Source organism: Phaseolus vulgaris, chromosome 2 (assembly GCF_000499845.2).
Source record: "Phaseolus vulgaris cultivar G19833 chromosome 2, P. vulgaris v2.0, whole genome shotgun sequence".
NCBI classification, from domain to species: Eukaryota; Viridiplantae; Streptophyta; class Magnoliopsida; order Fabales; family Fabaceae; genus Phaseolus; species Phaseolus vulgaris.
The window spans coordinates 25364058-25432536 of NC_023758.2; the positions used below are offsets into that span (position 1 = coordinate 25364058).

Sequence of the window (68479 nt, forward strand, 5' to 3'; positions counted from 1 at the left end):
CTTTCATCACGTACCATCTGCCTCCTCTTGTTGAATTTTTCTTATTCCTCTAGTCACATGTTTCAATCATAATTTCATAAGAAAAATGTCAAATTAGTGTTTCACAAATTGAAATGCACGTAAAGAGAATTACTTATTGTTGTGATGGTGTCCGCGACTCCTTTTGTTAAGTTCTTCCCCTCCATCTAGTCACAAACTTCAATTAAAATTTTATAAGACAAATGTCAAATTAGGGTTCCACAAAGATTAATCAAAACATAGGAAGAGTAAGAGAAGTGAGAATGAAAGTATGTTTTTACATGAAAGAGGAAAGAAAAGAGAAAAGAAAATAAAAGGAGAAGTAAGATATTCAGATTCAATAGGAATTAAGTAAAAGGAATTAAAAACTGCTTCTTAAATCAATTTAAAACGGTTCTCTATGAAATTATGAAATGTTCAAGATAATTAAATAGAAAAAATGTTATTATAAGAGTAAAATGAAAAAAAAAAATAAGCGGTTATAAAGAAGAATTATCTTTATATATAACAAAAGATTGTCAATATTATTAAGATTAGTTTTGAATTAATTATAGTCTACGTATTTGATTAATGTCAAATTTTTTGTTATGAATATAAGTAAAAAAAATTGTATAGTCTAGCACGTTTTCAATTGAATTTCATAATAATTATTTTTCTATGATATTACAAATTCATTCTTCATAAAAAATTTCAAATCCATCGATGTTATAATTCAGCGATATTATTATTACATTAAGTTATGTTTTTCAGAAAATGAAAGTGATTGCATTTGAAATTAATAAATGATATATTTATTTTTGTCCTTAATTTTTGTGAACAAAATTAAAGTATATATATAAACATTTACGACAGAGGCACTTATTTTCTCTTTATTTATAATTTTTCTTTTTCATTCCAAAAAGTACTTTTATAATAAAAAATAATATTTGTGATAACAGAAAATTATTGTTAATTGAGATACATAATAATAACTAACATCAAAACTTTTATAAAAATAAAAATAAAAAATATATAATATTCATGAACGTGAAAAAACAACAACCAAGGACAAGTTTTATTTACTTTTAATTAAAACTTCAAAGAAAAAGTGGACCTACTGAATTAAGTAAGTTTACTTACAAAATAACTTATCAACTTATGGAATGAACCTTAATGAGCTTCACGCAAGCAACAACTAAGACATTTATTCTTTATTTTCAACTTTCAACAGCACTGTAATTTCTCTTATTTATGCAACTTAATGCCCTGATTAGTGGGTAAAATGATGTTGAGATCAGCATTATAACTAATTATCCTTCTCTCATGTTTAAAAAATTGCAAAATGTTTCTTCTATTGTCCTAACTCCGATTCTCCAACGTCTATTTTTATTTTGTACATAATTATTCAATTTAGTTTGGAAGGGTAATTGTATAAAATGTAACTGATTACCATCTCAGTTTCCAAAGTGTATTTTTTAAAAAAAGAAAGAGAATGACATTATATTCTTAATAAAACATACCAAAAAAAATCTATATTAGTGGATAAAAATAATGGTATGTATTAAGACTTGGAGATCCACATTTTCTAAAAATAAAAATATTTTATAGGATATAAATAGATAAAACTTTAATTTTATAAAAAAATTTAATATTATAAAATTAATTTAGAAATTAAGGTTTACATTAAAATATTTTTATCTTTATATTTCAACACTATGTTTTTCTATTTTTTAAAAGTGTTTTTATTAAAATAATCACTAACTATGATTTATAGCATGAGAAAATTTATTTTAAAAAAAAAGTAGAAGCAAGAATCTGGTAAAAAAAGAGATAAGTCAGTTTTTTGATAAAATAATTTTTTTTACCGTGAATAAAATATATTAATTTCTATTGATATATAAATTACTTAAAAATAAATCAATTTTTTTTTATAAAAGATTTCATGTTAGACATCACTATGTAACTTGACATCTCAGTTAAGCTGACACTTCAAGTAACATCAATCATTTGTCATGACATGAAAAAAATATTAATAAAAAAAATAAAAAAGAAAGAAAATACAAAAATATGGGGGACTAGACCAAAACTCATATGTTGACAAAAATGATACATATGTAGACTATACCTATTCATAAAGAATTCTAAGAACAGACTAGATGGAAACATATTATACCAATGAAAATATTCTCTATGAATAAATCCTAAATTAGCCAACTTATCAACACACACATTCCTGTCACGAAAAATATGAGTAACTCTAAACCTGATTTTCCCACAGTAATTAAGACAAGTATTTCATCGATTACGAAACATCCACAAAACATTAGTTTTAGCAGTAAACGTAACACAAACCAAGGCAGAATCACATTCAAGCCAAACAGTAGTAAACTTCATCTTTTGAGCTTCCTCCAAAGCATGTATAACTCCATAAAACTCATCAACCGTAACAGTATGAACTTCAAGAAACGTAGAGAAAGCACCAATAAATTCTCTCATACTCTCACGGAAAATACCTCCACAAGTAGCAAAAACAGGATACCCCTAGTAGCTTCATCAGTGTTAATTTTAACCCAGCCTATTGAAGGAAACTCTTATGTAATAGGAAAAGGAAGAAGAACTTTAGCATTATGAATATTAATACCAAAAAACTTAATCATGTTGAAATCCAACATATCATTCTTCATTGAAGCTTTAGACGAATTTCCCACTAGACAAGTTAAATCTTTAATTACCGAAATAATCCCGGAAACCTCAATCCTATCCTGAAATCTAGCATAATTCTTCATTCGTCATATTATCCAAGTAGAAAAAATTATCATAGCAAGCTTAATCAATTTAACCAAAGGACTACCATCACTCTTAATAAAAGAAAGAAGATCATCCTTATTAAAGAAATGAGAAGTAAGAAAGATCTGCCGAAACCAACTCCAAATATGCAAAGCACTAAAACATTAAAAAAATAAATGTTGAATAGATTCCTCATGATTTTCACAAAGCGTACACATAGAACATATATACAAACCTTTATTTTGAATATGTTGATATGTAGGAAGTCGCACATAAAAACTTTCCAAAGTACTAGAGTTTTGGAAGGTGGAATAGATGAAGACCAAATGAATTTACCCCAACCACATGGAACTCCTGGTTCCAAGAAAAAAGTCCTAGCCGATTTAAGAGTGAAACGACCAGACTCATCTAGAATCTAATTAGGAATATCCTCTTCCTCCCTAACCATGATATGATTAAAAAAATAAGGCATCTACTGTAAAGATAAGGGAATATTTCAATCACAAATTGTCCAAAACTGAGAGACTGTATCCGGAATGCTAGCACAATCAAATAACCCTACAATATTTGCTAAAGAGGTAGTAGAACACCATTTATCATTCCAGAAATTAAAAAAAGAAACATGTACCAACAGTTCAAGAAGTATAAAGTATAGTAAAATAAAACTGCTTAATTCCAGGCCAAAGAGATGAGAATCTATAAACCATTCTAAACTCGTATTTTTATTTAAGAATCTTGGCTTTTAAGAGAAAAGACCAAGGCTTATTGCTATAAGCAAAGTTCCAAGCAAGCTTAAGAAGATATGCATTATTTTCATGACGAAGATTAATAATCTTCAAACCTCCATTCTCAATAGGAGAACAAATTGTATCCCAATTCACGGTGATTATGCCCTTTTTTAGAATATCATCAATCCAAATAAAATTTTGACACCAATGCTCAACTTGGTTAAGAAGTGAAATAGGTCATTTATACATATTAAAGCTATAAGCTAGAAATCCAATAATCACCGTATTGACCAACTAAATTCGACCCATCATGCTAAGATATTTACCTTTCCAAGATGCTAACTTGAATTTGACTTTATCAACCAAAGGTTGAAGAAATCGACAGTTTGGATCACCAACAAAGATAGACACTCCTAAATAATTAAAAGGCAAACAACCATAACTACAAGAAAAAATACGTTGAATTTTGGTGACAAATCTTACATAATTATCCATGGTGAAAAAACTACTTTTAGAGTTATTAACATATTGACCAGAAAAATCACCATATGTTTTAAGAAAAATACTCAAATTTCTAAGAGACTTAATATCTCCCTACAAAAAACAAATATGTCATCAACATATAAAATATGAGAGGGAGTGAGATAACCTTGCGGACTAGCCATATGAAAAACTTTCTTATCATTCACAAGCTTACTGATACCTCTACTAAGAACTTCCTCTGCAAGACAGAAAAGTAAAGGAGACAAAGGATCACCTTATCTGACACCTCTATTGCAAGGAAACAAACCCACCAAACTGTCATTTATTCTGATATAAAGCATAGTGGAACGAAGAATTGTGTTGAACCAAGTGGAGTTCAATGTTTTGAAGAATCCAAATCCTTTGAAGGATGATGAAGCCTCTGCTTTGCTTGATGCTGTTGTGCTGGTTTCAGCCTTGTTCTGGGGTAGTTCAATGTTGTAATCAACACTTAGATTAAATCTCAAAGCAATTAGCATCTCAATTTTAACAAAGCAAAATGATTTTCAAACTAAGTTGAAACAACCGATTGTTTTGTCGAAACAACCGATTGTTTACAATTAGATGTTTTGAGAAAGTTTGAAAACTGTTTTTGAATGGTGTATTTTGTTAAGTAACAAAACAACCGATTGATTCGAGGAAACAATCGATTGTTTGTTTTAAAACCATAACAGAAAAACTGTTTTCTTTGACTGAGCTTTAAATGCTTTAACTGAATACGCTTCAGTCATTAAATGCTTTGACCAATCTATTTTAAATGCAATTAAGAGTTTGTTAAGATTTGATAACAAACTATATTCTTAGATATATTCTGAAAAACAGTTTTGATATATTAAGAATCTTAAAACAAAGTTTTAGGAAGAAGAGTTTTTCAAAGTATTCTGAGATTGCTAAAGAGTTGAGAGATTGATCAAGGTGCTGAATAGGGATTCTACTTGTATTGATTTCAGATTTCCATCTGTAACAAGTGTAATCTTTGTAAACTGCTGAACAATTCTTTTGTGTGTGTTGCTGAGATTGGCTGTGTATTCTTGAGGTGTTCAAGATCAGCAATCTTAGTGTTGGCCAATGAGAGTGTGTTTCTTGAGGTGTTCAAGGTCATTCTCTTAGTTGTGGTGTAAGTGATCAAGTGGTGATTGCTTAGTGGATATCCTCAGGGTTTCTGAGAAGACTGGATGTAGCTCTTGTTTGGAGTGAACCAGTATAAACAATTGTGTACAATTTCTCTATCCCTATCTCTTTAATTCAGTTTGATATTTTGGAACTGGTATAAACAATCGATTGTTTTGTTAAAACAACCGATTGTTTTTCCAGCTTTGTGCTTGTGTTGATTGTTTTGGAAAAACTGAATCCTTAATCAAGGTTCTTCTGAAGTATTTTTTATTCTAAGCTTAAAAGTTTTCAAAAATCCTTCTTAAACAATTCACCCCCCCCCCTCTCGTTTAAGGCCATATATTCTAACAAATTGTACCAATCCAACCAACAAACAAAGGGTGAAAACCAAAGCATGTCAAAACTAATATAAGAACTTCCAACTCAGAGTGTCAAAGGCTTTATGAATATCATCTTTATAAGCCACATTACCTCCTCTAACCTTTTTAGAAAGCATGTTAATAGCTTCAGAAGCAATACCAATGCAATATTGAATCTGTCTACGATGCACAAACCCATATTGATTAGGAGAAATGATTCTAGCAGTCACAAGTGCAAGCCTATCTGCCAGTATCTTAGAAATAATCTTAAATTTGAAATTAGCAACAACAATTGGCCTGTAATCTTTAATGGAGTCAGCACCCTAAATCTTAGGAATACGAGATACCACATTATTGTTCATTCTAGGGAGAACCCAATTTTGTTTAAAAAAATGTTAAACAACATTGCAAACATCTGTCCCAATAATGTCCCAACAAGAATGATAGAAAACGCCACCAAAACCATCAAGACCAAGAGCATTATTACCATTAAGATTAAAAACAACAATCTTGATTTCCAAAAAATCAGGACATTTAATCAACTTCATATTCTCCTAAGAGGAAACTAGCTCAGGAATATAAGAACCAATAAAATCTTCCATATTACTTGTATCCGGAACATTAGAAATAGACTCAGCATAAAGATTTTTATAAAAGTCCAAAATATGGTCCTTAATGAGTTTAAGATCCTTAGTAACCTCATTGTCAATCTGTAGACGATGAATCTCACTAGAATTATTTCTCCTTTTGACCACAACATGGAAAAAAGTCGAATTTTGATCTCCATCTTTGAACCATAACATCTTAGTCATTTCTTTCTGAAACAAATATTGATAGTGAAGAGCATGATCAAGCTCCTCCTTAGCAATCTTTTCTTGACAAAGAAGCCCATCAATATTAGACAAACAAGTAGTCTCTAAGTTTTGTTGAATACTAAGGAGTAGACCCTGCTTAAGAAGAACTGCATTGTGAACATTACTAAGAGAATTTTTATTCCAATCGCGAAGCTTAATTTTCAACCTTTTTAACTAATGTTGCAAAATAAACATAGGACAACCAACAAACTTATTAGCCCAAGAATCATGAATAAGCTTCAGACATGAAGTGTCTTGAAGCCACATAGAAAAGAAACAAAAATTGCTAATCTTCCTCAAAGAATTACTAGCAAGACTAGCAAAAATAGGGGTATGATCAAAACAATTTTTAACAAGAACTTGACAAGTACAAGAATCTCATTCATCCGGACACACTCCATTACATAAAGCCCTATCCAGTCTATTATGAATTCTATGCAACCCTCTCCTTCCGTTACACCAAGTATAACAAGATCCAATAATAGGCATACAAGAAAGATCATTAGTATTAATCCAATCAAGGAATTCATTACAAGATACCTGATTAGGAGCCACCCCCCCCCCCTTTGCAGTCATTCGTCAAGAGCACAACATTAAAATCTCCCATAATACACCAAGGCCCTGTGAAGGAACTAAGATCCCTCCACGAAAATCGTCTAGCCAAGTATGTGTTAGCACCATAAACACCTGCAAAGCTAAAACATTTATCATGCAAAAGATAAGTTACAAAAATAAACTGATCATTGACCAAGAAATTTTGGACAAGATTAGGAACCGACAAACACCAAAGCTTAGCAGCTTCATTAACAATAGGAGACAGCCACCAAATACATATTAACGTATTTGAAAAGGATGTTGAAAGCATCAGTGTACGATATCATAGGTTTAGCAATAAAAACCAGGAGGGGTTTATGCAGTTTAAGTAAAATAATCAACATCTCCACAATTTTGTGGTTTCCTAGTCCTCTAACATTCCAGAAAAACTAAAAGCCTTCATTACGACGTTGTAGAGAGAGCTACCTGATGTGAGTTGATTTTTAGATGTTTTCATTTATGGTGACACTTTTACTTAAGGTTGATATTTTAACAATTAGAGGTGGAGACCTAAGGAAGATTCCCACTAGAGACGGACTTAAGTAAGTGGTTAAGTAAGTGTGAAGGTTCACTTCACAAAGGAAAAGATGAAAAACAAGATATAGTGAGGATGAGATGCAATTGCGAAATTGAAATGGGCACAAGGTAAACATCAACGGTGGACATGGCCTCCCAAATGATGTACCATACTCATGATTATGAGTGAAACCCATGAGCAACAAATAAGAGAACTAAGAGACAAAAATATAAATGGAATGGAGAAAATGGAAGGAAATGGAATGAGAAAACTTATGGTGGTGGGTGAGAGATATCACGCCACTTGGAGGGTGGTTTTGCTCCAAGATGAGTGTGTTGGCCGCCACTTGAGAGCTTTCCAAATCACTCAAAATAAGACCTCAAATCTAAGAGGACAAAAGCCTCACTAAGACCTCACACAATTTGTGTAGAGTTTCTTTACTTCATTCAAATTCAACTTGAAAATACAATGAGGGAGGTCTCATATTTATAGGTGAAGAAGCCTTGGAGAATAAGCATGAAGGGTACGATTTGAAACACTAAAAAAAGGGGGCAGCCTTATGGTTTGACTAAGTCAAACCCGCACCCTAGGCTTGTCCTTCTAGAAACCAAGTCAAAATCCCTTCCTAAAGGGCTAGAAACAAGCTAAAATGATACCTACACCCCCTATTATGCTAAAGGCACCTTATTCTAACCTACCTTTGCTATTTGGACCCCTAAAGAGAGCCCAAATTATTTACAACATATTTGTATCTTATAAGAAGACCAAAAGGAAAAATAGTTGGTGTGTTGGTTTATGCCCTGCTCCTCTAGTGAGGTCCATGTGATCCTTGGTGGGGTCTTGAATTGTTCGCTGAGATGACTGTTCACCATGTGCTTTGTCTTTTGCTTCCTTGGTCATCTTCGTAGCTACTTGGGTTGTATCACTACCTTAGCAATTTTTTTGGATTTACCAGTCCCCTTAGGTGGTCTCCCTTGTTTTCTTTTAGTGCAAATTATTTCCTCCCTAGTATCATTGGCATCTTCCTCCATCATCTCATTAGGATCAACCCAAAATTTTGAAACAACATCTATAGTTTCCAAACCATCAAGAGAGGAAAAGTGATTTTGTAGGACCAACGATAATGCTTTAACATCCTCAAGAGATTTAGTCTTCTGAGGGGAGGTATGAGTCGACGGAGATGGTACAGTCATAATATCAGAGACCTCCACATGATGATCATCAATTAGAATATTAATTGGGGCTTTAGAAACTGCAGGTGATTTAACCCTCTGAGGAAAGGTAGGACGCAACGGAGATGGTACAACCATAGGAGCATAGACCTCCACATGATGATCATCAATAGGAGTCGTAACTGAATGTGACTCTAAACCCTAGGCTTGCATAACATCAGGTGAATTCCTTAACATATCCAGTTCTAGGAAATCTGAAGTAGGAGTGGACAACCCTTGCCTAAGGACCTCTCATGATTCGATTAGTATTGTCTTTTTTTAGCACAATCAAATAGAACCAATATATTTCATGCGAGAATGAGATTATTTTAATAAATATTCTCTTCTTTTTTTTAAATATCCTTTATTTATTTTAGAAATAAAAAATGTAGCAATCTTATTTATCCGACGAAATATTTATAATTTTATTTTTTACTTTATCTACATCACAATAAATATTTATATACAAACTAACTTAAAATTAGATAAGAGTACAAGTAATTAATAATGTTTTAAACTTTATAAAAAATAATTAAATAAAAACAATAAATTTAACGGTTATAAAAGAGAAAGTAAGTAATATATTTATTGTAATTTTAATATTTATGAAAAAAAACATTAAACTACAATAATTTAATAAATACGAGACAAAAAATGGTAATAAAGTATGAAATGCAAGTATAGGATGCTCCACATGTTATTTAATTGACCAACTATTATATATAATAATTATTATTTAAATATAATATGGGAGTATACTTATTTTTAATAAGTTTTTTTTAAAGATAACATCTAACATAACATAACTTCATCCGTCGTAATATAACTTCGAACAATTCTTACTAAACAAATTATGTTTTTACTCATAGGAAAGATATGAAAGAAAAACACGAAAATGAGTGAGGTATTTGTAACCCTTAAATATCAATCTTAATAAACTTAACACACAATGAAGATAATGGGAGCCTATGACTTGACCTACAACCTTAAGACCCAATCTCAATTTATTAATATATGAATTCATATCTTACTTCTGATGATCCATTACTGAACATCAAACGCTACTTGAGAAATGATTAGTTAGTTAAGTATTTCTCATTAAAAACATTGATACAACTATAATTATTTTTCTTGAGAGTATAAACCATTTATTAGTCCACACAAAGATATATCCTTATTACATGACCTGATAACGTTGAGCAAGTATAAGATTATCCCAAATTTAGCCTATGAATATTTCAGTCCATGGTGTTATTTCAAATCATCTAGATATTCACCTACCTCATAACTTCCTAAGACCCCATCATAGTTCATGCCTCTCGTTCCGTAATCGTGACTTTACAAACATAAAAACTCGTACATTAGCATAGTTTTAACTTAATTCATTGAACTTTATCTCTTTTTCTCAACTAACATATTCTTTAACAATTTCAAAAAACACATAATTTAACTAAATGACATAGTCATATTTGTCTTACTAATTATATATATATATATATCATTTAAATAAAGATAAAAATATAAAAATAATAATAAAAGGTATAGGTAACTTTCTTTCTTTTATCTAAACTCATTAAATAAAAATAATAATTACTTTTATTTTTTATTATTAATTTATATATTTCTTTTAATTATAAAAAATTATATATAAAATAAAATAAAAATTAAAACAATAATTTTAAATAATTATATATGGAACAATTATTATAAAAAATAAAATAATAAAAATATAAACTAATAAATAAGGTTATGTTAAAGATAAATTAAATAGCATAAATATAAATAAACAAAAACCTATATGTAACTAGATAAATTAAATAACAACAAATAGTAAATATACAGGACAAAGTAAAACTCGAGATAATTTAAATTATATAAATATAACAAAAAAAATAAAATTAATGTATAATTATAGATAAATTAAATAACATATCAATACGTAACTAAAAATAAACTAAATATAATAAATATAAATAACTAAATAAGACCAATGCTTAACTTGAAATAAATTAAAAATATAAAAATAATATCAAAAATAAATTAAGCAATATATTAAAAAGACAAAGAAAAATAAAATAATATATAATTTAAAATAAATAAAAAAATTAATAAAGTACATAAATTTATTAAAATTAATATAAAAATAGTTTAACCTTACTCTCACCTTACCTTTGATTGATAGCTTTTAGATATATTACCTTTTCTTCATCTTCTCTTCTGCTCCACCTATTTATAAAACAAAATTTTACTTTATTTAATTTTTTAAAAGTCATTATTACCCATTTAATAAGATTCCTTATCTTTTCATTTTTCCCCCTTATCTATTAGAAGATTCTTTATTTTTATTTTTTATTTTTTATTTTTTAATAATTAAATATTATATTTTGTAACTTTTATTACATTTGGTAAAGGCAAACCTATATATTCTCATGAGGTTTACTAAAAACGAAAAAAATAATAATATAGAAAAGTATTTATAGAAGTGAAATTTTATTAGTGTATACTTTATTATTAACACATTATTATATAATAACATGTTTAAATATTAAATGAAAATATAATTTAATCCATGAAATAGACAGATTTGCGAAAAAGTATGGCCACCATTTAAGACAGAAATTATTGTGTGGGATATCTCAGTATGATTATTTAAGAAGTTATAAACATATAAGATGAAATTTAAAAGAAGAATAATATAAGGTAAGTTAACAAGTGTTCCATAATAAGAACAAGTGTTCCACTAAGAGTTGTGTATTAATCACAAAACAATTAAAAGAAGAATAATATAAGGTAAGTTAACAATAATATAATAAGTATATAAATAATCAATTATTTAACATCAATAACCAACCATTATAAGTATTAATTAAATATAAATTTTAGAATAATGTATTAAATATTAATATACTAGATAAATATTTATATGATGTATAATGATATTTCTAATAAATACTAGTCAGATCTCAAGTTCGAAAAATGATTAATGTTTTTATTGTTTTGTTTAACATTCATCTTCATATATTATAATTTAAGTTATGGATAAAGATCTGAATAAATTTCATAACTAATACACTATAAAAAAAAGTATTAAATAAAAATTAATTTTAAAAAAATTAATTAAATTAAGTAATTTTATTTATTAATAAAAAATTATAAATTAATTTTTAAATTTTTATTTAATATTAATTAATAATATTTTAGCCATTAATTATTTTAAATTCTAAATTAATCACTATAAAAATTAATTTAGATTCTACATAATTAATAAATAAAATATTAAATATAAATTTTTATTAATAATAAAAATATTTTAAATATTAATAATTTTTTAATTTATAAAATAATATCTAATTTAACTAATATAATAATTAATTATTTTTCATCTTTAAAACTAATTACTATTTCATACTTTTCTTACCGTGATTCATATCTTCTCATCTCATATTTTTTTTCACATTTCCTACAGAAATATACAATAACTTAATACCTGTAATAACTTTATCAAGTTATATTGAAATTAAATAATATACTTAAAAGTATAATTCTATCTAGATGAATAATAAGTTTATTTTAGAATTATGGTAAGGGCAACTCTTAAAACAATTTTGTTGGACGAAAATAATTATTCAAAGCAAAATTCAAGTAATTTATACCGTCTTTAATGTTTGTAGGGAAATTAATTATTCTGCGAAAAATATAAATGGACATGTTTATAACTCACTTCCTCATATATCACTATTTACACTTTTATTTTTCCATCTAGCACCCTTTTGTTTCTATTTCCCTATCTATTATCCTTTTGTTTTTATTTTCCTATTTAGCACCATTTCAAAAGTAAAAAAAAAAAATTAAAAAAAAATTGATCATTTTAATTTTGAATACATTAAAAAAAATATTTTTAATGTTTAAAATAGTTAGAAATATAATTAATGAATAAAAAAATAATTTTTACAAAATAAAAAAAAGTAATAAATTAAAAACATTTAGTTTAATTTTTTTAAGAATGAAGAAAATAAAAAATTAAACCCTACAACAACATAAAAGTTGAATCTATAAACAAAAATTAGTATTTATTTATTATGATTGATGATGTAATCATGTTAATTTCAAGTAAAAAATACATGATATAATTATAAAAAAAAAAAGTCAATTAGTATTAATTAGTAGTGGACACACATATAATATTAAAGTGTCTATCCTAAAAGCAAAATCCTAAAAAAAAAACTAATGTAAATGTTATATTTGATGCTTAAAAATGAGTAGACACTTTAATATTATCCGTGTGTCCACTACTAGTTAATACTAATTGACTTTGATTTTTTTATAGTTATGTCCTATATTTTTTACTTGAAATTAACATGATTACATCATCAATAATTTATGTTTATATAATAGATTCAACTTTTTATGTTGTTGTAGGGTTTAATTTTTTATTTTCTTCATTTAAAAGAAAATTCAAACTAATTTTTTTAATTTATTATTATTTTATTTTTATTTTGTAAAAACTCATTTCTTTATTCATTAATAACTATTTTAAATATTAAAAATATTTATTTTTTTAATGCACTTAAAATTAAAATTATTAATTTTTTTACTTTTGAAATGGTGCTTCATAGAAAAAAAAATATTAGATAAAAAAATAAAAACAAAAGAGTGATAGATGAAAAAAATAAAATAATATTATAAGAGGAATTGAGTTCATGCTCACACCATTCATCTATCAAACAAGCAGAAAATTCACCCAAAAAATAATCCTATCATTTCCAATTAACATTAAAATCAGGTTTCAAACATTTTAATTAACACATACTCAAGACCATAAAAAAAACATCAAATTTCAACAATTTGTAATAAAAACACTATTTCACACACAAAAGATACACTAAAAAAATATCAACTACAAACCAAAAAACTTGAACCATTAAACCAGTAAGGTTTTATTGTATTTTATAATTATTATTATACTTATAATATATTATCAATAATAATATAATTAATAATATAAAAATTATTAATATTTTTTTATATATAATATCATTTACATGATTAATTTCATGTTATTCAAATTAATAACATTATTAATTATTACCATAATTATTCATAATACATTATTTACATCCCTTTAGCAATTTTATGATTGACATGCTGGTGCTGTCACAAAACAATAGGCAAGGTTGGGGGATTATTGGTCTTTTGGCTGGGATGAATTGTGTTTTTTTGTCACCATTTAGTTTGATGGCACCATCTTGTTTCTTTGCTGGTTATTCTGTTGGTTTTTCTTTTGGTGTGATGTAGTTTTTTGGACACTTTGCTAGAAGTGTGCTTTTGTTATTAGTAGTTTTAGGACAGGTTTTTACATTCCTTTTGCAGGTGTGAACCTTGTATGTGCTTTAATTTCTTGTACACGGGTTGAGACACCCCTAAAGTGTCCATCTTTTAATTTCATTAATTCTTTGCTGAAAAAAAAAATGAGAAGAAAAAAAGGAAGAATATGATAACATCAAATATTATCCTATTATTTTGCTTATTTTTTAACAGTTATCTTTATTTTGTGATCTTTTTATTAGTTTTTAGCTTAAATGCATTTTTCATTATTATTTCATTTTTTATTTGTCATTTATTTATTTAGTTTAAGAAAGGAGAAGATCTTGGCTCAAAATGAAAACAAAGATTTTCGCTGAAATAAAACATCTATTTATTTAAGAAATTGTTGGTTGTTTGACATATTTTACACATAAATCAACTTGATTTTCCTTGAGTAAACTATATATTTTCTCATCAAAAAATGTCTAAGAAAGAGTGAAATGAAAAAAAAATCGATATTTGATTCATTTTTTTTATCATTTTACATTTGTTTATTATTATCATTAATCTTAATTTGAGTAATTTAATTACCGTTTTATTCCAAAAATCCTAAAATTAATATTTGACTCTTTGATATTTAAACTTTTGTCCTGTTTACTACTTACAACAATTTATTTTCTTATTTATAACATTTAAAATTTAAATTTAAAACAAAAATTATTATTTTTATCAACTCTAAATCCTCTTCTAAATTTAATTTGATTCCATGAAATTTAAACAAAAATAAATACAAACATAAGTAAAAATAATAAATTTTAAATTTTATGTACAAAATTTCAAAATAACAAACAAAACAAATCCAACAAATATTTTTCTAAAAGCAAATAACGTAAAGTCATATTTTTTTAGTACGTAAGTTGAATAAGAAATTTTTGAATTCTGGACTACCTGGGTGATTGATCATGCGCTTTAGGTACATTGGAATATATGCATGCATGGCGCACCAACTGGGCCAGGGACATACACTCCAGCATTTTGGATTTTAAGTAAATTTTTATACAACGATTAAATTAATCATTTGTGTTCTCGAACGGGTGTTAGAGTCTAGAGAACGATTGCTCTGGTCCTCCTTTCGGTTGGTCGTTATCACTCTCAGCTTCCGCTTCACCTTCCTCCTCTCGGTCGTCTGATAGCACAGGTTGGGATGGTACCTGCAGAAGACACTCTGACGATTAAGTCAGTCAGGGTGTCGGTGCTCAGTTGTCAGAGTACTGTAGATAACGACGTAACTGATTCTTGGAATCTACGCTATTTATATTATCTTAATGTGTTTTCGTTGGTGGGCCGAATTAAGAAGTTGGTTCCTGTTTAGATTTGTGCTAAACAACTCTTAAATATGGATTAACCCTTATAACTTAGCCAATCCATGGCTCGTCGACATGGATCGATCAACCACATGTCGTCACGTGATCTTTCATCGTGATCGAGTGGTCAGATGGTTTGAAATTCTGACCGACTCGGTGAGTCATCCGATACAATTTATATTGAAAGATAAATGTCAAAATCATATCCTATTAGTCAACAAGATTGACTGAGACCCTCATAACCATTTTCCATTCTAAGTTTCCTTATTTTGTAAGACACTTACAATTGTATGAAGAAAGTAAGAAACCTGGTGCCTGTCTCAATTTCATGCCATTTTTTGAAGCAATTAATCAAACAAGTTTGCAGCAGCGTACGAAAATTTACTATTTCCTTTTCATTTCAGCAATTTTTTTCCTGTGATGTTCTTTCATTGTATGTTTTTCTTATTTTCTAAATAATGTTAGTTACTATATTTAAATCGCATACAATTTCAAGATTTTGACCAACCTAAGCAACAGACTTGTATAAGTTTAGCTTTGTGGTTGGTAAAAGTCGTGAGAAGAGGAGTAAGCCCTATGGAATAGGAGAGTGAAAGTATTGAGCTATTTTTTAAATCATACATAGGAAAACATAAAGTCTGTAATTTACTTTTAAAATTGACCTCAATCAAATATTTTAAAATTACCTTTATTCATCTTGTTACATAAAATATAATTTCTTTAGCTCTTAAAAGTTTTTCTCCAGATGTATTTCACATTTTTAAGAAGATGAAAAACAAGAAAAAATTACTCCATACCTACCCTTTTTTTACACTTCCGCTTCTTGATTTATAACAGTGTACACGAATTATACAATATTATATAATTACTCCATAAACCTTATATTCACATTTATTGTATTATTCGTGTTTAAGGATAATGGTGTCTGTAATTGATTGAAAGACAAATTTATGCTTATAATTACTTTTTTTATGATATTTGAACAGTTAAGTTCAATAAGACCTTGTAAAAATAATATAAAATATAGCAATAGAGATTAAGTAAAATGAGAGTTGTAATTAAGTTCAGTTAAGAACTTGTAAAAACAATACCACTTATTATATTTATTATTTCTTACTCTTTTTTTTTCATCCAAAATTAGGTAAACGTTTATAATAACTTGGATACACATCCTTTTCCTAGGCGGCGATTCAAAGAATGTTACGACCCCATTCACACTGTAGAAGAACATGTACAATGAGTACAAGTGATCGGTGGTTGGTTTTTGGTTTATTGAGATAGGGAAAATGTTGTTATTTTTACTTAATATTCGTATAAACACCGAAAAAAAAGAAAATGTGAAATAAAGTAAATAACGCAACATAAAGAAATAGAAAAATAAAATATAACAAAGTATATGCAAATTTTGGACGAAAATAATACTATTCAAGTTACGCAATGTGAAAGGAGGCATATGGAAGCTATAATTAATAGGAAAACGCTTAATATTTTTTTAATCATTAATATTTTATATGCCTGAATACTAATAAGTATCATTAATAATTTAATAATATATAAAAAAAACTATTAAATAAATATTATATCACAATTCATAACATTAAAAACTAAGCAAAATAACAATTTAATAGATTATTAACATTTAAAATAAATATAAAATCTAAATCAAGTATTGAATAAAACGCAATAATCTTTATCAACAATAACAAGTTCACTTGTAAAATAAATAAAAAATTAATATATGTTTAACTTACAAAATAAGTTCTAAAAACTATAAAAATTAATATAAACGAGTAAAATGTTTTACGAGAAAAAGAATAAACATAATTAAAAAATAATTTATACTGGTTTGTAAATCTCAATAAGTATGTGCATTTATTTGTCTTAAAAATATTTTACACTAAATTTAAAATTAAAAAAAAATAATTATTTCAGACTAGTTTCTTACATAAATTTTGTGTGTGGATAATGATCAATGTTCTTTCTGTCTAAATCCATTTTTTAAAAGGAAAAAAATTGTTTGTTATTAGATATACTAAACACGTATATTTAACACCACAGTATAATAATATAACAATATTTAAAATTAAATAAATTTTTAATTAAAATATTATTAATTTGTTAAGTGAATGTTTTTTACCTTTTATCATCACACGGTAGATACTAAACGAGAATGAATGGATACACACGAGAAAAAAAAAGTATTTAATACATGTACAGATTATTTAGTGATGTATTAATTATTTAGAAAATGAATTATCTATATGGCGTGAAGATAATTATATTATTAATGGGTAATAAATAAGAATTAGAAGGGAAGCTTTAGTAATAAATGAATATATTTGAAAAATAAAAATTAAGGAAAGTATTAAAAAAGGTTGAGTTGGGGAAGTGAAAAAATGAGGAAGAAGAGGAGCGAAATCGTTGGTGAGGTGAGATGATGTGCCGCGAGGCTTGATTTCTATAAAAAGGATTCTCAGAGTCCGCATTTTGTTTCAACCATCCAACACCTTCTCGCGCTTCCCTTCTTTCCTTTCCGGATTCTATTTCCTCCCCTATTTTATCCCGAGAGATGGAAGTTCGCCGGCGACCCAACCGCTCCTCTCCCGCCGGCGAACCCCTCAAACAACCCGACTCTAATCCAAACAACGACGCCCACTCCCACCTCACCAACGCCCTCTTCTTCACCCTCTTCTTCTCCGTCGCTTACTTCCTCCTCCACCGATGGCGCGAGAAGATCCGCACCTCCACCCCCCTCCACCTCGTCACGCTCTCCGAGATGGCCGCCATCCTCTCCCTCATCGCCTCCTTCGTCTACCTAATGGCCTTCTTCGGCATTACCTTCATCCTCCACCCCTTCCTTAACTCTCGTACCTCCCCCGACGACGACCTCGACCTCCACATTCCCAAACCCTGCGACCCACCTATCCCCACGCCGCTGCCGCTCCCTCACGACGACCGCGACCTCGTCCTCGCCGTCGTCTCCGGCTCCGTCCCCTCCTACTCCCTCGAGTCCCGCCTCGGAGACTGCCGGCGCGCCGCCGAGATCCGCCGCGAGGCGGTCGAGAGCATCACCGGAAGGTCCCTTCAGGGCCTCCCCGTCGAAGGCTTCGATTACGACTCCATTCTGGGGCAGTGCTGCGAGTTGCCGATCGGGTTCGTTCAGATCCCGGTCGGCGTCGCCGGACCGCTTCTTCTCGACGGGAACGAGTACACCATTCCCATGGCCACCACCGAGGGGTGCTTGGTCGCCAGCACCAACAGAGGCTGCAAGGCCATTCACCTCTCCGGCGGAGCTTCCTCCATGCTCCTCCGTGACGCCATGACCAGAGCCCCCGTGGTTCGATTCGGCTCCGCCAAACGCGCCTCTCAGCTCAAGTTCTTCCTCGAAGATCCTCTCAACTTCGATTCCCTTGCCGTCGTTTTCAACAAGTAATTTAACTTTCACTTAAACAAATTCTGTTTTTTTTTTTCTCCTTTATAAAATTTGTATCATTTTTTAATCACAACCGAACATGTGATCAATTTGAGTGAAGGTCTCTACTCTAAATTCAGTGTGAGTTTAATCACAAATTTGAACGATATATATATATACCTTTTATTAATATTTTTGTAAATAAAAGTAAAAAGAATATCGTTTAATAAGCCGTTGGTGTGTTATATACGCACGTGTAGGTCAAGCAGGTTTGCGAGATTGCAGGACATAAAAGCAACAATAGCAGGGAAGAATCTGTATATTAGATTCAGTTGCAGTACAGGGGATGCCATGGGGATGAACATGGTTTCGAAAGGAGTTCAAAACGTACTTAATTTTCTTCAGAGCAACTTCCCTGACATGGATGTTCTCGGGATATCTGGTAAGTAATTAAACACTAAAACTTGTTTGGTTTTTTTATGAATAGGGTGAAAGTGATGAGATGATGTTGTTATTATATTATCAGGGAATTTCTGTTCGGATAAGAAAGCTGCGGCGGTGAACTGGATTGAGGGGCGAGGGAAGTCGGTGGTGTGCGAGGCTGTTATTAAGAAGGAGGTGGTCAATAAAGTATTGAAAACTAGCGTGGAGGCTTTGGTGGAGCTTAATATGTTGAAGAACCTTACCGGTTCAGCTATGGCGGGTGCTCTTGGTGGTTTCAATGCCCATGCTAGTAACATCGTTTCTGCAGTGTTCTTGGCCACTGGACAGGATCCTGCTCAGAATGTGGAGAGTTCTCACTGCATAACTATGATGGAAGCTGTCAACGACGCCAAGGACCTTCACATCTCTGTCACCATGCCTTCCATTGAGGTAATCAATCTTATTATCTTTTAATAATCTTCTTTAATTAATATATATGTTAGCCCTCACTTTTTATTTAATAGATCCTGCTTCTTCGTTGGTTACAAATTAAATGAACAGAGACACAAACTTTAAAATTGAAACTAAGAAATAGAAGAAGAAACATTATTATTCTTTTTTATAGTGTGAGAATTGTTATGATGATAAAAATATTTAAAAAAGTAGTGCATGCTTTGCATGAGAAAGACACGCAATCACACGAATGCAGAAAAAGAAGTAAAGAAAGATTTAATTTTAAATGAAAATGAAAATGAAAAATAAGAACAAATGCTTCAAGATAAACACCTCTTGTGTATCTTGGATACTTTATTTATTAAGCATGGTGCACAAACAAACAAAAGAAAGAGCTGAGCAGAGTGACGTATCTGTGTAAAAATGCAGAAAGTAGAAAGTGTAAGGGGGCTGAAGTGTACATAAAAGTGACACATGTAAGCTAAAATGGTGACTACACAAAATCAGTAATACTGTTGACTGTTGTTTCTTTATTTAATTAGAAAATAAATAAAGTAGAAGAAGAAATTAATTTCTGAAAAAAAATCTAAATTAAAATATAAAATAAATATTATTAAAATAATAATATAGTGAGTTATTAAGTGGTTGTATTTAAGATGACGTAACCTATGATTTCCCTTTAAAAAAAATCTCTGGTGTCTCTTTTTTGTTCTCCACATTAGCATCTAGTACTCACCTGTGTATCAATCCACCCGTAATACATATACAGTCAAAGAAAGGTGATATCACCAAATCCTTGTCTACAAAAGTATTGTTCAACCCTTGTTAGCCTCGTGGAAAGAGGAGCTTGTTCAGCGGAAATTGTTCTCCTCTCTTAATTCACAAACGTGACACTTTCAAAAGAAAAAATAAGTACATATTATATTTTCCACGTAGATTATGTTCTTCAAAGTATGAAATAAAAGTATTAATAACAACAAAATATATTTCCCTTTTTTACATATTTTTGGTTTTCCATCTAATATGTAAATAGTTTCAAATCTTATTTTAAATTTTTTATATTCCTTCACTTTAACTCATCTAGTCCAAACAACAAAGTCTCACTAATATTGTCTTCAGAATCTTTTTATTTTGTATCAAACTTTTATTCTTTTTTTTCTGGCGGGCAATCACACATTGTATAGAACACCACGCTTGTTCGACACGTGTAGAGAGAAGGACATGCTAATGTCAGTTCATGTTTGATAATAATTGCTTTCGAAAAATAGTTTTTTTTTTTAAATTAAATTGATAAAAACAATTAAATGAGGTGAACATAACTTGGTTTTTGTTTAATTCCTCTGTTTCCTGTACATGCAAGTTGTCACTCCTCTAGAAAAAGGTGACATGTAAGTCGTCAACCAAGTGACACATATTACATATTCCATTGGATCCCTTTGCTCTGATTTTAGCATTTTATACGATTTTTATTATAAAAACATACTAGTATACAATTCTTTAGAATTAAATATATATAATAAAAAATATTAAAAATTATAATGTGATTATATAAAAAATGTAAATTATTAATATATCATTAACCGAAGTATAAAAATGATAAAAATGGTAAGATGTTGTATTTAATGATGAAAAGGTTTGCAAGTGTGAGGGTCATGATGGTTATAATGAGGAAAGTATTTGATTATGATCCCTGAGAGTTGAAGAATGGTGCAGGTGGGTACAGTTGGAGGGGGCACACAACTGGCGTCTCAGTCAGCTTGTCTTAATTTACTAGGGGTTAAGGGTGCGAGCAAAGACTCCCCTGGTGCAAATTCTAGGTTACTAGCAACCATAGTAGCTGGTTCAGTCCTCGCCGGGGAACTCTCACTCATGTCTGCAATTTCAGCTGGCCAGCTTGTGAATAGCCACATGAAATACAACAGGTCTACCAAGGATATCTCCAAAGTTGTCTCCTAATTTACCTTCCACCATCACATTGCAACAAATTAACTCAAATTCTATCGTCAATAGTAAAAGCTGTCCAAGGTTGCAACTGTATTATCATTAATAATAGCATCAAAAGGACAATTAATTGTGTTGTTGGTTGGGAAATTACGACTTCATTAATGTCCCGTGGCCATTCATAGGAGTGTTTTATCTGTTTTGTTTCTGGTTTGAACAAGACATGAATAAGACTTAGTTAAGTTACTCTTTTTTTAGCATTTGAAAAAAAAAAGTTTTCACCCTTAGTATGTCTTGTGTCAGTCTTCTAAAGCAAATGTATCAAGCATGTCATATTTTCAGTCGTGTTTTTTCTTTATAATGTATTTAGCTGTGTTATGCTCTCTATTATGTTGGGCTTAATTTGTCCTTTTAGAGTTGATCGGTGTTTATATAAATAAATGGGAAAGTGAGATATAAGGCACCTTAAAATCACACTAAGCCTCTATTTCTTTCAATGGAAGATTGTTTACAAGAGGGATGACCACTCATATCACTTATCTGGATATCCATTAATATATGTGTGTGACAAAGTATGGGAAAGCGGATTTGTGTGAACAATTAAAATTATGTTCCCTCAGAGAAAGCTGCATGTCTTTATGCAGCATTCATGATTTTTTCATTTTATTCCAGATTAATTATAAAATAAAATATTAAAAATATTTATAATAAGAATAAAAATATTATAAATATTTATAATAAAATTAAAATAATTAATTAAATTATAAAATTTATATAAATAATGGATTATATATTATACATAATTCATTATATATATATATATAAATTTTACAATATAGTTAACTATAATAATATATATAATAGTAAATAATAATATACATATATTTATATATTTATAATGCTAAAATATTATTAATATTAATAACATAAATATTAAATATTAAAACAATAATATTTAACATTAATTTATAAAATAATAATAAAATTAAAAATAATCATTGATTAATAATAATAATAATAATAAATTATAACACAATAAAAATATATAATTATTTATATAAAAAAATAATTTTATATAATAATATTATTAATAATTATAAAATAAATAAATATATATTATTTAAATCTTAAAAAAAATTCAATTAACTCAAATCTATACTTCATATTTCATTATTCAAATAATTTTAAAATAAAAATAAATTTATAAACTTAAATTTTACACATTTAAAAAATATTCAAAATTTCTTCGTAACTATCACACTATTTACAAACTTCAATATATTTTTCTAAAACATCAACTTTAACAAATCTTAATCTAAACAAATTTATTTCTTCACGTTTTTCTCTCAATTTTTCATACATTTATTCTCTCAAATTTTCACACAACTCTTAATAAATATGCGAGAATAAACCATGAAAGATAGAATGATATGTAGGAACACAGATTTAATTGAAAGATATTATATTATTTACATAAACTATTTTATCATTATAATTTTTTTTAATACTTTTCACTAAATAATTTCAACCTGCACGGCTTAATTATATATATATATATATATATATATATATATATAATTTATTCGATACTAATACTGAAGTATATCTATTATTAAAATCTTTTTTGGGATACTTTAATTATCTCTTTAATTTTATTCATTTATTATTGATAAAAAAATTATTAAAATCTCTTTATCTTTTCAATTCTCTCTTTTAATTTAATTTATACATTATTATCTCAGGTTTGAGATTTGATTTCATAAGAAATAATTAAATTTTAATATCTTTTATATTTGCATAAGAAAGTTTAGGTGTATTGAATCCCAATTAAAAACAACTCATTTTCAAGATATATAAGTACTTACATAAATTCTTCTGAACATTTATCAACAACTTTTTTGCTACCAAACTATAATCAACTTGTAGAAATTTTCTAAGCAAGTTGTACTAGATACGACTTATTAAACTGATTTTTCTTTTATCAGGAAAGTATTAAACTGAATAGTGAATCATCGCTGCTTTACACTGTTGGGCTATTTTGGCCTTATTTATTTTTCAAACATTTAAGAGTTGATACTATTTTTATCTTTTAGCCATACTATTTTGAGTTGATTAAGAAATGTAAGTAATATATTAATTTCAATAGTTTCTGTTTACATAATTTACATGGTGGATAATTATTTCATTCACAGGTTGGATAGATTTCTGTTTACAAAACTTCAATAGAATTCATATTCCTCCATCTTTAGAGATTTCCGTAAACGTCTTTTTGGGCATGTTCAAACTTGAACATGCGACAATTTCGTAATCACATCTATTTTGCAGTTGAGCTTTAACTACTATATCAAATTTTCAGAGTAGATCGCATCATTAAATAAATGGAGAAAAGATTTTGATGACTTTGTGCTCGCTACTAAAAATCCAAAAGAGAAACTGAGACATGGAATTGCGAATAGTACCTCATCCCACTAACCTTGTGCAGTGTTCTTTGTTTCACTATTTGTGGATGCTCTGATTAAACAAGCCATTCCAAACTGGTACAAATACTTTTCTTATGTTCCTAACAATGACCTGTTGGGAAATTCAGACCACCTCAAATCACTACACAATACAATTCAGTTTAATTAATAATTAAGGCAGAACCATTTAATATGTAGTTATTTATAACTGTTAGAGCTCAGAATCTTCTTCTGAATCCAGAATCCTATATTTATATAATCGATGGTTCTTTTCAAGGTTGAGATTAAGTTTCCTTCATTAGGAGTTCACCATACTTAATTAGCGTAACGTTACTTTATAAGGTTTTAATGATTCAAATTTAGTATTTAATATGGTCAATAAAGACAGCTTAACATTATGTCCCAAAAGTTATCTCAGGATAGAGACTACCAGTACAAAATTTAAGTTAAGTTTGTTTATTTAACGAATTTTATCATTAGCGCAAGTGAATAATGTGGATACTTATATAAGCAATCTTCTGTTACAAAAATATGTTTTCAATGAGAAAAAATAATGAAAGACTGTTTAAAAATTGATATAAAATCAATAACATATTTATAAATTTAGTTACATAATCAGTCTAAATTAATAGTATTTTAGCGAATAATTAATTTATGAAAGAGATAGTTAGAAAAAAAGGTAAAAAAAAATTGCAAACAAATGTCCTATAATTGGAGATAATGAAACTTTTTTTTTTTTTATATTGAAAGTGAAGTGAAGAGAAGGTGGTAGACTTTGAGTAGCACTATGGTTGGAATGTTACCAATAAATAAATGTGAGTCAATCTTACTTTCCATAATCTATATGTCTAAATTCCTACGTGACCATTGAATCCATTAATTACTCAAAGTCAACGAATCTTCAAGTTTCAAGAAAATATGATGAGATCAAATTGGAAAATAATGAATAAATATATCTATTCTAATAGACACATACTGAGGAAAAAAGATAAAAAGTAACAAAAGAAAATTATTATTTTAAATTTAAAGATAATAGTTAAATAGAAATATTTTTTAAAAATTCAACCTTGAAAAAGGAATTGAGGAAATATAAATTAATAGGTTATTAATAAAATATTATGATAAAAACGTTCTTAATGGAATTAAAGGATCTATTCTATGGTAAAAAAATATTGTTTAAAGTAATTTGTATGTAAAAGAAAATCATTAGATATTAATTTAAAAATAAAAAATAATTAATCATTATATTAATTAAATTAGATATTATCTTATAAATTAAAAAAATATTAATATCTAAAATATTTTTTATTATTATTAAAAATTTATAATGTAATTTTTAAATTATTATCTAATTAAATTTTTAGTTATTAATTATTTTATATTTTAAATTAAATAAATAACTAATTTAGAATATACAGTAGTTAATAGTTAAAATTTGATAACTAGATATTAATTTAAAAAATATTTTACAATTTTTTATTAATAATATAAATTTTAAATATCCATAATTTTTTTTAATTTATAAAATAAGATATAACTTATTACACTACAAGAAAAAAGAGTTTTAATAGAAGTTATTTAACCATCGTTAAGTTCTAAAGGTTATTCAAAAATCTCAGCAAAATAAAGAAAAATTTTATAACCTTTAAATTTTAAAGGTTTATTTCAAAACTTCAGCAAAATAAGTAAGGTTTTTTAACCTTCGTTAAATTCCAAAGGTTTATTCTAAAGTCTTAGCAAAATAATTGAGGTTGTTTTAACCTTCATTAAATTTCAAAAAATAAATTCTAAAATCTCAGCAAAATAACGGAGATTTTTTTAACCTTCGTTAAATTTTAGAGATTTATTGTAGAACTTCAATAAAACACTCCAGATTTTTCAAACTTCAATAAACAAATATAATTAATTCTATTTATAAATAAATAATTAAAAACTGCATAGTTTTAATATATTTTATAACTAAATTCTCTAAAATTTTGAAAGTATAACTTTACATTACAAATAAGTTTTCTAAAGCTTTAAAAATTTATTTTAAAAACTCAGCAAAATAACCTTGGATAATAAGTATATCAACAACTAATCTTGGATAATAACTATTTCAACAGGCATATATTTTTTTTTATGATTAATGATAATTGGTTTATATGATTCCTAGTCTTTTTAAGTATGTTAATATTTAATTCTCATAATTTTGAATATTTTAAATTAAGGTCTTTATTTTAAAATATGTATAATAATTATTTCATAACACACATGACTTTGAAACCCACATCTAATAGATAATACAATTATTTATGATATATATTTAAATTGGGACAGTAAGGTGATGGAAGAAACAACATTGGAGTAAGAAGAAGATGGTGCCTTATTTAGTATTTCTTCTCCTTAGATATAATAGATATAAGTGTGGTTGAATTGTGATTCCTTGTTAAAACTGTCGGCGACGGACATTGAGCCTGTCCTGGAGAATAGTGTGTCTACGATGGAAGCGAGAAGTCAGGAGAATCATTAGACATGATGGAAAAGATTTTAACCCTGGATAGTGTAAAAATAAATCATTGTTAAAACCATTTTTTCTTGTAGTGTTAATATAACAATTAATTATTTGTGTGTTTAAATTAGTTAATAATAACATTTTTCTTATAATAATAAAAGAGAATTAAAATTTATAAAAAAATACATTAAATAGGTACAAGTAGCATTAAAATTGAATAATACGTGGATGAGTCTTGTCATTAGAAGGATTATTGAATGGTTTTGCAATGTTGATGCTATTAATTAATCAATAACTTAATGCTACAACCACTAATTTATAGAGCGTTTGATTTCACATCCTTAATTGCTTAGTTGACGTGAAAGCTTATAAAGGGAGTGTCGACATTTTCGTGTGTTTAAACGAGTAATGTTATATTCTCTTACAAATTGCCAAATTATTTTATTACCTTGTAAAACAAAAATTAAATAATTAGAAACAATATATTTATTATTTTAAAAAGTTAAAATGCATTTATTTAATATTACGTGAAAAAGGAAGATGGTGAGCATAATTAATATTTGTTATATATTTTGAAACAATGATGAATATTTTTAAATTTTTGGGGAGGAACTACGAAACAACCAAGCAGATAAACTTAGAAATCACGTCGGCAACGTGGACCAAATTAATTAAGCGCTTACTGGAGTGTAAGAAAATAATGGAAGGATATTATTTAAGCCACGCATTCACCAAAACATTCAGTTAATCAGGTTCATGAAAAGATGTTTTGATTTTCAGTTTTTATTTCATTCCATTTTTATTTTTATACTTCTACCGGTCAGCCCGCGACGATCGAAGGTTGCACAATAAACAAATAAATAAACATGATAATACGTGGCAAGTCAGTGGTTGTAACTATCATTGAATGAGTCAAAGATACTTCGCAGAGCACTCCCTTAATACCAGGGAACCACCATACACGACTCAGAGACCACTAAGCGTGTCTCTAGCAATTGGTTACTTGGCCTGATGGCATTTTCATGTGTTCTTCTTGAATCAAAGTAGTAAAATGTGATGCGGAAGCAATGGGTGAGTGAAACAAAGCCCTCCTAGGAGTTGTGATGGCTTTGAAGGTGCATGATGAGTATGGGTTAGAGAGGTTCGGCCAGCTCTATGGAGAAAGGTGAAAGGAGTGAAGTTTATAGCCTAGATTTCTAGGAGAAGTAAAGCTAGTGCACAAAATGGGCAGCATAACAATACTCAATTAAACTTGAAAATACAAGGTGTAGGCTCCTCCTTTTATAGGCTAAGGAGGACCATAATGCAACCCTAATGCTAGCCAAATGAAATGTAAATGTGAAGCACATGGGTGCACATGGCACATGGGTGCACATGGGGAGGGGTGTGTCTAGTTTTTATGCTCACCCCCTCCATGGTCTTTCTAGAATGTTTCACACAAATATGCTTTCTACACTACTCTAATTACTAAGCACCCCTAATGGGCCTTTATGTAACAATTACAAAGGTCTTATCTTCCCAAAACCGTAGCTTTGACCCATGTGTATGTGAAGCTAGACGGTCTAGAAGGAATCCTCATCATGGCCTAGACGCTCCTTATGTAGCCGCTCCTCATCATGGCCTAGACGCTCCTCTTCATGGGCTAGACACTCCTTTTTGAGACTAGACGCTCCTCATTATAGGCTAGACCGTCTAGTCTTGGAGGCTTGGCTTTCATCGTGTGGTGAGCTTGGGCCCTCCTCCATCATGGCCCACACGAGCTAAGGCCCAAGTCAACCTACAAAAGGAATTTCTGAAAGGGGGAAATGTACGTTTTTCATAAGATCAAAAGAACTTAACTAAACACTAGCACTGACTTGAGCATCGGAGTGCAATCGCAGGTACCCCTACCGACCGGACGAACGTGCGCGAGAAGGAAGAAAGACTCGAAGAACTAAACAACTATAACACGACATCAATTGTGTATCGACGTGGGTCAACATCCACACAGGTACAATTGGCGCCCACCGTAGGGCCCGAGTAAACGCTTTTCCCATACCTAAGGATTCCAACAAGCGAAGATGGTTTCAATAGTGAACAACACCAACAATGATAACGTAGCGAAAGAACACATGATGATGCTTCAGACTCTCTAGGCTCATATGCAGGAGTTGCTTCAGAAAGGGGTGACAGACCAATTGCGTCTGGAGGAGGAAAGGAGGAAGCAGGAAGAGGAGCGACAACAACAAGCAGAAGAAATGGCTCAATTAAAGGAGCAAAACAGAAGGTTACTAGAAAAACTCGAACAATCTAAACGTGAAGGACACTCACAAGCACCCACACCACCACCACATCAATCTGGAACAAAAGTATTAGCCCAGACGGTACCTCACACGTCATTGGTCCACCAGACCAATCAAAGCGTAAAACATGTTGTCCCTAACAGAGTAGCAAACCCAAGGGGCCATCCCTTTACGTATGACATCATAGCCACACCTCTCCCCAGCAAATGGAGAGGATTAACCATGAACCTCTGTGATGGTTCTACAGATCCAGACGAACACCTAAATATATTTAGAACGCAGATGACTCTCTACATGATTGATCAGACGGTGTGGTGCAAAGTCTTTCTCACGTCGCTCAGGGAAGGGCCACTTGGATGGTTTACTGATCTCCCCCCTAATTCCATTGCCAGCTTTGATGTTTTGGAATTGAAATTCACTACTCAGTATGCCACGAGCAGGCCTCATCGGACGTCCTCCATGTCCCTTCTTAATGTCAAACAGGAAAGAGGAGAGTCCTTGAGAGCTTTCATGGACAGGTTCAGTAAAATTTGTATGGGGATACGCAATTTGAATTCGGACATAGCAATGCACCATTTGGTTTCGGCCATACTACCCGGGCGATTCACAGAAAGCCTTATCAAGCGACCACTGTACAGTATGGACGAATTGAGAACAAGAGCCACAAAATTCATGCAAATTGAAGAGCATGTTGATTATCATAGGAAGACACATGTTGAGAACACAAAAAGAAACAAGGGCACTCGTCCTCCAGTAGTACCGGCCGACCGAGACCGATATCGCCCCAATAGAGGTCCGCGCTTCCACAATTATACGCCTTTGGTCGTACCGAGGGGGAAGATCTTGGACGAAGCCTGGCAAACTGAATTGATCCTAGCATTAAAACAAGCACAAACACCTCCCAACACCGATACAGCTAAACGTTGTCAATACCACCGCAACTACAGTCATACGACCGAAGGTTGCCAAGCATTGAAGGACAAAATAGAAGAACTTGTCCAAGCTAGTCATCTTCGCAAGTTTGTGAAGACGACCGTGCCTACACCTAGATCGCCCCAACGTGACATCGACTCCCGAGAACGTTCAGGACGACGAGACGACCGAACCCGCGATGATCATCGTCGCACAAATAGAAGAAAATGAAGCAAAAGTCCAATCATACGGACAAGGCCTCGGAGTGAAAATCCTGAGCGTAGAAGCCGAACCAAACAAAAAGTTCGTGAAGTTATCAACACAATTGTCGGGCCCGTGTCGCTCGGCCTACCCCCTCAAGAGATTAATTATATAGCAGGTGATTTTGCAGGTGGAGGATGCTCCAATTCGGCAAGGAAGAAACATTTAAGGGCTATTCAGTCCGTCCATTCGGCCTCCACACATCGTCGACCGCATATACCACCAATCACATTCACGGACAACGACTTCACCGCAATTGATCCCGCTCAAGACGATCCCATGGTCATAACCGTAGAAATTGATAAGTTTGCAATTGCCAAAGTGCTTGTAGACAAAGGCAGTTCGGTCGACATCTTATATTGTGAGACATTTAAGAAAATGCAGATTTCAGAGGCAGAAATACAGCCTTACAATGAACAGATAGTCGAATTCTCGGGAGAAAGGGTCGACACAAGGGGATACATTGACTTATTCACTACATTCAGCGACAATTACCTCAGCAAGACTATCAACATATGATACCAGTTGGTCAACTCCAATACCTTGTACAATATCTTACTAAGTCGTCCATCTATCAACAGACTAAGGTTATTGTTTCAACCCCCCACCTGACCATGAAATTCCCCTCGGTCAATGGAGATATTGCCACAACGCATGTAGATCAGAAGATTGCACGAGAATGCTATGTGGCCAGCTTGAAGGTCGAGCCAACCCGAAGGCTCTATACCAAAACGACCGACCGATCCCCAAACCGAAGAGGTCGATCACCGAAAAGGCGTTCTAGAGGAAGAGCTTCTAGAAGGCACCTGGTTGCTCTCGTCGACCTAGATCCCCGACTGAATGATCCTCGAATGGAGGCAGGGGAAGATCTTCAACCCATATTCCTTCGTGACAAAGACCGTAAAACACACATGGGAACATCCCTCAAGCAAGACGACCGAGAAGCAATCGGTAAGACATTAATAAAAAATGTTGATCTCTTTGCTTGGACTGCTACAGATATGCCAGGGGTGAAATCGGATGTTATCATTCATCGTTTATCCATATATAAAGAAGCTAAACCAATCGCCCAAAAGAAAAGAAAATTGGACGAAGATCGACGCAAGGTCGCACGAGAGGAGACTGATAAACTGGTGCAGGCTGGGTTCATCCAGAAAGCCCATTACACAACGTGGTTGGCCAACGTAGTAATGATCAAGAAAGCAAATAACAAATGGCAAATGTGTGTAGATTACACAGATCTTAACAAGGCATGCCCAAAGGATTCATATCTTTTACCTACTATTGACCGACTGGTCGAGGGCGCGGCCGGGCACCAAATCTTAAGTGTCCTCGACGCATACTCAGGATACAATCAGATACAGATGCACCATCGCGACCGAGAGAAAACAACATTCAGAACAGATTTCGACAATTTTTTCTATGAGGTCATGCCATTCAGCCTAAAAAATGTCGAAGCTACCTACCAGCGTCTAATGGATTATGTTTTTCATGATATGATCGGACGGAACGTGGAGGTGTATGTTGACGACATTGTTGTTAAATCAGACTCATGCGAACAACATATCTCAGATTTGAAAGAAGTCTTCCAGGCCTTGCGTAAATATCGCATGCACTTAAACTCGGAAAAGTGCGCGTTCGGTGTAGAAGGTGGAAAGTTCTTAGGTTTCATGCTCACCCATCGGGGCATAGAGGCTAATCCAGAAAAATGCAAGGCTATTACAGAAATGAGAAGTCCTAGCATACTCAAAGAGATTCAGCGACTGATCGGTCGTCTTACATCATTGTCTCGGTTCGTACCCAAGTTTACCGAACGAACAAGACCCATCATAAAACTGTTAAAGAAAACGACTAAGTTTGAATGGACAGATGAATAAGAACAGAATTTCCTCCAGCTCAAAACATTTCTGGCATCCCCCCCGGTCATCCAGAAACCAAACACACGCGAGCCCCATCATGGTCTACCTCGTTGTCTCCAACGAAGCAGTAAGTTCTGTTCTTGTGCAGGAAATTGAAACAGAAGAACGACCAGTATACTTCGTTAGCCGAGTGTTGCACGGTGCGGAGGTCCGATATCAAATGGTGGAGAAAGTCGCATTGGCTTTAGTCATTAACGCACGACGGATGCGAATGTATTTCCAAAATCACCGGATCATAGTTAAAACTAACTATCCCATTATGAAGATCCTCACCAAACCTGATTTAGCCGGACGAATGATAGGTTGGGCGATTGAATTATCAGAGTTCCATATCGAATACCAACCCAGGGGAGCCATTAAATCCCAAGCACTTGTTGATTTCACAGCGGAACTCACTCCTTATCCGATCGAAGAGAAGACATCCAGATGGACGTTGTATGTAGACAGCTCTTCGAACAATCGTTCGTGCGGGGCAGGAGTTGTACTTGAAGGACCAGGAGAGATTGTTATTGAGCAAGCCATGAAGTTTGAATTTAAAACATCAAACAACCAAGCCGAGTATGAAGCAATAATTGTTGGTCTACACCTGACAATCGAATTAGAAATAACTACTCTAATTTGTAAGAGCGATTCCCGCCTAGTCGTTGGACAACTCACAGAAAAATATGAGGTAAGGGAGACTTTACTTCAGCAGTATTTCCACTTTGTAAAAAATCTCTTAAGCAGGTTTGAAGAAATTTCGTTCCAACACGTCCGGAGGGAGAATAATACTCGGGTGGACGCTCTCTCAAGATTGGCTATTGTCAAACAGAAGGGAGTCCATTGGTCGGTCATACACGTGACTCTAATCAAACCAAGTGTTGGTGCTGAAGAATGCATGGCAACCGATACTCTGCCTAACTGGATGACTCCCATCAAGCAATACTTGACTGAAGGAGTATGTGACCCACACTTAGAAAAAACGATGAAGCAACAGGCCGCCAGGTACATACTCATTGACCAAGACCTCTATAGGAGAGGATACTCCCGTCCACTCCTAAAGTGTCTTAACCCTGAACAAGTCACTTATGTGATGACTGAACTGCACGAAGGAGTATGTGGAACCCATTCTGGAGCTCGAACTGTGGCCGCTAAAGTATTGCAAGCCGGGTATTACTGGCCGACCGTGCAAGGAGATTGCACCGAGTACGTCCAGAAATGTTTAAAATGTCAAGAGTTTGGCACCCTACCACACCAAAAACCAGAAAACTTACATTACATTTTGTCTCCCTGGCCCTTCGTGAAGTGGGGGATGGATATTATTGGACCCTTCGCACATGGCAAAGGGCAATGTAAATTTTTGTTGGTCGGCATCGATTACTTCACCAAATGGATCAAGGTCGAACCCTTAACGGCAATTACCGCCCGGAATGTCCAAAATTTTGTGTGGAAGAATATTGTCTGCAGGTTTGGCCTACCTCAGGTTATTATCACAGATAACGATCGACAGTTCACCGAGTGAGGGCTAGCAGAATTCTATGACAAACTCCACATCAAACATGTTACGAGCTTGGTCGAGCATCCGCAAACCAATGATCAGGCCGAGGCCGCAAACAAAGTCTTTCTTAACAAGCTGAAGAAGATACTTGGTCCAGCCAAAGGAAATTGGACTGAAGAACTTTTGGAAGTTCTCTGGGCCTATCGGTGTACCCCTCAGTCAATGACTCAGGAAACACCTTACAGTCTGACATACGACACCAAAGCCATGATTCCGATCGAGATAGGCGATCCCTCATTACGACGACAAACGTTGGATCTGAACCTCAACAAAGAGAGCTTACTGGTCGGCCTCAACCTCATCAATGAACTAAGAGACAAGTGGAAAATACGTGAAGAAGCATGCAAGATACGAGCGACAAGAAGATATAACTCAGAGGTGAAGCCACGGAGTTTTCAAAAAGGAGATTTTGTTTGGCGCATGCCTAGCGACGCTCGGAAAGACGGTGGCAAATTTTCAAGTAATTGGGAAGGACCATTCCGTATTGCCGACACAACAACCGGCGGAGCGTATTACTTAGAATATTTGTCAGGAAAATCTATACCGAGAACGTGGAATGCCACGCATCTCAAATTCTATTACAGCTGATAAATGAAAACAGTGTACTCTTTCCTCGCTCGGTCGTTTTATCCCTAAGGAGGATTTTCGACTGAGAAGGTTTTAACGAGGCACTTAAAAAACTCATCTCCACAAAACGCTCGATCGTTCGGTCAGAATCATAACTTAAATGTTATTCGAATCATAACTTAAATGTTATTCACCAATTTTGGCCAGAAATTAATAATGTTAATTATTAATTAAATTAACTGATCGTTCAGTCAGAATCATAACTTAAATGTTATTCGAATCATAACTTAAACGTTATTTACCAACTTTGGTCAGAAATTAATATTTAATTAACCGAGCGTTCGATCAGAATTATAACTTAAACGTTATTTTCCAACTTTGGTCAGAAATTAATATTAATTATTAATTAACCGAACATTCGGTTAGAATGATAAATTAAATATATTTACCAACTTTGGTCAGAAATTAATATTTAATTAACCGAGCGCTCGGTCAGAATTATAACGTAAACGTTATTTCCCAACTTTGGTTAGAAATTAATATTAATTATTAATTAACCGAGCGTTCGGTTAGAATTATAACTTAAACGTATCCGGCACACGAAGCGACACGAGATCTCCACCATTGAAGTCGTTAGATGAAACAGTACACACCTGAATGGCGCCTATGCCAAACCTCAGGTCTCTGCTGCACATTTAATGGCGCCAACTGTCGAGCATTACCTAGAAAATCTCATCCACCTTTTACGACTCTTCGGCTACCAACGCCCTCGAACCTGAGACAAGTGTACCGATCGGCTCTGAACGACCGAAAGTTACACAATAAACAAATAAATATACATGATAATACTTGATCCACAAGTATACTTCAATCCATTCCAAGTTGATATTTGTGGATCAACACAACCTCATCTCACTTTAAAAAAAAAACAAGTTTGGCATTATCCATATAAGTTGGATTAAGCAAATAAACTCACCTATTTTTAATGGGACAGTTAGAATCAGATTTCAAATTATTGGAATGACCTTGACAAAAATAATCATAATATTAATATGCGACTTATAACATTTTTTTTATTCAATTTACTTTTTGCTAATAGAAAATTATTCTAGACTACTGGAATAACAATGATAAAAAAAATCATATATTAATATACTGATTATGACATATTTAAAACATTGATAATTATTAGTAAATGTTTAATTTTTTTTTATATATTTCTAGAAAAGTCTTAATGCATGGTATAAGAGTTAATGATTTATTTTGGTGATCGACTCAAATGAAGACAAATATTGTAAACAGGTAACTTTAAAATTTTGGGTTGAAAATAATATCATAATTTTTTATATAATTGTTGATATATCATCATGTATTTAGTGATTGTCTCAAATGGAGATAAACATGTATTTAGGTGAAACCCAATAATAATAATAATAATTATTTATTATATAAATATTTATGAAAATTTATTAATATTTTAAAAAATTAAAAATTTAGATCATTAGAAAATTTAAATTTAGATTAAAAAATATAAAGTGTAAATAGTTGGTTTAGTACAATAAATATTGATATATTTCGTTTTTGTATAATAAAAAAATTACAGACTATAACTTTAATTAATATGTTATTTTCGTTTAAAATCTATTAATGATTAATATAATTAAATACATGTTTAGTATTTTGTAATTGTTATGTGTGTTTATTAAAGGGAAAATTAAGATTATTTACAAGTTATTTACAATAAAAGTAGGGGTAGAATAAGAAGTCATCATAAAATTGTGTGATATGGACACTAGTACGAAAACACTTATTTTCGATAACTAATATACAATGTTTCACTACCAAATGTTGTCTATAAAAAACGTAGTGACATTTTTTGAATAAACAGCAATTGTAAGAGCCTTTGTCTATTTAAATTAGAGGCAATAAACAACAAGTATATATATATATATATATATATATATATATATATATATATATATATATATATATATTAAACTTCAAACAATTCATAACACACCTTAACAACATTCAAGAACCTTTTCAACATCAAAATCAACATTTAAATAACAAACTATTAAAATTTAATATCTTTATACTTTTAAAGATATAGATATTCAAACAATTTTATAAGATAACATCCTTGTAAAAGAAATTTGAAACTTGTGACTATGTCACATTCATATGAAGATCATCTAACCTAGAGTTCTATTGAAAAACAAAATTAGATTCTCTTGTCTAATTAGATAATTGAGTACCCAAAAGAGCTCAAACACCTAAAAACACAAAAATGACCTAACCTACACTATAGAGTATTGATCAACCATATGAACACATTAATAGGACCCTGAACTAATAGAAACTAATTCAAGGGTCAAATATCTCACACGCTAGACACGTATATCTAAGTACAAAGAAAAATTCAAAACGAATTTAAAGGAAAAATGAACACAATTGTATTTACTCTAATAAAATTTGGACCGATCAACTTTTTTAGTCACTGTTATACATCTAGATGTGACATCTAGATGTGACCTCCGATAATCAATCTGACAAAGGATGTGATTAAAGAAAAAAGACAAAAAAGAAAAGAAAAGTTTTTCTAAAAAGATAGTGATTTTATTTAAAAATAGTTGACGAAATAAAATTTGTTAACTTTTAAGTAAAAAAATATTTAATTTAATTTCTTTATACTACCCTAAAAATATCAATCCTTACTTAATTTAAAATATAAAAAATTAGAGGATGTTACACCTATCCTAACTTGCATTAAGTTAAAGCTTCAACCACACGCTCATAATTGTAATTTAAAATTTAACATGTAACCTATCACATGGTCATATCCTCATAATTGCAATCCAAAATATAAGATGCAACATCATCACATGAGTTACATATTAGTGACGATACTTATTCTCCATATAATTGGTTTCTTTTCCGAATGTATGCATAGGTTTATGGAGGATGAAATTTGTGTTGTATTGGAACAAACTCCTACCAATATGTTTTTACGGAAAATGATTGTTAACAACATAATTCTTGATAAAGAATATGAAATCCAAACATTAAGTAAGAAGATGGAAGTTGTGAAAGTCAAATAAAACTTAATTCACTTATTGAATTGTTGTAGTCTAGATTTTTTTTTTAAGTATTTTATAGTTGGTTGTTTTTAAATACAATAGTTTTTCTTTACTAATATGGAAAGAAAAGCAATTTGTTATCCTGAAGATACGTTTGAGAGTGGTTCATATAATCATTTAGGTACAAAAATATTTTTTTGTTAGCAATAGTTGATAATTAGGAAACGTAAACTAATCTTTTAAGTAAGTTATAGGCAGCAGCAACACATCTTTTTATTTATTTCAGCAACTTTTAATCAAAAAAATTAAAATATATAATTTATATTTGAGACACGATGAGTCTTAATATATATAAAAAGAAGTTTGGACAAACAACTTCCCCTAATTATATTTTCTATACTTTTTCTAGACTGAAATTTTATAACTAGATACTAATTTAAACATTAGTTTATAAATTTTATTAATAATAACAATTAATTTATATACTAATATTTTTTTTAAAATTTTTGAAATAGTATTTAATTTAGTCAATTAATTATTTTTATTTTTAAAATTAATTTTTAAATAATAATTTTTTTATAGGAATAAGATGTGATAAGTATATAATATAACTTTAAATATTGTTTATAAGACTTTTTTTAAAAATTTAAAAAAATGAAGACATATTTAACTTGATAGTATTTTATATTATATTATTAAAAATATTAAGTTACTTTCAGTTTTTAATTTTATGTTGATCTTTTGAGTCTAATATTATAAAAAATATTTATTTGTGTACATCCACGTGTGAGTTTTAAATTAGAATGGATGAGACTGCTCAAACATATGCTTTCTTATGGGTCCAACCTCCCACCTTCCATCTTCCACCCTCCCACCCAACTTTTTAATATTTTCTTTCCTCCTCCTCACATGGTGGACCAAAAATTTCCCTAACAAAAGAAGCTTGTTAGGGGGCATGTGTAGGATAAATATTTATTTTATATGATTAAATTTTACAATTTATAATTATTTTTAATACAAATGATGAATAATAATAAAATATGTTTAATATATAAATTGTAATTTGAATTTATGATCAATAATTTATATTATGAAATGATGTTACATTTAATTATTTTTTATTTTTTTAATTAAGAGAGATGGACTTTGGCAAAAAATGAATATTTAAATAAGGATAAAAGAAAAGTGGTTTTTTTTAAGGTTGTGAAGGAAATTTTAAGGTTGATAATCCAAATCAAAATAAATTTAACAATTAAATTAGTAAATATATTTAAAAATGAAACTAGATGATTGATGATAACTGTCGTTTTATTGTCAAATTAAGATGATTTCAGCTTAAACCTGTTTAAGACTAGAAAGATCCCAAGTTGTCTCCCATCATGTACCGACCAATCCTCGGGCGTAGTTGACTGCTAGTGAACGTGGGGCCACGTAAGCTGGATCCCACAAGCAGTAGAGGTCGGGCGCCTTGCAGACGGTACGCCTAAGGCGTCGAGGAGAGGCCAGGCCTCAGGTCGTGTAAGGTGGGTCCCACAGGCGGTATGCCCAGTGTCTCGTAGACAATATGCCTAGAGGATCGAGGAGTGGTCAGACATCAGTCATCAGGATATGCTGACCCCGGACCTCGACAAGTCAAACAGCAGAGTTGAGCCACGAGAGGTGAATCCCGGACCACTCACCAGTTATCAGTTAGGGAGAAGCCTAGGTCACGAGGGTCCATGCATGTGGTGTGGATGACGCGTTCAGGCGCAACACAAGCAAAGAGCCACTGGAAAAGATACGACTTGTGAGGGTCACGTTCCAGGGGTGAAACTGCATGCATGGCACGTGAACAGTTAGGGCACTCCCAGGACAGATGGCCCCAGAGATTAGGTGCACAAGTTGGTACCTAGGTGGTCATCCAGTCAGAGGTGCACTCCAGTAAGGGAACCTTACGCGCTAGATTGCCCTGAGAGTGGGTGATAGCGGCGCTAAGGTACACCCTCACTAACCCTAATTGTGATTAGCGGAAACGGTGGAAACCCTAGAGTATATAAAGGGTAGAGTTAAACCTAATAAAGTACGCATCATTTACGCGAATACACACACAGATTACACAGAGAGCTTTTTACAACTTACTTTCGGTGTTTCCTAGCCCTACACTGACTTGAGCTTCGGAGTGCAAACGGTCTCTAGGATGCCCTTTTGTCCTTGTGATTTCAGGTGCTTGATCGAAGAAGGGTACGAACGAAAGTAGGGATTTTTGGGCGTGTGATCTTCGTAGGCGTGCGAAGATAATCGAATCAACCGACAGGAACACATCCCATCGAATCCAATAATGAAAACAGTAAATCAGTGTTTAGAATCTATCTGCAAACAATAAAAGTTAGTAATAACAATAATGATAAAAAATGGTTGAGATAGTTGTTCAAAAAATATAAAAGAGATTAAAATAACAAATAAAAACCGGTTGATCTTCACCATTGAATTCCTCACAAGTTCTGTAATCATTATTTCTTTCTCAATCCTCAAACAGAGCTAAATCAAATTAAACATGCGTCAATTTGATTCAGCTTGAAACTCACCAATAAAGTATGTGTATACTGTACTGGTTTAATCAATACTCACTTTGTTTCATGCGCATAATTCATGTGAATGTTTATCTCCTCTCTCTTGAATGATGCATCCAATAAATTAATTAGAACAATGCAAACTAACTAAGAAACCAAAGTTGAAGATAAGGAAAATGTTCTCGCCAGTTGACTCAGCCGTCGTTGACTTTAGAGGCAGATGGTAGCTCCTCCTATTTTTGGTGGTTTCTGCTCTCTCCTTGGGTGATTGAGAGTGGCTCCGTTGAAACAAAGGGGGCCCTACCTATTGATTGCACTTCGATGATCAAGTCAGTACTGGGCTAAAAAACAATATGTATGTAAAGTAGTTTCAGTCTTGAAAACGACGTACCTTTCTAGGGTTCTTACCACCCTTTTATAGGTTGTAACTAGGTCAACTTCCCTGTCCCACGAGGATATTTCCTTAAGTGGAATTAGGGTTACTAGCAAGGCATCCTGTTGCGTGTTGCACAAGCTTAGCACAGCCACCGCACAGGACTTTCCTCTTATGGAGTGCAAAATCTTAACAGTATGGCCGCCAGGGTACCAACTCATGCACCAGCGTTGCGGGGCCATCTGTTCTTTAGGTGCCCTAATTAATCACGTGTCATGCATGCAATCTTTCCCTGGAAACCCTAACCCTTATGGGTCTTAGCGCCTCCAGGAATACTTACTCTTTTTTTTTTATCAGCAAAGAATTAATTTAAATTAAGGGGATACAAGAGGGGTATCCAAACCCTTTACAAAACCCAAACCCTATTTTCTACGCACGCTCAGAGATCACCACTTCATTTCTAAGACGACAATGATGCACAACTTCGGCGATCCCCGACTACACACGCACGGAGACCGCCTCTTCATCGACCGGCGATCATGTTGGTCACGGTGATGATGCATACCTTCGGCGACCACCGACTACGCACGCATGGAGGCCGCCGCTTTATCGACTGGCGATCATATTGGCCTTCCACGTGTCCTCATCCACATCGCCCCTCACTTCCAATGACCTTCTGTTCTTCAAGGACGGCGATGATGCACAACTTCGGCGACCACCGACTATGTACGCACAGAGATCGCCGCTTTATCGACTGGCGATCATATTGGCCTTCCACGTGTCCTCATCCACATCGCCCCTCACTTCCAATGACCTTCTGTTCTTCAAGGACGGTGATGATGCACAACTTCGGCGACCACCGACTACGTACGAACGGAGATCGCCGCTTTATCGAAACTTCGACGACAACCGACTATGTACACACACAGATCGCCGCTTTATCGACTCTTACTTGTGCTACACCTGAATATATTATACACACCACATGCATGAACTCTCCGTGATTTAGGTCTTTCTTATATCTGGATGATAGCTTATTATTATTTTTGGGGCCCACTTACGTGGCCCATCAATGTTACTAGACCACCGATGTTCGATGTCAACGTCTGATGTCGATCTCTGATGCCGATGTCTGAGGTCTGGCCAGTACAAAAAACTCTCAATCATGCCTTCAAGTACTCTCTCTTACAAAAGTTAGTTTTCCAGTAGATTAAAAGATAAAAACAATTGTTGTAAAGAATTGAAAAAACAAAACTTTTATTGATAAAAACCTCATAACTCAATGAGAAATTACAGAGGAATCAACCAAAAAGGAAAAACAAAAGAATTACAAAGAAAAAAAAAACAACTAAGAAAACCCTCTGAAACTCCCTTTATCCCTTGATACTTGTGTCTTTTTATAGGTTTTTCTACTCCAAGGATCTTGCGAAAATAGTTTTGTGTAAATTTTGTTAAAAGTTTCCCAGTTTCCAACTTTTTAGAATTCTTGTATTTTGCAGTATATTTGGTTCCAAATCTGTTTGTGAGATATTGTAAATTTTATTTTCTCCTTCTCAGATTTTGTTTTTTAAGCAACTTGAACTTTTGCATATTTAACTCAGTTTTAAAGATAGACACTTTCTTCAAACTAATCTAAAAAACAAAAAATTAACACAAAAAATAGTTATGGCTCAAATAAACCAAATTATATGAATATAAATTAAAATAATAGATTTATTTATTTATTATAGTCAAATAATGTATGATTAAAGTTATTGAATATTAATAAATATATATTATTATATATAATATTAGGATAAAATAAATTGTAAGAATAATCTGATTTATAAAAGTGAAAATAAAACAAGATGTTGGACAATAGAAAAACTCAATTAGTGGAACATTTAGTGAAGCGAAATTAATATAGTTACTAATTTTTTCAACTCTCTGAAATATAGACTCACATAATTTGTTTTTATTTCAAATTGAGTATTTTAAAATGCAAACTTTTCATTTTAGAATATCCATTTAAAATAAAAAGGAGTGAGTGGAGGTACAAAGCATATCAAAGTTTCTTTTTAAAAGAATAGAATGAACACATTTCATCTCCAAAACAAAAATCGCACTTATGAGCCTATCTTTTGCTTCTTTCAATTGAGCGAAATTCTTTGTGCACCTCCATGTTTTCTTTCCGCATCTTTATAGAAAAAATAAAATGACAATTTTATCTTTTTCGTTAACTTCCTTGTTGAGCACCCCCTTATCTTCCAAAACAGAAATGAATAGAATTAATGTATTCTTAATTTTAGAATTTGAAAAATAAAATTTGTATTTCAAATTCTAAAATCCGAAATATATTTATATTTCAAATTATAAAATTTGAAATGGATAATTTTAATATTTTTAAAAATATAAGCATGCCAAAAACCATGCAGGTGACATCGAAGAATTTGCCTAAATTGATAGAGGATTAACAGTGTTTCTGCAGTGCATGAAAAATGAAGTATCTTTATTTTAGACTTTGTTTAGATATAAGGATGGAAAGACGTCAAGATTTACACTAAAAGTTGAAAAATCAACATAGGGAACTATTGAAAAACATAAATTTTGGGATAGAAAAACTAAATTTTTGCATGGGAGAAGATTTGCCAAGACTATAATCATAACTAATCATATTATCAGGTATAATCAATTATATTGTCATACATAATTTATTACTTTTATAGATTATTTCTTCATAAATAATATTTATATAAAATATAATTGATTATGTCTTTAATATTTTTTATTTATTATAATAAAATAAATATTAATATAAGATTATTAAAATAAAATATAAATATTTTTTTCTGTCATATCAGTCAAATCTATAAATTTGTCATTTAAATTTATTCCTTTTTTCTTAATCCAATCAACTTATCTTTTTACGTGTTTTTCTCTTTTTTTCTCATTTCAATTCATCCAAACAAACCTAAATAATTACAAGTTTTCGTGTTTATATTTCTGAAATATCCAAAACCTTTCAAGCTTAATACTTCAAGTTTAGGGACTGAAATTTGAACAGTTAAAATAATCAACCCTACAATTTTGACTTGAATTTTCAAAACCCTTATAGTTCATAATGGAACTGAATAAAATTTCAAAATTGGTAGAAAGGAAACAAAACGTTTTCAGAAACCTTATTTAATCCTTTATAATTAAACTAATATTTAATAAAGCTATTTTCTACTCAGTTGATTTTTTAAAAAAAAATTGTAGACTATGTTCATCAAATTAAAAATACGAGAACAAAACATATTTTTCCTTTTCAGAAAACCTACATAAAAAGCCTTGAGAAGTTTGCACCGATTAGTGTTCATCTATGGCGAGCGAGTAGAATTGATAAAAAATAATAAACTAAACACGAGGTCAAATTGAATAAATTGGGTTAAAAAATTTGTAAACCAAGATCTGAACCTAGTTTTGAGCAGCAAACCGCTAATATTTTTTTCTTCATAAATTGGTGTAGACGGTATAAGAGACTATGAATGATAGTAGTGGTCACAATAATGCACACTACATACGCCCAATAATAACCATAATACATGTACGCGTGCATGTGAGCATCACTGCTAAAAAATATTGCAAGTCTATCTCTGGAATCAAACTATGAATAGCACCCCACAAAGGAAGGTTCATCAAACATTACTTCTGATTAAGCTTCTTCTCAACTCCGGACCCTCTGAAGCTAGTCAATCACTCTTATCTTGTTGTACACCAACACCTTGCAGGTAATGTTCTGCATCCAAAGCGGCCATGCATCCTGCACCAGTCACACGACTTGCATTATCCTTTTGAAGAAAAAATGTTAATGACTGTGATTTCTAATTCAATTGTAGTGTAAATTTTAAGTGCAATGGCCAATAAAGACTATAAAAGCCAAACACAGCACACTGCATACGTTTTTACATTGGTATATATTACTTCCAGTTCAAATGTAATTAATAATACGTATGACAACAATTTAACAATTCCAAATTCTTACAATTTATCCTCTTCCAATGAATCAACATTTATTCTTATATTTATAATTCCAGTAACAAAACAAAGCAGTTTGAAAATGTCTATATACGTAGTTAAACAAGGATTTAAAACTTAGAAATACGTATGGTCATCATATCAATATTTCTGAAGGAAGAAGTTACATCATAAGTAACCAAAGGTCGCTGGCAATCAGGGGCAGTCACACACTTACAATCTTTTTACAGTTCACAACATTATTAATGACAGCAAAGACGAAAAGAAAAATAATAAGCCAGAGAACCAAATCTCAGGGACTTACAAAGCATGGAGAAAGTAGAATGGAACATATATGAGAAGTACGTATTTTAAAATAGTATACTACAACTAATTCATAAGTTCAAGCATAAACTGAAACTATTACGTCACAAAAGGAATTCTAGAATCAGCATAATAAATTAAATAAGCTAAAACCATGAATCGACGAGGCACTAGATTAAAGCTAAACAATCGGAAACTATTATGCAAAATACAAGGTGATCTTATATTTTAGACATGTTAGTTACACAAGGACCCATCTGTTCAATCCAGAGGTACCAAAGTGGCCTCAATTGCCTTAGCAAGTGGGTTGGGTCAAGAGGTATCAAAATGGACTAAACTCTACAAATAATGACATATGACGCTAATAGAATTTAAAATATAATGACTTAATTTACCTACATGAAAAATTGGCCATCCCAAAGTTTTCTATATGTTATTTTTTTGCGCCCTTATTTATTTAGACAAAAAATGTATATTGGGTTAGATTTCCAAGTTAAAACGAAACGAGGTTAAAATACATTTACGAAGACTTTAGTAATAAATATAAATACACAAGTGTGTGTGTGTGTGGTATCAAGTATTAATACATACTACTTTAGCAAAAGAGTATGATATTGCGAAAATATGATAGAATAGTGATAATTTTACAAACATGTTGTGAATACGTGTTAATTATTATCCAATGTGTGGTTGTGAAGAAAATTAATTGACAAAAAAAAATGAGAGTGTTGGGCAAGCAAATTACAACAGGTCTGAAAACCAGTCCAAATCAACAGGCCAAGCCGCCTGGTAAGCGTGGTTTCTGGGCTCACACCCCCAATGTAGAAAAAGGGAGTATAAAGTGTTTGGCAGAACTACAGTTAACCAAGGAAAGTAAGCATAAGTAAAATAAAGATCACAGAATAGTAAAGAGTAGAATTTTCTTTGTCCTCAAATTGTAGAAACAGTCTTAAATACAGGGTGTGGGATAGGATTGCAGTAATGGACCTCCTTAGGCCCATAAAGGAAGATATATAATTAATAAAAAACTTAGTCTTTGAACCATTTAGGTGTTTGGGCCTTTTATTGGACACAGTAGCTAAACCTCCACGTAGAGGAAACTTCGTCCTTGAAGTTGGGAATAGTATCAGTTGGCATTGTTGGGAGTTGAGGCTAGTGAAGTAATGGTTTGTGCTAGCAAAGGGGTTGTTATGGACAAGTTATTAGGTTGTGTGTGAGACGAATTGGGAAGGGATTATGGTTATGTGAGAGATATAGTGGGTTGGGCTGGGAAAGAAACTTAAGGAGTAGGCACAGGTTAAGGCTGGTTTGTGGGTGGGAAGGGTAGATAACGGATACGTATTTGGAGTGTCTGCAACACATGACAAGGAAGGTGGGCGGGGGACAACTGTTAATTTAGAAAGTGTGTGGCTTGTTGTGATTGGTGGGTAAGGGAAGGGGATATATGGAAGGGTGTGATCTTATCGGGGTTGCAGAATCTAGAAATGTGTTGTTAGGAAGAGAGCGGGTGAGATATTTAGAGGCTTGCCATTGTCGTCAAAGGGGGACAAATTTGGGGAAACCGGTGAGGAAAGTCATTTTTTAGAGTTTCCACTATGACAGAGTGGGTGTAAGAAATCAATGATGGTTGGCCTTGGAAGAGACAAAGTAAAGACAAGTGAAAGACAGGGTCAATACAAGCGGAGGTGAGAAGGTTGAGCTCATACACAACAGCATCAATGTGGCATGCCATCTAACAAGGCCCGAAATAACGATGAGCCAGTTCGTGAGCATGGCGATGAGCCATTTGGTTTGGCAATATGGTTAAAGTTTCAATCATATCCCATCTTGCCGATGTTGCCTGGCTTGTGAGACCATGCATTGACAGGCACAGAGGAGGTTTTTCTTTAGATCTTGCAAGACAATTTTGTGAAAGTGGAGGATGTCAGGTGGTGTGACTCTAGAGCATTTGGGCAGCAAAGGTAAACGCATATTTCCAGTGGTGGTTGTTCGTAAAGGCCTTGCAAAGAAGTCACCTGGATGGCTGGGTGGAAAGATGTTTTGTACCAATACTCCACCAGGTGGAGGAAGTTATAGTGCTCGAGGGATCTCCACAGTGACCCGACATTGCTTATATAGTTAATGTGGTAAGTTACTTCATGCATGATCCAAAGAGAAAGATAAATGCCAAAGAAAAGAACTACTATTCAAGAAAGAAGACAATTTGACCCTTAAGATATATATTAGTGCAAACCATGCATGTTTTGTTGTTGACAGAAAATTCAGTCAAGTAGTGTATGCGTCTTGGAGAATAGTTGGTAACGTGGAGAAGTAAAATATGTTATAGATTATCTTGTTCTAGTGAATTTCGAGAAGTAAAAAACATGATAGATTATCTTGTTCTAGTGAATTTTGAGACCTTGATCAAGGTATATGTGAAGGATTTTGGATGAACATCAAATGTGATGACTTTAAAAAAAAGATTGACATTCCTATGCAATTGTACTAGAATACATAACAAGTCATCTATGAATGTTTGTCTTTGGGGTTGAGATTTTATATACGACTCTCTTATTTCATTTTATAGTTATCTGTATTAAACATTATCATAAATTTATATATTTTTAATTATGTTATGTATGTTGACCATTTTATGAATTTTGAATCTATCTTCAATTATATTATGTATACATAGTCACTCGAGAGTACGGACTCTTTCGAGTCGAGTTATGAGTTTTTATTCCCTCTTCGATCCTCTTCCGAGTTACAAGTTTGACAACACTTCCTCACACATCCTCAAATCTTCACAAATCCACTCTCCATTTTCTACTTGTAGAAGAAAAACAACAACAAATTCAAAAAATCAAATCCCATTAGACTAGCCCAGCTACACAGATCAGCTATAGCCATTAGGTTTGTCAAAAAGAAAAATTCTTAGGAATATTTATCACCACAAGATCCATTTTAACAATTTTCATCAAATGTCCTCATTTGGTGACACTCTACCCCTCTCCTCAAGGATAAAATCCATGTATTGTAGTCTCCTCACTGTGTCTCCAATGGCCTTCTTTACATTATGTTGTCAAACCACCATAATTGATTTCCTGTCTTCTTGATGTGTTACACTAATATACTCATACAATCATCCAGTATCCAGCAAAGAAAAAGACTAAAACAAAAACTTAGTTAACACTAAATATCCTTAAATCAAACCATCGTCACATAGAAGTGGAACTCAAAGATGAATCAAATGAGTCATAGAAATCAATCAACATATTTCAATAACTACAATCACATATATACTATACAATACCTGTCATCATATATAATATACCCTACAGACCAGGAAGTGAGTTCACTTAACTGCTGTACACCTACAATATCCCTTGAACCGAACCTACCTCATTTAAGAAAAAAAGTCAACTAACTTGGTTTACCAGTCAGTTGCACACTGCACAACTTGCTACTTGTTTGGCAAACTACTAAAATCAATTCCTTTCCTAGTGAGATGTACTCCACTATAAAATCTATGACCGAGAGTAATTCAGACACATCCCCTTTAAATCACATTCTTCAATGACTCAAAATTAATTCCATTCCACTTTAAGACAAGCAGAATCTTAGTTAAATGAGAATCATTGATAGGAAGCATACCAAATAAAAGCAAAACATACTACCTAAAACGACAAAATTCACAAAATAAGGCTATGTTTCAAATCCGGGATCATTATACACAGGCATACACCAATGTCAGTCCAACAAAAATCCATATCCAACTTAGATAAAATTGTAACATACCAGATCCAGCAGCAGTAATAGCTTGCCTATACTTCTTGTCCTGAACGTCCCCAGCAGCAAACACCCCCTCAACACTGGTCTTCGTAGTCCCAGGCTTGGTAGCGACGTAGCCATCAGAATCCAGTTCAAGCTGACCGTCCAAGAACTTGGTCGCCGGCTCGTGTCCAATTGCGAAAAACAACCCAGATACCTTCAATTCAGACACCTCTTGAGTCACCACATTCTTCACCTTCAGTCCCCCAAGCACCCTCTTGTTATCTCCACCCCCATAGGCTTCAACCACCACCGAGTTCCAAATCACCTTGATCTTGCTATTATTCATCACCTTGCTCTGCATAATCTTAGAGGCCCTGAAAGTGTCCCTCCGATGAATTATGTACACCTCGGAACCGTACTTAGTGAGGAAAGTTGCCTCCTCCATGGCCGAGTCCCCGCCACCAATCACCGCCAGCGGCTTGTTCCGGAAAATTGGCGCGGCACCGTCGCAGACGGCGCACGCGGAGATCCCGCGGTTCCAGTAGCCGTCAGGGCCGTCGCCGGAGCCAGTGAACGGAAGGCGCTTGGCGACGGCACCGGTGGCTACGATTACGGAGTCGGCCTCGACGGTGCGGGAATCAGAGAAAACCTTAAAAGGACGGCTCGAGAAATCGACTTTGGAGACGGTCTCGGTGTGGATCTCGGTACCGAAGCGCTGCGACTGCTTCCGGCAGCGCTCCATGAGGTCGCCGCCGAGGATGCCATCGGGGAAGCCAGGGAAGTTCTCAACATCGGTTGTGGTGGTGAGCTGACCGCCGGGGGCGATGTCGTTGGCCATCCAGCCTTCGAAGAGGATCGGCTTCAGCTCAGCGCGGGCGGCGTACACGGCGGCGGTGTGGGCGGCGGGACCGCTTCCGATGATGCAGAGTTTGGTCTTATGGATCTGAATGTTAGCCATGGTGGCGGAAGCGTACCCAACGCTGATCAAGTTTCGCGCCTTCGTTAGGAGTTTCTTCCAGTTGTGATTATTAGGGCAAGTTCTAAATTTCATTTCCCTCCTTCCCCTTCCTTCTTTAATCTTTAAATTATTATTTCCAAACTGTGGTGTGTTTTTCTTATCCGTCCAGATTTTATCGAGAAATCGCTGCCTTCCATTTTGCCTATAAAACTTCTTTTCAGTTATTATTAATTATCACATTTACATAATTGTCTCATAATTTTAGCAAATTTATTTTCAACACTCAACACAAAAAATAAAAGTTAGTATTAAACTAAAACATGAAAGATTTTGGCCGACACAATTTGTTTTAAGACTTTTTATTTATACTTAAATTCTAATTAATATTACTATAAATGTGTATAAAACATTTCAACAACATAGCATATAATATAAAACGTTTTTTTAAAATTAGTTAAATTTAAAAGTAACTAAAATATTTTTGTTTGTCTCTATTACAAAATTTAACACAAATATATTCAATATTCAAAATATAGGTTTTCAATAAAAGTCTCCTATTGTAAAATTCATTTTTCATATATATAATGGACTCACATAATTTATTTAAAAGATCATAACACTCACCAAACAATGAAAAAAAAAGAGTTTAATATCAAACACAATTAAAAAAAAATATTTAAAGATTATTTTTGTATATTCAAAAGTGGTACTCATGAATAGCATGAACAGCATCAAGAGCATGCATGGAGAACATGAAGAGAATAGCATGCATGAAGAACATGAATAAGAGCATGCATGAATACCATAAATATAACTTAAGTGAGAATTTTTGTATACACTTAAATTTTTTTTATTAAACCCTTTATATATTTTATTATACATTCTTATACATTATGTCATGCATCTCATTATCATTAACTATATCTCTCTACAAAACATATATAAGTAAAGAAGAAGAGGAAAATGAAGATGAAGAGGAAGAAGATTATTATTATGGTGTTCATGCATCCTCTTCCTTTTCCTCTTCTCTTCCTCTTTAAGTGTATAAAAAAAAATCATACTTAAGTTATATTTTTTTTTATCAACAATGAATTAATATAATAAAATGGAACACTTTAGAGGTGTCTCAACCCTTATACATAAGTTATTCCTAGTTTAAGCAATCAACATTTAACTCAAGAATCTTAAAATATTTAAACAGCCCCTACCCAAACAGAACTGGTTTTGCAAAAACCAGCCAACCAAAAAACTTGATGGCTATCTAGATAGTGGAATTTTAACAATCTAAAAACTTGATGTCTAGTTAGCTCCCTTCCCATTGCAGCAATTCCAAACCTACTACCGTGTGTACTACATTTTATTGCCAAAGTGAGGCACGACCTTTGCTGCCAGTCTACTTCCAATAGCTACAAAAATCTCCGCACATCCTCATCTTTTAAGCACCAAGAGTTGGTCTACCAACCACACAAAACGTGCATCTACAAAAACTGCATAACGCTGACCAACATTGACAGCATTTGGACATGAGCTTACAGGTCAAATTTTGCCTAGCAGACCCCTCAACAAACCTTTATCCTGCTTGCTGCTGCAAAAGTTTGTTGATCAAGAGTGATCAAAGGCTTTGAAGAATCCAAATCCAAGTGTTTGATGCAAGGCTGGAGTTGCTGTTGTGTTTAGGATAGGATCTGGGTAGTTTATTTGTGTAATCCACTCTTTGTTGAATCTAAAGCTAATGTGTTTTAAAACCTTTTTGAGTTTAAAGTGTTTTTCAAACTAAGTGAAAAACAACCTGTTGTTTTGTCGAAACAACCGATTGTTTTGCTCTTAGGTGTTTTTGAAAAGGTTAAAAACTGTTTTGGTTTGTTGACTTGTTGTCAAACCAAAACAATCGATTGTTTCGTGGTTTCAATCAATTGTTTCTGTGAAAATCCTAACAGAATTCTATTTTATTAGTTGAGTGTGCTTTAAATGATTTTCAACGAAATACGCTCCTCTATTAAATGTTTTGACCAATCTTTGAAAGCTATAAATAGTTTGTTTATGTTTTATAACAAACAAGAAAAACAAATTTGAGTTTTTCAATTGAGAAAGATTGGTTTCAAGTTTTGAACATTCACATCAAGCTTTGGGTTTTCTCAAGAGAGAGTGGAATAGGATTACATCTATATTGATTTCAGATTGTTCTGTAAACAAGTGTAATTCGTTTTGAACATTTTGTATATTCTGGTGTTGTTGCCAAGGAGTGTTGTGTGCTCTTAAGGTTGTCAAGATCAACATTTTTGGTGTGTGTTGTGCCAAAGGAAGTGTATTTCTTGAAAGGTTCAAGGTCACTTCTTTGGTGGTTTGTGTGTAATCTGTTTTGATTGCTTAGTGGATTGTCAGTGGCTTCTGGGGACTGGATGTAGCTCTTGGTTTAAGAGTGAACCAGTATAAACTATTTGTGTATCTCTTTCTTCCCTTAAACTCATTTAAATTCAGTTGTTATTTCTTTGCTGGTATAAACAACCGATTGTCTTTCTGGTGCTTTGTTGTTTTGTGTTTTATATCTTGACTAACTAAATTTCTGATTAAGTTTCATACAAATGATTTTGTTCTAGCTGAAAAAGTTTTCAAAAACCCCCTTTAAACAATTCACCCCCCCCCCCCCTCCCCCCCCCTCGTTTAAGGCAATATATTATAACAATTGGCATAAAGAGCTTGGTACTTGAAAAATACTCAAGTTTGATCCTAAAACCTTTTTCTACGGCTGGAAAACTACCTTTTGAGGAGGGAGCTTCAATTAACAAACCACCTTTGTTCTGTGGTTTGAATTATAAGTATTTGGGAGCTAGAATGAAAATCTTTGTTGAATTCATTGATCAAGGGATTTAGGATGCAATTGAAAATGGTCCTTTCATTCCAAAAATTAAAAAGAGTGGATCTTTTATTAAAAAAACCTTAGTCCCAATGGACTAATGAAGAAAGTGAAAAGGCCAAGTTTGATTGCATTGCCAAAAACATAATAATATATGCTTTGGATTCTAAAGAATTTTTCAGGATCTCAAAATGTGAATCTGCTAAGGAGATGTGGGATACACTCAAAGCAACTCATGAGAGTACCATTGAAATAAAGAAATCAAAGACAAGAAGTCAAGCAAGAAGAAAAATGACGCAAAATAAAAAAGGTCTCAATTTATGCTTCATGGTAAAAAAGGAAGATGATTCAAGCAGTGTAAGTTCCTCTAATTCTTCAAATACTGAAAATTATAGTCAATTGCTTCAAGCTTTTCAAGAAACATATGAAGAAGCTAACGGATTGGCTCTCTTGAACAACCGGTTGAAGGGAATGAACAACTGGCTTGAAAACAGAGTCAAATCACTAGAAGAAGAATTGGAAAATTCAAAAACAAATTTTGAAAACCTTGAAATTCTTTACAAAAACTCTTCTTGCAAGTGTGACTCTCTTATTTGCAAAAATTGCGAAAATCTTGAAAAGAAAGTTCATTATCTTGTAAAAATTGTGGATAAGCTTTCAAAGGGAAAATCCAACTTTGAGAATGTCTTGGCATCTCAAAATTTTGTTTTTGAAAAAGTTGGTTAGGTTTTAATCCACAGAACAAGCAAGACAAGTTTTCAAAATCATTTTCGAAACTGTCAGAAAAACAATTGATTGTTCTGTCGAAACAACTAGTTGTTACATGTTTTTACTGCATGAAAAGAGGTCATTTTGTCAGATTTTGTAAAATTAGGAAATATTTTGTTCCTAAAGGCATTATGAGATGGATTCCTAAAGATTCTGGAGTTTCCAGTGATGAATGTAAATAAAAAAGGACCCACATTTAAAAGGGGACCAAATCTTTGTACTTGAAATTTTACTTTGTAGGGAAATTTGATATAAAGCATGTCGCAGTGGTATCTAGACAGTGGCTGCTCAAAACACATGACAGGAGATAAATCAAAGTTTGTGAGCATCACCTTCAAACACGAAGGCCATGTAACATATGGAGATAACAACAAAGGAAGAATTCTTGGAAAAGGCTCTATAGGAGACAAGAGTGTTTTGCTCATTCATGATGTCTTGTATGTAGAGGGACTAGAGCACAACTTGCTTAGCATTAGCCAACTATGTGACAAAGGCTCTCAAGTAATCTTCAAGACAAACTCTTGTGAAATCTACCTTCCCAACTCAAAAGAGGTAATGTTGATTGGTAAGAGAATCAACAATGTTTATCTCTTGGATATTACTTCTACTTGTTCTATTGGTTGTCTTCTTTCTAAACATGATGAATCTTGGTTATGGCATAGAAGAATTGTTCACATTCACATGAATCACTTAAACAAACTAATCTCAAAAGATCTTGTGATTGGGTTGCCCAAGCTTAAGTTTGAGAAGGACCACATATGAAGCATGTCAAAGGGGGAAACAAGTTAAAAATTCCTTCAAAATTAAAAATGTTGTTTCATCTTTAAAACCCCTTGAGCTGCTCCATATGGATTTGTTTGGACCTTCAAGAACCATGAGTCTTGGTGACAACTATTATGCTCTTGTTATTGTGGGTGATTTCTCTAAGTACACATGGACTCTCTTCTTAGAATCAAAGAGTGATGCCTTCTCTGCCTTCAAAAAGCTTGCTAGAAGGTTATAAAACACAAAAAACAGCAACATTGGTTCTATAAAGAGTGATCATGGAGGGGAATTTCAAAGTGAGAAATTCAGCAAATTTTGTGAGAAGATGGGGATCTTACACAACTTCTCTGCACCAAGAACAACTCAACAAAATGGTGTAGTGGAAAGAAAGAACAGATCTCTTGAAGAGTTAGCAAGAACCATGCTAAGTGAATCCTCCTTACCCAAATACGTTTGGGTTGATGTTGTTAGCACCTCTTTCTATGTGATGAATAGAGTGTTAATAAGGCAAATCTTGAAGAAAACTCCCTATGAACTTTTTAATGGAAGGAAGCCAAACATTTGTCACCTAAGAGTGTTTGGATGCAGCTGTTTTGTTCTGAATAATGGGAAAGAAAATTTGGGAAATTTTGATGAAAAAGATGAACATGGAATCTTTATTGGCTATTCCTTAAATAGTCATGCATATAGGATCTACAATAAGAGGCTCATGATTGTAGAAGAATTTGTTCATGTGGTGTTTGATGAAGTTGATCACAAAAGCATTCAAGTCTCAAAGAACAGCACAGAAGAGGATGAGCAGAACATCAATTTGGAGAAGTTGGACTGTTGTGCAGAAAAACAACTGGTTGATTCATCGAAACAACCGATTGAAATTTTGTAGTAGAGTGAGCTGCCTAAGAATGGAGAATACCAAGAGATCTATCAGTGGAGAACATCATAAAGGAGGGTGTTTCTACACGTAGCTCTATCTCAAACTTCTGCAGGCACACTGCTTTTTTCTCTCAAGTTGAATCAAAGTCTATTGAGGAAGCTCTTAAAGATGAAAAATGGGTTGAAGCTATGCATGAAGAGCTGAATCAGTTTGCTAGGAACGATGTGTGGTTTCTGGTTCCCAAGACAGATGAGATGAACATCATTGGATCTAAATGGGTTTTCAGAAACAAGCTTGATGAGGCTGGAGTAATTACAAGAAACAAGGCAAGGCTAGTTGCCAAAGGCTACAATCAAGAGGAAAGAATTGACTATGGAGAAACCTTTGCCCCTGTTGCAAGATTGGAAGTTGTGAGGTTGTTGCTGGCTTTTACTTGTATGAGTGGATTCAAACTCTTTCAAATGGATGTGAAGAGTGCTTTTCTCAATGGCTTTATCAATGAAGAAGTGTATGTTGAGCAACCACCGGGTTTTGAGGATAATCAACATCCTAATCATGTTTTTAAGTTGAAAAAGGCATTGTATGGGCTTAAGCAAGCTCCAAGGTAGTGGTATGAGAGGCTTAGCAATTTCCTTTTGTCACATGGTTATGAAAAAGGAATGATTGACAAAACTCTTTTCATCAAGAAGTCAAATTTTGAAATTATCCTAGTGCAAATCTATGTTGATGACATCATCTTTGGTGCTACCCAAGATAGTTTGTGTGAAAAATTTGTGGCAGCTATGCAAGGTGAGTTTGAAATGTCTATGATGGGGGAGCTTTCTTTCTTTCTTGGATTGCAGGTCAAGCAAATAAAGGATGAAATCTTTCTATGCCAATCAAAATATTGCAAAGAAATTCTCAAGAAATTTGAAATGGAAAGTTGCAAGGAAGCAAGCACACCTATGCCTTCAAGTTGTTATATGGATGCAGATGCTGCTGGAAAAGGGGTAGATCAAACAAAATACAAAGGTTTAATTGGTTCTTTACTCTATCTCACAGCAAGTAGACCGGATATCATGTTTGTCGTATGTCTTTGTGCAAGATATCAAGCAAATCCAAAGGAATCTCACTTCAAAGTTGCAAAAAGGATTCTTAAATATCTCAAAGGAACAACCAATGTTGGTCTATGGTATCCTTCACACTCTCCTATACACTTAATTAGTTATTCAGATTTTGATTTTGCAGGGTGTAAGCTGAACAGAAAAAGCACAAGTGGCACTTGTCATCTTCTTAGATCAAGCCTCATCTCTTGGCATAGTAAGAAGCAAGCTTGTGTAGCTCTTTCTACTGCAGAGGCTGAATACATTGTTGTTGGGAGCTGCTGTGCACAAATATTTTGGCTTAAACAACAACTTGCAGATTTTGGATTGAAGATCAACAAGGTTCCTTTGCTTTGTGACAACACAAGTGCTATAAATCTCACAAAAAATTAGATTCAACAACCAAGAACTAAGCACATTGAGATTCGTCATCACTTCATACGGGATCATGTGAACAATGGAGATTGTGAAGTGAAATTCATTGAAACAAAACTGCAACTGGCTGATATATTCACAAACCCTCTACCAAAAGAAAGATTTTTCTTCTTAAGAAATGAGTTAGGCATTCTTAACTCTCAAAATCTCTCTTAAACTGTTTTTTAATTCTTCAAATCTATTTGTGAAGACAAATAGGGGGAGAATTGGTTGGTTTTTGTGTTGTCTGCTCTCTATAAAATGTTTCAAACTGTTAAATCTCTCCAATTTCAAAAATTGGAACTGTTTTCTTGCTTCTGCAGACAGAAACAACTGATTGAATCGAGGAAACAACCGGTTGTTTGTCTGATACAGTGCTTAGTGAATTGCATTTCTAACCTGCTGCTATAGATGTTGTGTATTGCATAAAACTTTGTTTTGCAGGAACTGTTTCAGATTCAAACAAAGTCCAACACAAGCAACTAGGAATTTGTCTTCTTCAAATAGGTGGAGATTGTTGATCAAGAGTGATCAAAGGCTTTGAAGAATCCAAATCCAAGTGTTTGATGCAAGGCTGGAGTTGTTGCTGTGTTTAGGATAGGATCTGGGTAGTTTATTTGTGTAATCCATTCTTTGTTGAATATAAAATTAATGTGTTTTAAAACATTTTTGAGTTTAAAGTGTTTTTCAAACTAAGTGAAAAACAACCTGTTGTTTTGTCGAAACAATCGATTGTTTTGCTCTTAGGTGTTTTTGAAAAGGTTAAAATTGTTTTGGTTTGTTGACTTGCTGTCAAACAAAAACAATCGATTGTTTCGTGGTTTCAATCGATTGTTTCTTTGAAAATCCTAACAGAATTTTGTTTTGTTAGTTGAGTGTGTTTTAAATGATTTTCAACTGAATACGCTCCTCTATTAAATGCTTTGACCAATCTTTGAAAGCTATAAATAGTTTGTTTATGTTTTATAACAAACAAGAAAAACAAATTTGAGTTTTTCAATTGAGAAAGATTGGTTTCAAGTTTTGAACATTCACATCAAGCTTTGGGTTTTCTCAAGAGAGAGTGGAATAGGATTACATCTGTATTGATTTCAGATTGTTTTATAAACAAGTGTAATTCGTTTTGAACATTTTGTATATTCTGGTGTTGTTGCCAAGGAGTGTTGTGTGCTCTTGAGGTTGTCAAGATCAACATTCTTGGTGTGTGTTGTGCCAAAGGAAGTGTGTTTCTTGAAGGGTTCAAGGTCACTTCTTTGGTGGTTTGTGTGTAATCTATTTTGATTGCTTAGTGGATTGCCAGTGGCTTTTGGGGACTGGATGTAGCTCTTGGTTTAAGAGTGAACCAGTATAAATAGTTTGTGTATCTCTTTCTTCCCTTAAACTCATTTAAATTCAGTTGTTACTGCTTTGCTGGTATAAACAACCGATTGTTTTGAATAAACAACCGATTGTTTTTCTGGTGATTTGCTGTTTTGTGCTATATATCTTGGCTAACTAAATTTCTGATTAAGTTTAATACAAAAGATTTTGTTCTAGATGAAAAAGTTTTCAAAAACCCCCATTTAAACAATTCACCCCCTCTCGTTTAAGGCCATATATTCTAACAAAATTAACCCATAACCCTTTTCTGCTTAATAAATCGCTTTTACACCATTATCTTCCTTGTCCCTTCCTCGGCGCTCTTCTTGTAACATATATATGACTCCACCACTAAGAGAATCATTGTCCATGCATCCCTACCATAAGACCTTTCCAACCAATATACATAGATATACAATTCTAACCAATAGCTAATGCATAGAACAGGTAATCCAGATACATATGAAGATAATGAAAAAACAAAGGATCCCATCTAGCACCTAACCCCACCCTAATACTAACCTTTTAATTTCAAACATATAACATGATAAAGAATCCAATCAGGGAACCCAACATGAAAAACATTCATCATATCTTTCAACCATAACCAAGCTTTGAATCACCTTTGTCGTGACTTCAGTTGGACCTGCAAACAACTAACAACTAGCTCTCAAAGAGCATTAGTGACACTAATCTCAGAAACATCATGACAACAACAAAATTAAAAATAGTTGTCGGTTGTAAATTACGAGACTTCCTCCTATTAAAACAAACCCCTTCTTCTTCATCTTCTCTTCCAGATAGATTTCAGACATTCCATAGGATTTATGCACCAGTGGGCGTATGTAAATTCAGCTAGATTCTCTGTGCTGGTAAAGTCACGTCCACGCCTTTAGTTGAGCCAAAGTGAAGATTTTAGAGTTGTCTGCTCAACCTTCCTTAAAAATGACTTGATTCTGTTTCCAAATTTCTCTGACCACTGCAATCCAAACACACCTTCAAGATTTGTTTATCTCTTGTGTAGCCCAATTCAGATTAAACTGTAGGAAATGGGATTTTCCTTCCCTATGAACCATTGTTGGTTCCCCCACCCATCACTACAGAATCACCATACTCTCCACGCTACTCTACATTCGAATAATACATGACTTCCACTTTCTTCATCTTCCCCACACATAGCACACCTATTGCTTTCCATGATTAACCCTCTTCTCTCCAAATTAGCACACATCTGAAGCCTGTCATTCAAAACTCTCCAGGCAGTAGTTAATGCTGAAGGTAATGCCTTGATGCTCCAAAGAGCCTCATACAATGTACTATTGGCTCCTTCGTCCCTTATTCTTAGACAATTTAAGTTGAGTTAACCATATAAGATAATTTTTATGCCGCCTTCCATATCCATTGATCCCTGGACCCTCTTAATAAGGTTTTGTTATCTAACAACAACGTGAGTTGGTTTTTCTCACTGATTTCCCACTCGAAAAGATTACGTCTCCATGCCACTTTCCAACACCATGTGTCGTTATTCCAAAAACCTATTTGTGAAAGGCTAGCAAATTTGACTTTTGTATCTTATAGAACGACATATAAAACAGGGGTATTAACGACAAAACCAATTTGAGCATACATATTCTCCCTGCCATTGCTAGAAATTTCCCTTTCCATTTGTCCAATCTTTTCCTTATCTTTTCAATGACTTTTCCCCATAAATTAGTTCTTCGGTGGTTACTGCCCACCTCTATACCCAGGTATGTGAAAGGAACCTTCATAACCTCACAATTAAGGATAGACACGTACATCCACAATTGGGGTTGCCTTATGCCCACCCCTCCCAATCGGCTTTTTGAAAAATTGACTTTTAGTCCTAAAGCCAATTCTAAGCAGCATAGCATAGATTTTATCACCATCACATTGTGGGTATTATCCTTGCAGAAAAAAATTGTGTCATCCGCAAAATGTAGCATTAACCTTTACTTTTTTAGTCCCTACCTCCACACTCTGAAGCATATCCTTGTCTACTGCTTGCCTGACAATCCCTCTGCCACAACTAGAAATAGGAAGGGGTGAGAGGGTCTCCCTGTCTAAGGCCCTTCCCAGGTTTGAATTCCAAATTAGGGCTTCCATTCACTAATATTGACACTAACGCAGACTCGAGACATGCTTTAATCCACCTGATCCATTTTCTCCCAAAACCTAGCTTGCCTAACATATAGTCAAGAAAATACCATCGTACAAAATCATATGCTTTTTCGTAGTCAAGCTTTAAGAACGGGCAACTAGATTTGTTCCTTTTGACCTCCTCTAGAGTCTCATTAGCAACAAGGACACTGTCCAAAAGGCCTCTCCCTTCCAAAAACACTACTTGCCTTTGGTTTATGACTTTCTGTAGCACTCCTTTAAGTCTCCTTAATAACAACTTGGCAACAATTTTATTGATACACCCAACCAAAGAGATTGGTCTAAACTCATTGAGAGTTGTTGGGTTGCTAACTTTTGGAACCAAAGCGATGAAAGATGCATTAAGCCCCTTAGGCCATGCTTCAGCATCCTCAAAGTTCTGAATCACCTTGACAAAATCGTCCTTCACAATTTCCCAACTAAACTTTAAGAAGCCAAAGTTGTAGTCGTCCGGACCAGGGCTTTTCGACCCCTCACATGCCCATATAGCGTCCTTGATTTCCTCCTTAGAAAACCTTCTCGTAAGCATGACATTATCTTCCTCTGATATGTTATTGAACCGAATATCATCCAATTTCACTTGAATGTTTTCCCCCTCCCTGAATCTCATATCGAAAAATTCTTTTACTTTCCTCTTTACCATCTCTGGTTCCTCCATCCAATCACCATTTTCAAGAATTCCATTCAAACCATTTTTACTTCTTCTCCATTTGGTCACTGCGTGGAAGTATTTAGTGTTCATATCACCCTACTTCAACCACTTACACTTTGCCTTTTGATAAGCAACCACCTCCTATTTAATTCTGCCTTTACTTAATTCTGCCAAAATGTTCTTTCTTTCTGACCTTTCGTTGATGCTTAGATCATTTACATCATCTTTTTCATCCAGCTCTTGCACTCTCTTTTTCTTCTCCTCGACTTGTTGGTTCACATTTTCAAACTCCTCTTTATTTCATATTTTAATATTTGATTTTAACCTTTTCAACTTTTCTTTCAAAGTGATCAACCCAAATCCTGATAAATCGTAGCTATTCCATTTTGACCTAATAAAGTCCTTGAATCTTACATCTTGTTGCCAAACGTCTAAAGTTCTAAAAGGCCTCGGGCCCCAATCTACTTCCACATTCTTCATAATCAGTGCACAATGGTCTGACACTATTCTCCCCATGACATATTGTTTACAGTCTGACCAGATATCCAACCATTCTCATGTTACCATGATCCTGTCGATCCTACTTTTTATAGTTCCATTTAGTTTATACCATGTGAATTTTCTCCCAATCATCGGTATATCCAATAACCCTGCTTGGTGGATGAAGGCATTAAACATTGTGATTTCAGTAGCATAAGTAGCCTGATTACCTACTCCTTTTCTTTCTTCAATCGTATGAATTGCATTAAAATCCCCCATTACACACCATGGTTTCGACACTTGGTTTATTCTTACTTCCACAAATTCTTGCCATATCTTTGCTTTTTATCACATAATGTTCCAAAGCCGTACACATTCACAACTGTAATCTGGCTTCTTACTCCCTCTTTCCAATTCCCTTCGATTATGTTGTAGCTTGTAACATTGATGTATCCGGTCATTTCAAAGTAGTTCTTCCTCCACATAGTAATTAGGCCTCCTGCACTTTGGATAGCCTTATTCTCTACCCATCCAATTTCATTAGTTCCCCACAACAGGGAAAGGGTATTTAAGTCCAAATTATTACTCTCTGAATACAAACCATTCTCCCTTGCTCATTCCATATAAGATCCTTAATATACTTGCATTTGACGCTCCCTCTGAGACCCCTTATATTAATACTAATTATTTTCATCACAACTCAATCTTTTATCCCTCGCCTCCATGATCCTTAGCTTTTCCTCAACTTCCTCATCTCACCTTCAAAGTTAAATTTCATCTCTTTGTCCAAATTCCATAACCTCAGTATCTCAAAATTATCATTCTTCATCCAAAATAATCTATTACAATTCCTAACAGCACTATCTGACATAAAATTACAGAGATTAATGTTAAGGGGATCTATAGTGTTCATGCTTGCTCTTCTCATGCTCTTCATGCATGATAAAAGAACAGGTTCATTGTAAAAAAAATGCATGGATGTGAGATGTGAATCAAAAGTAACATTTCTCTAAGACAATATAAACGTGTTTAGCTAAAAAAATTTATATGTAAGCACTAATAAAATAAAAGTGTTTATATGTTGATAAATCATACACCACATTATAATTAAAAGATTGAGATAGAATAATTTTAAAATTATGTATATTGATAAAATCATAGTTATAAACTAGTATTTTTAATTTGTAATTATCAAAGTAACATTTTTTTAAAATAATTAGGAATAAAAAAAGTTTTATTTTAAAATTAACATTGTTAATTAGTCTATTAAATTATCTATTGTCTTTTAAAAGGACATTCCTTATATGGATAGACAAGATAATGTTGAATTATCATGAATTTTATGAAACTTTTAATTCAATCAATGATTGAAAGAAAGTTGATAAGGACCATACATAATTAGTTGAAGTTAGTTTTTTCAAATATTACTATGAGAAGCCATAATATATGATACTGCTACACCAACAAGAAAACAAAAAAATTATGTTGTGACAGCATCTAAATCAAACAACATTGTGGAAGAATGGTCGGTTTAAGAATTTGAAATCCCATATTATTTTGGACAGGGTCGGTAAGTAGAGCCAACCTGTAAGCCAATTTAGACACAACATGGCCTTGTCATAGCAGCCACACTGTGGCCCACCAACAAAACCCTAGTTTATTAGCTCCAAAGCTAAGCATTAGTGGATATCTAATCACCATCAACCCTAATATCAAAACAAACTTTCCTCATTTTAATATGCCCAGGAATGGAACTCATGTGTATTAAATTATAAAGAAAATTAAAACTTTAAAATTCGGGGATATGATTGCCACCATCTTTCTAATGTCAACAATAATCTTCTCTTTAGACTTGCTTTAGGTTTAGATTAGTCAAAAACAAGATTTCAGTGTTAGGTGGTAATACGGTAATACCAGCTTCCAAATCTTCAAATGTTCCAACTAAGAACAATGACCCATTCAGATATTGCATCGTGCAATCAAGAAGGGAAAATCTATGATTATTCTAATTTGAATGATATGCAAAAGATGATGGGTAATAATATAATATAATAAATATAGAACAAGAAAAATAACTACACTTCTGAAACATATTCAATGAGATTTATAATTTAAAGGAAGAATATTTTACAGGTTTATATGACAGTTTTCACACTTGTTCACAGAGAATAACCCATTACCGAAAACTTCAGAGGAAATTTATATATATACACAGATATCATATTTTATCTTATCGATGGTTCTTCCTAAAAAATAAAGAAAGGAAAAAAGGAAGATAAATTCATAACAATCAAGAGGACACCAGAAAGTGAAAAAAAGGCTAATACTTGCGTATTGATTTTCTCTACCAAAAAGAAAAAAGGAAAAAAAAAAAAAAAAGTCACGAGTTTCTATCTTGAATATGACGAACTGGGTCTTGGATTTGGTCGATGGAAGAAATAGAAGTTCGTTTGATGAACTCCAAGCAATCTGCAATGGCTTCTGCATAGAAAGAGTTATTCCTTCCATAAGATGATAGCCTAGAATCAGATTGGCCCTTGATTCTTTCATCCCTCACCAAGCCACTTCTGCTGCTGTTGCTGTAGTTTCTTTTGAAGCCACTTTTCCTGCGGAAGACCTTCTTCAGAAGCTGAAGAGCCTGAGCATATGAGAGTTTCCACCTATCAAAGAGGTTGAGCAAGAAGGTGAACCTTTTCCTGAGGCGCAGGAAGTAAAGCCTTCTGAGGTTTAACCTAAACCCTCTACATTTTCCATGGCAAGAAGATGATCCTCTCCCGCTACTAACCCTATTGTAACTCATATGACTCATGTTGTATGTTTTGGCCTAGGAGCTGCGTACAAATATATAAGGTTATTGGATGGTGTGAAGGAGAATGAAGGAAGAAGGTTGGAAATGTCTGGTGCTGCAAAGACAAAGGAGTTTGAGGCGTAAATTGTGATCAGGACTAAGCTTGAAAAACTTGTGAGTTTAAATATTGAAAGGAGCCATAAACAAATAAAGGAGAAGGGTGTTGAATCATTGATTGGTGTGGTAGGGCCATGGGAAATAAGCAAAAGAGAAAAATGCCATCTATTCTTTTTCAAAGTAGGTGACTAAAGCGCCACAAGAATATGATATGAGTAACAAATTGGTGAGATTCCGCAATTGAGTTGCGTAGCATGCATTATAATATGGCTATTCAAGCTTTGTTTGTTAGTCTAACAACGTTTGACTTTTGAATAATTGGCTTTTATGGTAGCTAGATAGTGGCTTCCTTTTCTCATTCTGTCATCAAGTGTTCCATTAAACAATTCTTTGATTCTTGTTTTACCTTTAATGATCATAACGAACTTTGAGACCTATAATCTGTGGTGCCTTTAATCACTGCAGAAAATTTTGTCAAAAGATCCACTAATCTTCCAAAAGAGTAGCTGATCTACAGTTTCCATTCAAAATTTATGTTATCTTTGTCACCCACTCCTAAACTATTAATATTATTGTTCATAACCTCATCCAATCAAGGTTTCTCGTTAGCTCTAGATCAAACCATGTTTGTTCTAGAAAGTGGGATTTGTAATCTCAGCATTGTCTTCTTGTTCTCCATTATGAACCAACATTATTGGTAAAAAAAACTAATTGATTATCTTTAATGTTCTCAAACGGACCTTCTCGGTCGTTCGGTCTACTCTTTTCTCCCTCTTCTTGAAACGATCTTTGTGCTTTCTTTTAGTTGCCTTACTCCTCATCTTTGTGAACTCCAAGCTCGGATTATATCGGCAAGAGGCATTCTGACGTTCAAGTGAGATTTCGGTGTTCCGTACTCAGTGTTATTAGTACTAATGATAACGTACCTGATTCTTGGAATTTGTGTCTATTTATATGATTATCATGAATCTTTCGTTATTGGATCAGATTAAGGTTTTAAATCATGATTAATAGCGTATTACTTAATGTTTGATCACTTATTAGTCTTTTTTTTTATCGGCAAAAAATAATTAAATTAAGATCAGGGGACACTTTAGGGGTGTCCCAACCCTATTACAAATTCCAACATAAAAAACAATAAGCTTACTTACACTAAGAACTAAAAAGAAAGCACACCAAGTAATAAGCACCCTAGATAACTCTACAGCCCACCACCACATCCAATTTACTGCAAAGAAGACTAGCAGGTCTAAAGAGGAAGAAAAAACTCTTGATTAGTCTTGTTAATTATCTGTTTAAATGTAATGATTTTAATCGTGTTGGTTGGCCTTAACCAACGAGTACATTTAATAATATTTTCTGTATATATAAAATTGAAACCAGAAATATTACTTTAAGGAAATAAACTCATTTTCGTTTGTAATATTCTGGGTCACTTCAATGCATAACTAGTGCCTTATATTTCGGATAATCTATTTCACCCTTTTGTGAATGGCGGTTATGATGCTTTCAACTGTCAAAACAATGTTTGTTTGTGTTAAAAGAATAAATTTTGGTATTCCTTCAGCTGTGGAAACAAGCTTTGTTTGTGTTAAAAGAAGTGCGTAGCTCACTTATTCAATTCAAAACTAAAACATGCAAAATATTCAAAAGAGTGCCGACTTCTGAACTACTTATTTGAAGTTTAAGGATAATGAAAAGTAAGAACAAAACATTATCTAACTAGAAGAATGTGTTTTAATGATTACGCGCCAAAGCTTTTAAATAATTAAATGCTTGTGACATAATGTTAATGTTTTTTTTATCAATGTGAAAGATTGATGATTTTAAAATGAGGAACTTGAACATTGATAAAAAAAAAGTTTAATTTTGAATGACCTTGAATAAGCTTTGCACTTTTCCCTTTTTCCAATGTTTTTTGTGGAAAGCGAGAAAATTATTTGCTTTCGGTTAAAAGTGCATTTAGGTATCTCGGAACAGAAATACACACTAGAAAGTACTAAAAGTTTCATAAAAATGAAATTGAATATGATTTTATTGTATACTGTAATGCAAGTCTACTTATTCATCAAAAGAAATTCACCACTTGCTATATGCACATTTATTATTATTATTCTTATTTTTTTTATCAGTAAAATATATGCACATAAAAAAATAGAGGTGACAAAAAAAATGAAGGAATCAAAACATCTCTATTTCACACAAAAAATTATTTAAGTCACTTAAAAGAGATTACTATCAATATACAATTCATTTTGTTTAAAGTAGTAAAAAAATAATATTATAGATAGAAATAAATTTGTCTGAGGAGGGAAATAAATACATTAAGACTTTGTTTAGAAGAAGGTGAAAGTGGAAAATTTAAGAAAAGAAGGAAAATAGAGTAAAACATGATGTTGTTAAATTGAGGAAAAAATAATAGGAAGTAAGTACAGAATTTGTAATAGATTTAATTGATATAATACAACAAATTTGATTGTATATTAATATATTTAGAGAATAATTTAAAAATTTAAAATTAAAAAATAATTTAATATGAAAAAGGATTTTGAAAGTGTAAATTAAAGTTAAAATAAAATAAAAATTATTGTAAAATCTTAATAAATAAAAATAATATTTCAAAATAAAATTATATTAAAATAAATAATCAATTTTATTTTATTTATTGTTTTAATATATTTTTTATTTAACATAAAATATACATTAACAAAATATTAAATTTATGTACTTTTATTAATTATTTTAATATTTTATTTTTATTATAAATTTAATTATTATATATATTTTTAAATTATTTATTATTTTAGAGTAAAAGACTAAATATTTTTTATATTTTATTTAACTATAATCGATTAATTTTGTCTGCTTAATCAATTATAGGTTATAAAAATCAAACTTTTTCACACTTGAGAATAGAAAGTCTCTAAATTTTATTTTCATTCTTTGTGATTTTGTCTCGTTTTTAATTTTTACTCGTCTTTCCTCCCTTAATAAGTTTCAATTGGAAACAACACACATGCTAAAAATCAATAATAGACATTTCAGAATGAAAAGTCAAACGAATATTTTTTGTTGTTGTTGTGATTTTATGTCTCATTTTTTAATTTTAATTGCCTTTCTTTCCTTAATAAGTTTTCGTCGTTGTTGGAAATAAACACATGCTAAAAATCATTAATAGGATTCTTCACTAGAAATTAGTCATTGATAAAATTAGGAAATACTCTGAATTTTTTTCTTGTGAAAATAGATTTTTAATTTATTTTATTATTTTTTATATGTACATTAACCAATTTTAAGTGTTTAGAAAATAATTGAGGGATTAACTTAAACATTAGAGGAATAGTAAATTATTTAAATCATGAAATATTGAATTCACATAAGTATAGAAAAGTACATATTTACATAAATTTCGTATCTCAAAATAAAACTTAAATTACACCATTAATTACTACAAAAGTACAAGTTTATATAATTTTTTGCATCTTGAAAGTAAGCTTAAATTAGACTATGTTAGTGCAAGTTTGTTTGAGAGTCTCACATGAATCTTGAGATGTCACTTGTTAAACTTTTATTTTAAAGTCAATTAACTCTACCATAAAATCAATTGAAACATAACCTAATTCCAAAAATCCCTTGATGTGGAAGAGAACCATTATTGACCACAAAAAAAGTCAACCACACATTTGTGACATGTGTCAAAAGTCAATATATCATGAGTAAAAAAATACATCCCAAAGAAAAACAAAAATTTCAATATAAAAGAGTTTTTTCTTCTTCTTATTTTCTTCCCACGAGCGCGGAACTTGATTAAACAATAATAAAGTAACGGTTCTCACAAGGTAAATAGAAAAAATTGACTAAAATCCATGTAAATGTGCTCTTTACTCATGTGATGATTAGGTTCATACTGCATTTATTGTTGACCTTTATCATCTATTTATTTAAGGACTTTGTTTAAAATTTAACAAATTATTATTATTATTATTATTATTTTATTTATTATTATTATTACATTAAAGTTTAAAGATAAGGCATGTCGTGGGCTTATCTAAGCCAAATATTTTAATAATTAATATATTTCATGGGCATTAAATTGAGAACTCAATTTACTTTTCAATTGAATCAATCCGTAGTGGCATTACATCTTGATGAGACAAAAAAAAATTATTTAAGGATACTTTATTAAGAAATTAAAAAAAAAAAGGACCACACAAAATAAAGTACTAGTTATAAGAAAATTATTTAATACAAGTATCTTAAAGTTATTAAAAATATTCAATAAAAGATAATAACTTCTCGTTGATTAACACACTGATGTATTATAAAAGCCGCTTATCTCATACTTATTCAAGAATTGAACCTATATTTAGTGTATTAACATTTTTGTAATAATGTAATAAATAAAGCAAAGTGATGACCATGAAAAAAAAATTATAACTAATGTAGGAATAAGGTAACTAACATATAAATAAGGTTTATAATTTTGCATTACATTTATAAATTTAGTATATGTAATTATTATTTTATATTTTTTTATGAAATTTATAAATTTATTATATATAATTATTATATTCTTTATATTTGATTATAATATATAAAAATTTATATATATTTTCATGTATATTCGTATTTATTAAAATAGCTATAAATTTATATTATTAATATAAATGTGTAAATAATAATATTATTTTTAAAAAATTTAATATTAAATATAATTATGTGTAAATAAAAAATATGGCTATTTATTTATTAATCATTTCTTACCATGTTGGTGGAAAGTTATATATACATGCACTAAAAGATTATCTTATAGTATCTAAATTCAAGGAAAAATTCAACAATCTTTATTCGAGATACACCTTGACACTTTACTAAGTTAATGAAACCTAGGAGGCCAAAGTGAGAGTCTAAGAGGAGCAAAGTTTGACAAAGCACTACAAAGAGCAAGATGAATACCTAAAATAACTAAGGAAGCTTTGGATAAAGAAGCTAATTGTAGAAAGCAGAAGGAGAATAACTTAAGGTGGATCAACTTAATGTAGAGTTTATTGTGGTAAACTTTAATTGACTATTATTTTGTAATTGGATATTTTCATATGCAATTCCTTTCATTTGAACAAATTAAA

General features: G+C 32.3%; 3 protein-coding genes and 1 long non-coding RNA gene across 4 annotated transcripts; 2 read left to right on the forward strand and 2 right to left on the reverse strand.

The window, feature by feature from the left end:
• Positions 1-17727: 17727 nt before the first annotated feature.
• Positions 17728-21966, forward strand: LOC137811056 (3-hydroxy-3-methylglutaryl coenzyme A reductase 1-like). Its single transcript, XM_068612636.1, has 4 exons — positions 17728-18779; positions 19023-19204; positions 19289-19635; positions 21352-21966. The coding sequence occupies exons 1-4, from the start codon at positions 17920-17922 to the stop codon at positions 21592-21594; spliced, it is 1632 nt and encodes a 543-aa protein (XP_068468737.1). The 5' UTR covers positions 17728-17919; the 3' UTR covers positions 21595-21966.
• A 6707-nt stretch (positions 21967-28673) lies between these two features.
• On the forward strand, positions 28674-29957 carry LOC137809259 (uncharacterized). The gene has a single exon (XM_068610394.1). It carries the CDS (start codon positions 28674-28676, stop codon positions 29955-29957), a length of 1284 nt encoding a protein of 427 aa, XP_068466495.1.
• Positions 29958-43451: 13494 nt separating this feature from the next.
• LOC137811057 (thioredoxin reductase NTRB-like) lies at positions 43452-49194 on the reverse strand. Its single transcript, XM_068612637.1, has 2 exons — positions 48089-49194; positions 43452-43793 (listed from the first exon to the last, which is right to left on the reverse strand). Exons 1-2 carry the CDS (start codon positions 49113-49115, stop codon positions 43723-43725), a joined length of 1098 nt encoding a protein of 365 aa, XP_068468738.1. The 5' UTR covers positions 49116-49194; the 3' UTR covers positions 43452-43722.
• LOC137811058 (uncharacterized) lies at positions 45221-48082 on the reverse strand. Its single transcript, XR_011081020.1, has 2 exons — positions 47663-48082; positions 45221-47603 (listed from the first exon to the last, which is right to left on the reverse strand). It is a non-coding gene; the product is annotated as an uncharacterized lncRNA (long non-coding RNA).
• Positions 49195-68479: the final 19285 nt, after the last annotated feature.

What these genes read in the sequence shown, in the direction of transcription:
- LOC137811056 (XM_068612636.1), top strand. Translation starts at nt 17,920, where the DNA reads ATGGAAGTTCGCCGGCGACCCAACCGCTCCTCTCCCGCCGGCGAACCC. An exon ending in CTTGCCGTCGTTTTCAACAA is followed by an intron (nt 18,780 to 19,022) that starts GTAATTTAACTT and finishes ACGCACGTGTAG; the next exon opens with GTCAAGCAGGTTTGCGAGAT. An exon ending in GGATGTTCTCGGGATATCTG is followed by an intron (nt 19,205 to 19,288) that starts GTAAGTAATTAA and finishes TTATATTATCAG; the next exon opens with GGAATTTCTGTTCGGATAAG.
- LOC137809259 (XM_068610394.1), top strand. Translation starts at nt 28,674, where the DNA reads ATGCAGGAGTTGCTTCAGAAAGGGGTGACAGACCAATTGCGTCTGGAG.
- LOC137811057 (XM_068612637.1), bottom strand. Translation starts at nt 49,115, where the DNA reads ATGAAATTTAGAACTTGCCCTAATAATCACAACTGGAAGAAACTCCTA. An exon ending in TATTACTGCTGCTGGATCTG is followed by an intron (nt 43,794 to 48,088) that starts GTATGTTACAAT and finishes TGACTGGTGCAG; the next exon opens with GATGCATGGCCGCTTTGGAT.